At 32.6% G+C, this 72,089-nt stretch overlaps 4 protein-coding genes and 1 pseudogene across 4 annotated transcripts; 2 read left to right on the top strand and 3 right to left on the bottom strand.

Moving 5' to 3' along the window:
- Positions 1–5,865: 5,865 nt before the first annotated feature.
- Positions 5,866–8,048, bottom strand: LOC108466045 ((R)-mandelonitrile lyase-like). Its single transcript, XM_017766411.2, has 3 exons — positions 7,842–8,048; positions 7,114–7,755; positions 5,866–7,034 (listed from the first exon to the last, which is right to left on the bottom strand). The coding sequence occupies exons 1-3, from the start codon at positions 7,945–7,947 to the stop codon at positions 6,187–6,189; spliced, it is 1,596 nt and encodes a 531-aa protein (XP_017621900.1). The 5' UTR covers positions 7,948–8,048; the 3' UTR covers positions 5,866–6,186.
- A 14,060-nt stretch (positions 8,049–22,108) lies between these two features.
- LOC108466040 (uncharacterized) lies at positions 22,109–23,062 on the bottom strand. The gene is made up of 2 exons (XM_017766408.1): positions 22,976–23,062; positions 22,109–22,918 (listed from the first exon to the last, which is right to left on the bottom strand). Exons 1-2 carry the CDS (start codon positions 23,060–23,062, stop codon positions 22,109–22,111), a joined length of 897 nt encoding a protein of 298 aa, XP_017621897.1.
- A 3,481-nt stretch (positions 23,063–26,543) lies between these two features.
- Positions 26,544–29,733, top strand: LOC108466043 (40S ribosomal protein S14-like; annotated as a pseudogene).
- Positions 29,734–33,023: 3,290 nt separating this feature from the next.
- On the top strand, positions 33,024–36,333 carry LOC108466039 (uncharacterized). The gene is made up of 8 exons (XM_053025700.1): positions 33,024–33,249; positions 33,464–33,557; positions 33,696–34,178; positions 34,274–34,423; positions 34,518–34,616; positions 34,692–34,739; positions 34,817–35,253; positions 35,335–36,333. The coding sequence occupies exons 2-8, from the start codon at positions 33,482–33,484 to the stop codon at positions 35,983–35,985; spliced, it is 1,944 nt and encodes a 647-aa protein (XP_052881660.1). The 5' UTR covers positions 33,024–33,249; positions 33,464–33,481; the 3' UTR covers positions 35,986–36,333.
- A 3,823-nt stretch (positions 36,334–40,156) lies between these two features.
- Positions 40,157–42,531, bottom strand: LOC108466037 (myb family transcription factor PHL8-like). The gene is made up of 6 exons (XM_017766405.2): positions 41,668–42,531; positions 41,490–41,566; positions 41,351–41,408; positions 41,178–41,253; positions 41,006–41,075; positions 40,157–40,913 (listed from the first exon to the last, which is right to left on the bottom strand). The coding sequence occupies exons 1-6, from the start codon at positions 41,852–41,854 to the stop codon at positions 40,287–40,289; spliced, it is 1,095 nt and encodes a 364-aa protein (XP_017621894.1). The 5' UTR covers positions 41,855–42,531; the 3' UTR covers positions 40,157–40,286.
- Between the last annotated feature and the right edge of the window lie 29,558 nt (positions 42,532–72,089).

Here is a 72,089-nt window from a genome sequence, read left to right as displayed (position 1 = left end):
GCATCCATCGAAAATTTCAATAATTCAACGAACACAACTCTTGACATGGTATGAGAATTATGAGATGAAATGATAATAACTTGAAAAAATATTGCATGGTAAGCTCATCTATGTTTACTTGATTGATATGAAGATTTTGGTGACTAACATGTTTGATTGAATGCATGTGTTTAGGAAATTTTGCTAATGGATGGAAAACATGATATTGTATGCTTAGATTTAATAAATGGGATTGGTAAGTTTGGTTTTCATTATACGAACTTACTAAGCATGTAATGCTTACTCCGTTTTATTTTCCCCTGTTTTATTGTGCTCAGAAGCTTGCGAAGGTTGGAGATCATTGGAACATCTCACACTATTAACTAGCTTATTTTGGGTATACATAGAAAAATCATTTTGGTATAATGGCATGTATAGGACAACTTGACCACTAGTGGCTTGATAATGATGCTTGTAATCTAGCTATTGGAATGGCTAGTAATGGTTGTTTCAATATACTTGTAATGTCATGCTATGGTAGCCAAATATATGTTAAGTAGTTGATCAAATTATGTCTAACATATGGAATATATCAAGGTAAGATTATAAACATGTATGCATGCAATGATATGCCTTGTTGAATGATGGAATTTGTTTAATTTGAATGCTTGAATTGGTTGGTATTTGGATGTGAGTTTAAGTGCAGGTCATTGGTGTGATTTTGGGTTAGAGATGAAACTAGAAATGACTTTATTTTGTCCACATGGGTAAACACACGGGCATGTGTCTAGACCGTGTGTGACACACGACCTGGTACATGGGCGTGTGGTTAGGCCATGTGTCCCCTGCACCTAAATTTTGAGAAACAAAATGCTCTGAATTGAGCACAAGGGCAGAGACACGGGTGTATGTCTCAGTCGTGTGTGCTACACGACCTAGAACACGGGCATGTGTCTTGGCCGTGTGAAACCTACACCTAATTTCGAAAGAATTTAATAACCATACGGCCTAGCACATTGGCATGCGGCATGGTCGTGTGCACAAGTAGAAAGTTACACGGGGTCAAACACGGCCTGCAGCACAGGCGTGTCCCAGGATCACACGGGCATGTCCCTTGGACTATACGGGCGTGTGAGCCCTGCACCTTGAAAATTTTTTAAAAATTTGCAAACAATTCTTAGAGTTCCCGATTAAGTTCCGACTCGATTCTAATGCTCGTATTGGGCCTCGAGGGTCCAATTAAGGGATGTTTCGAATGATCTCGGTTAATTAATAATAATTTACATAAAATAATGAAAATTTTTCTGAATGTTCTGGTAATTCTCCAAAACCCTGTTCCGGTGACGGATACAGGTTAAGGGTGTTACACTACCTCTCCCTTTTCACCAAAATGGCAAGGCGCGGCTCTCTGGCACCGTTGACGTTTTCATGAATACCTACAAAGGATAAAGAAAAAGCAGAGGACAGAAAGAAAACAGCAGAAACAACACATGTATTTTTTTGGACGCAAGAAATCGAATATAAAAAAAATAAGCAACAAGTTTAAAAGAAAGGTAGTTCGTTTTATCTATTTTTATTTCACAAAAAATATAAATAAAAGAAAAAAATAGAAATGAATATCCTGTAATATATTCAGTTATAAAGGCCATAACAACACATGTATTTTTTTGGACACAAGAAATCGAATATAAAAAAAATAAGCAACAAGTTTAAAAGAAAGGTAATTCGTTTTATCTATTTTTATTTCACAAAAAATATAAATAAAAGAAAAGAAAAATTATTTCTTACCTGTGTTATTTCATTCTTCGCCGTGGGAGGCTATGACCACTGTCTCCGATGAAAGACAGCCTCGTTTGGGTTTCGTCAAATGAGGAAATAAATGCGACCCTTCAAAAGAAATGAATAAACTGAAAGGTTTCTTAAAAATCTCTTTAGGGTTTTATTGTTTTACTTCAGATCTGGGTCCTAAGGGGTTAAAAAAGTGCTAAAAAGTAATTTTTAACTCCACCACTTGGAGGTGATTTGATTCTGTCGTTGTCGATGTTGGTGGCCACGATCGGCGATGATGACCCTATGGCGGACTCAAAGACGGCTTCAAAGAAAAAAAGAAAGAAGAAAAGTTTAAAAAAATAGTTTGGAAATGATTTTTTTTTAACATTTTTCACTTAAATAAGGTCACCTAAACAACGTAATTCATTGTAGCCCTAAACGCCCCAAAACGGTGTCGTTTTGGGGCCAACCCGCCGACCCGATCCAGATCCCTTGGGATCCACATGTTTTCGTGAGAAGGGTCTATTTGTTGCCTTAGTCCTTCCACCTTTAAGCCTTTTTCAATTTGGTCCTAATTTCTTTTTTTCTCTTTTTAGAAATTATACCATTTGGTTTTGATTCGTTTTCAGTTTGATCCTCAAACTGCTGACCCTTCGAGGAGTGACACATGTATTGTGTTGGGTTAATTGTCCTCGGAGTCCCTAAACCTTTGTATTACATTTTAATTTAGTCCTTTATATCCTATTTTTTTATAATTTAGGCATTATATTTTGTTAGACTTTCAATTTAGTCCTTCATTTCCCCTTTCTTTCTTTATTTTGAAATTCACGCTTTACGTTTCGCATAAATTTCAATTTAATCTCTTATTTAGTTAATTTTTCCTTTTTATGTACTATATCGTTTATTTTAGCACTTAAAATTTATGTTATTTATATTTCCTTTTATTTATGCATTTTTATTTTTATTTTATCCTTGTTATTATTATTATTTTATTTATTCATATCAAGATTATGATAGTAATCATGATATGATTATCGCTATTATTATTATAAAAGATGTTCTTATTACTATTATAGTTGCATTATTATTTACTAGCATGGTATTTTTCTTTTTACTTATTATTCTAATATCATCATTTTGTTTTTTACCCACATGACTATTTTATTTTATTTTGCTATCACCATACCATGTATCAAATAAAAATATATTTATCCGTTTTTTCACTTTGTCCAAATAAATTAAATGAATATCGTTTTTAAAGTTACATTCGTTTTGCATAACGTATAGGAAATTTTTAAAACCAAGGCAATATTCATTATTTTTGGGATTCGAGGAGTCTTGCTCCTAACTTACAGAGTATGGTCTCTTTCTAAAACTGAAGTAATCGAATATCCTATTTAAAAAAAACAATAAAAACGAGATTTAAGTAAAGATCAAATGGTGATTATTCCTGTTTTCGAGGATTCAAAGCATCGTGTCCTAACTTACGGGGCATGACATTTTCTTCTCAACTAACTCGAAATAAGGCATTTTCATAAAATTTAATTTAGTTAAGTGATTTTAATTAAAAAGAACATCACGCAAACATGTAAAGAGGGGTTGTATTTTAATTTCTCTTCGAATTTTCAACTTTTGACATCAAAACATCAAGTATGCAACTAGGTACCAATTTTGAGCGTTATGAGGGTGCTAATCCTTCCTCATATGTAATCGACTCCCGAACTCATTTTCCGGATTTGTAAGACCGAATATTACCGTTTTAGTAAATCTAACGCTTTGTTAAAATGACAAAGTTTTGAGGTGATCCAATCACACCTAAATGAAAAAGGATTGACGGCGACTCCGTTTTCGTTTTTAAAATAAAAGTTGATCTCCTAAAAGGTTTCGACAGTTAATCATATATTCTTTAGTTAACTTTAAGAAATATATCAAACATGTTTTATAACTTAAATTTAGAACGTGTTTGATAAATCATTGAAATTTTTATTTCATCGAAAATGAAAATTTTTTTTAATTGTATTTGATAACTATACTAACTTTTTGCTTAATATAAAATCATTTAAAGAAAACGATAAATAAGTAGGTAACTATTTATCATTTAATGTAAAATTATTAAATTGATTTTATTTTTATTATTACTTAATATATTTAATTTATAAAATAACACCTGGTTTCTTCTTCCCATAAGACATCAATACTATTGACCTTATTCCATTTTTATTATCAGCTTCTCTTTTTTCTCTAAGAAGAACATTAATATATGTTGTTACCGAAAGAAAAGAACATCTATTTATGTTTATACATTTATAGTTGTAATAATATAATAATTAATATTAGTTTTGTTGGTTCATTATTAATATATTAGGGTTTGGTAATAATAGAAATTAGGGCAATGTGTATGGCCCACTTCAAACCTACTTCAAGCAATTAAGTTGGCATGTGAATTCTGAGAGACAAAGAGTTGATGTAGTTTTCATAATTATCAATGACCTTATTCAATTCTTATTGCTTAATTCAACAAACTGGATTTGATTGGATTTTTTTTTTGTTCTTATTTAGGTTAAAATATTAAAACAACTCTTAAATTATATTTTTTCTTAATCGAATCTTTATGCTTTTGTTGTACCTAAATAACTTTTTATATGTACCAAAATTTTATTTCAATATAAATTGAATTTATTTAATATAAATTAAAATAAAAATGTGTCAATACAAATTTATAAATTAAACGATTATTGAAGAAATTGCAGAGCAATGCTGTAGAAGGGCTCAATTGGGATAAATTCAAAATTATCATAGTTTAACAACAGAGATATAAAAGAAGCAATTTATGTTCCTGGGTTGGATAAATTCATCTTTTGCCTTTTTCCGTAGGCATGTATAAAAGCCATGCCTATGTGTGGAAATCGGTGAAAGGGAAAATGGAGAGGTCATGATTTGCTTGGAAGAGTGGCAGGCGGGTGAGCTGGCAAAGGAGATACCTTTCAAGCCCAAGTTTCATGGTCAGGCTGCAGAAAAGTGGCTTCCATTTCATGCGCCATCACCACAGGAGGATGGGGTCGAGGTCGGCGCCCGGTTAAGAATTAGGTCCCACTTAAATATTAATAAATTTTATATTTGATTAATTTTAACTCGACTTAAAATATAAACTTATTCGAATCCATTTATATTTACTTGGTAGTAGGTGAAATGTCATTAAAATCAACTCTAAAGTCTTCATCGTCATTAGGCACGGGTTGGCCTAATTTCTCCCATTCTCTAGTAGGGATTTTGTTTGTACCCGACATGATGAAGTGCCCTAATACCGATCGGTTGATGTCTATGGATGAGAGTATCGACATGAGTATTGATATGCAAACGAGTAAATATAAAAGAAAGGTTGGTCCCAAATAGTAAGGTTACAGAACTACCTAGGTCCCTTCCAATTCATTTGGTAATGTCATTGTAAATGATAAGGGCAACATCTAGAAGCCTATTAGACTTGAAGCAATCAATCCATCAATAGTTGATGTTTCGAATGACGATATGTTTAGATATGGATTTAAAGATCCAATAAATAATGAGATTTAAGAATCGATCAAGCATATCTAAGTTAACAATAACGTTGGATTGAGCATAGATGGCGGATTAATTGGACCCTTTTCATTTGACACACCATCGAGAAGTAATAACAAAAAATTTCTAAAATATTCTGAAGTGAGGTGAATATGTGTCATAAGATAGGAATTAATGGCAATAACATATTCACCGGACTTATGATGTTTGAGCTTGGCAATAATCTAAAAGGCTCGTACTAGGTTTTCCTAAGTGAGAGAACATATTCTAAAGAAGTCAAGTAATTTCTACTCACGAAAACGGAAGATAACAAAAATTAAATGATTCTAAGCAATCAACGTCTAAAGTTCAAAATATTATTATTAAATATTCAATTCAAAGATTTATTACTAATAAATTTTATTGTAAAATTTTAAATATAAAATATTAGTTTTATTTGATACAAAATTTGTAAATTATCATTACATTCGATGAAAATATTTAATAAATTAAATCTGATAAGGCAATTTTGGAAATTTTAATCAATATTTTTGAGTATATAACAAACATTGCAAAGTTGAGTTACTGATCACATTCCAATAAACTACATTCCATTAATATTATATGGAAAACACCAAACCTTACCTAAAGTCTTCAATTTTAATCAAATAGGATCAAACAAAATAATATAGCATACCAACTACGGCACTGACCTTAATAAGGGTAATGTTACCTGATTCAAACGCTGAAATATTCCATTCTTTCTAGCTTTTAAGAATATTCCAGGAAAAAAAGAAAGAAAAAAAAAAAACAAAAGCAGCATGGTATTTAATCTTATGTAGATATATGAATTTGCTATCAGAGTTATGAAGGGTTTTGTTGAGTACTGAAAGAAGAAAAACATCAAACATGTTCCCTTTCTCTCAAGATTTTGACCCCCTGATATCTCCCTAACATTAGGAGGGTGGCCATTGGATTTGTTCCTGGTGATTCCAGGAAAGTTGACCCATCCACAACTCTCAACCCTTTAACTCCATAAACCTTATAATCATTGTCCACTACCGATCCAACCGTGCAACCTCCATGGTAATGGTAGTAGGTCCTCACATTCGCTTTGCAGAATTTCCTTTGCCCATCAGTGCTAGTCATCAAGTTATTTTGAGGTTTAACACCAAGGTAAAATGCAATTGATTCAGACTTGGCTACTCGTTCAAGCAAATGTACCATATTTGCACAGTCGTCCAAGTCGTTTTCGTCTGCTAGATAGTTGAATTTCACTGAAGGGTTTTGCCTTGGGTCAGTACTGTTTAATTTAAGTTCACCTTCCGATACAGGGAATGCAATCTTGGCAGCTATTGGCATTCTCGTTGCATTGAAGCCTGTAGGTATAATACCTCCTTCAATTATGAACTTGAGGTCTTTTGCAATCCCTGAAACCTGAGGGGGGTCTGGTAGTCGATTTTGTGGATTTGTGTCCACCAAAACAGCAATACTAGGATTATCTTTCATTTTTTTCCCTACTCCTTTCAAGTTTAGCACATGTGGGATGTTGAACTTCTTGAAGTGTTCACGGTGTCCAATGCCACTTGACAATAGAATTTGAGGGCTACCTAATGCCCCGGCTGACAATATCACATCGCCATTTGAAGTACAATTCTTGGGTTGATTCAGATAGGCTTCATATGTTTGATCCGTGGTGCCATCACTCTTTATGAACCTTATGCCCTTCACTGTCGTCTCAGTTGCATTGCCTGCAGATATTTACAACTATGAAATAATAATATTCAATACCTTTGTTTAGCGCTATTACTTTCATTTAATTTTGCTTACCGTTGCCCTCGAAGATGATGTTTTTCACTGTTGCATTGAGAACAACTACAATATTTTTGGGATTTGCAGCCTTCAGAAGATCGGCTGAGGTATGTCTTATGCCCCATACATCAAATATACTTCCACCAATCTTTGTTCCTTCAATATGTTCTAAACTATAGCCATTATAAGGTAAAATCCCAGCTTCAAGAAGGCCAAATTCCACAACAGTCTGCCATGGTGTTAATTCAGGTATAGAGACTATTTTAGATTCCACCCAGGTATAAGCATCCTTAACCAATTCCTTATCCCAGCCAACCTGGTCGATAAAATCCTCACTAGCTCGACTATAGAACCCTCCATTTATAGCTGAAGATCCACCCAGTACTCGTCCTCTACAGTTCCTAACACCATCACCTGACTTGAAGTCTTGTGCTACTGATGAAAATTCATCTGTTTGAATCAATGAGAAACCATAATATCTTTTCTCCATCACCCAGGGATTGCCATAAGGTGATCCACCTCGTTCTATCAATAGTACCGAGAATTTCTCGGACAGGGTTGTTGCCAGAGGGCACCCAGCAGTGCCTCCTCCTACAACAATGTAATCAAAGGAGTTACCTGCCACCTCTTTCACATCAGAGGTCATGTAAGGAAGTTCTCCTACAACGGACAAGGTTAATAAGTTATTATAATGGATGCTGAAGACTTGAAAATGGTAATTCAGCTAATAAAAGAAACACCCTTACCTTGAGTCTGAGAGGGAGAACATAAAGACAGGTCAACAAACAAGAAGATAAATACTATGAGAATCCTGTCATGGTGAACAGTGTTTTGAAACTTAATTGCTTCCATTGATTAGCATTGGGTTAAGGAGGACAGGTAGACAATTTATGTTAATTCTGTGTGGGGGCTCCTCAATGATTTGAGTCTCTCAGGACATAGCCACTAATGGTGTAGCTAATCTAATGATTTGCTGGTTTTGTTTGGAGACCTACAAAATGATTTTGCTGCTATGATGACTACTTCTCCTTCAAGTTAGGCGCATTAAATGGTAAAGAGGCAGGCTTAATCATACCCCTGGCTCAACATCTTTTGCAAAATATACAATAAATACTTTTAAATAGATTACTATGATTACAGTAATTCTTGGTAACTATCTATGGTCACCCGAAATTTGAGTTTTCAGTATTAGCATGAACAGATGTCTCTGCAAAATATACATTATACCTTGTTTCCACATCAAATATTCTTTCAAAACTTCTTGGAGTTGGATACATATAACAATATACAGTCCATAAACAAAACATCTATTCTAAATAGTGTATATATATGAGAGTAAAATTATAATTTTATATAGTATAGCGAGTCGGGTGGACAAGCAAATATCATAAGGGTTTCATATTTACTATCCAAAAGAAGAAAAACAAATCAAATTCAAAATCTATAAATCGATTCAAATTTTATCATCCCTATTTTTAAATCAACAAAAGTATATTTTATTTTTCATTATATTACTATGAACATAAAAATAACTTTATTTTACTTTTTATATAATAGAATTTTGGATTCAATGTATTGCTTTGGTATTAATTATTAATAATAGCTAAAATCATATGATATGATAAAAGAAACTTTATTAGATTAACTATCACGACTAATAGTTTTATATATAATAATAGAATTTTATTTATTTAAATTATACAATTAAGTTGAATAATAATACATAAAATAATTAAAACTAATTATTTATTTAAATTTAATTTTTAATGTTTGCATTTTTGTCAAGTTGACCCTTAGTATTTTTTTAGGGCTAAATTTGGGTTTCAACCTTTTATAAAAGAGAAAATCACTTTTTACGAAAATCTTGACTAAATCATTAATTTTTTTAACAATGTTGGTGTGGTAACTTGCACGGCAATCTACATGTACTTTTATACTGATATCTTCATTTTTATTGTAATATTAATACTTAGTAATAGCTAAAATCATATCAATTAATATGATATATATAAAATGTTATATTAAATTAATTATCACTTAATTAATTTTTAATACTATAAGTACAATTTAGCAAACATTTTTAATCATATAGTATCTAAAAATCACTGATTGAGATTCTTAAGTTGAGAAGATGTTGGTAGAAAGGATGGTTAATTTCTAAAAAATGATAGTGAAGAAAATGTGTAATGTGAATGTGTCAGTTTACAATGATATACTGGTATTAATTTAAATAGTATTTAATGTTAATTAATATTATTATTATAAGTTTATTAAAATAATAAATTCTCGTTATTTATCATTATAATTTTATAAATTATTTAGGTTATCTGTAACTCCAAAGTAGTTTGAAAATCACTATGTAAATTAATTTAAATACATTAAAAGCGGAGGAGTTTAATAGAATGTAAGTAAAAATATCATATTTTTATAATATTATCTAATGTATCTGTCATATTTATAGTTTCAATTCTTTTAAAAGAAAATAAGAGATTTCGTTTTATCCTTGACTCTACAAATGCAAAAATATGTGATTCTATTCAACATGGTATAAGGTATACTAGTCATTTATAAAAAATTTATATCTTTAAATTTAGTTTAATTTAACTTTATATATAATGATCACAATTCTTTTCCTTTTTAATAGTTTCGTCGAAGAAAATATTTCAAAATGTGTAACCATTCCATTATTTTTAAGGTTCTATTCGTTTCACTAATATTTTGGTGTGCAAAAGATTTATTGAAAAATGAGTCTTGATGATATAATGAAGCCTAATATTGTCTACATTTTGCATTGACAAAGATAATCCACTAAGCATTAAGTGGAGCATAACAAGAGTATCAAATTATGTAAAGATTTTTTTGGGAGTCTTCTTTATAGAATAGTCTTTGAATATTAGAATATGGAGGAGAATAAAAAGAACTTTTATTTCTGATTTTTTGGTACATCTTGGTATGTCCATCCAAGTGAATGTTGAGTCCTATTTATAATAACTCTCATGCATCTTTATACAAACATATCTATCCAAATGGATAGTTACATCTTTTAACAATAAACATAATTATTTAATAAATATCTACTTTAATAATGAGGACTTTTGTTAACAACCAAGCAACATAATTTTTAGTAACAAGAGACATAACACATCACACTAAATAAGGATAACTCTTGGTTAATAACCAAGTGATATAACTTTTGGCTTACTTGTAACCTTTTCAATTATAACTATTAGTACAATTAAATGTTTTGAAAATGTCTTGATAATCTTCCCATTTTCAAAATATTCTATATTTTGATAATATTGGAAATTGATTGCATAAATAAAGATGTCTTAAAATTAAACTTTCACTTTGTTGTAGGCTAATTTTAGCCCATTTATAACTTAAACCCCAATAACCCAATTTAACCCAAACTAAATTGAACCCAAGCTACCTAGACCCAAAACCCCTAGCCCAACTACAAACCCTAAGCCCAAATCAAAAAAAGAAAAAAACCTTAATCTTCCTAAATGTAGTTGCTGCCGACTCAGCCTCTGCCACCCCCCACTTGCCTCTGACACCGCTGCGACCACCAACTCAGGTAAACTCCACCGCCCTAGTCTACCTCCACTTGCACCTGCAAAGAAGAGACAGATAATATTAGAAAATGTATGTAATTCGGCTTTAAAAACCAAACTGAAATAAAAAAAAGGGGGGCATTTTCTTCTTTGAAAAATAAAAAAAAAAACATTCGGCAAGTTCATCACATGCTCAAACAACAAAACAATCCCAAAGAATACAGAAGCAATAGTAAGCATTCGAAAAAAAAAATAAAGCAAACGAACTAAAGGGTATTTTTTATTTTTTTCTTTTCAATCTTTTGCATACATATGTACATTTTCCTTTTATTTTCCCATCAATATACATATAAAACATATATATATATATATATATTATTAAGCATAAATATAAATAAAAAAATAATATTTTAAAACGTAAAAAAATACAAAAAAATTAAAAAAATACCTTTTTGATTTTTTCGCCACTGCAGTGTCTGGTGGTACGGCGACGAGTGACCGGCCACGTGGTGGAAATCCCCTTCTCCCCCTCTTCTCTCCTTTTTTTTTTCTTTCAAATGATACAAATGATTTTTTTTCAAAAATTTTGGCCTTATATAGCCCCCCAAAACGACGTCGTTTTGGCCATACCCGATCCGTCCGACCCGACCCGCTAGAGGATCCGCGTGTTTTTGTTTAATGGGTTATTTATGCGCGCGGTCCTTCAGCTTTTTCAAGCTTTTGCAATTAAATCGCTTTTTTATTTTCAATTTGGCCCCAAGATTTTGTTCCGTGTTCATTTTGATCCCATCTTAATTCTTAAGTGCAGTGTTTTGGTGGGAAGGGAAAATCTCCCTTTTAGTCCCTCATATCATTCGCGCACTTCAAAAGGGTCCCTATTCTTTTTTTATTTTCGATTTGGCCTCAAAATTTAATTTCTCAATTCAATTTCGTCCTTTTTTACTTTTGTCGTTATTTTATTTTAATTTTAATATTATTTATACTATTATTACTGTTATTATTATTATAGTTTTTATTTATTAGTATTTCATTTTATTATTATTACTTAATACTTATATATATATATATATATATTATATATCATTATTAATAGTTTTTTAATATTCTTCTTAATATTATATTATATATATATTCTTTCAATATAGTAGGCATATTTTAAAATTCTATATTACGTGTATATATATGCTTTTATAACTATGTTATGTATACAATTTACATATTGTTATGTATATATTTTAATATTATTAGTTCTTTATCTTTTATACTATTTTATGTATATTTCTAATATCATTGTATATTTCTAACATCATTATTATTTATATATATATGTATGTATTTATATAGCGTATGAATAGTTTTTTATATTATTATCATTTCTAATATATATATATATATTATATATTATATATTATGTATGTATTTTAATGTTATTAGTTACATATATTTCTTATACTATTCCATGTATGTATTTTTATATCATCTTATGTACGTATACAAATACTATGTTATATATATATAATATAATAAAAATTTTAATACCATATTATGTATATATTATTATTATATCTATTTTATCCCTATTATATTTATTGTTAATACTAGTACATACATTTTATTATATGAGTATATATATACTTTTATATATAGTATTATTTTCATACATCATTATATTTATTATTATACCTATTATTTTCACTATTATCACTTATTATTTTATTTTAATATTATTATGTATATATTTTTCATATATGTTATGTATATACATTTTCAATATTTATTATATATATATATATATTATGTATATTTTTAACATTACTAGTTATATATTTTACTAGCTTATGTATATACTTCAAATACTATATATAGTATATTTCTAACACTATTACTATTTATATATATATATATATATTACGTACATACTCTTAATATCATTATTATGTATATATATTCATTGTTTTTATTTCGTGTTTGATACTATTATTATATCGCATGCATTGTTATTGTTTTTAATATTATTGTCGTATTTATTATGTGCTTGATGTATTTCTAACTCTTTTATTTTTGTTTCCATACCATTTTATATCATTTTGTTATTCACCACTTTAAAGATTTTTTTATTCATGTTTTTTTTACTAATTTCAATAAATATGGCAATGAACCGATTTAACATTAAGTCATCGATTTCATCGCTATGTTGGGTGAAATTTGTCGGCTCAGCGTTAAAAACGGACATCCTTCTAAAAATCAAAATTAAAATTCTCGTTTTCAATCGGATCACGATTAAATGTCAAATTGAATTCGTATTTTTGAAAATCAAGACAACACATGTTTAATGAGATACCAATTTTGGGCGTTAGAGGGTGCTAATACCTTCCTCATGCGTAACCGACTCCCGAACCCTATTTTTCTCTAGATTTTCGCGTAGACCCAAATTCGGCCTTCATTTTGTTCAAGAATAAATATTCTTTTCTGAAAAGATAATTTATTAGGTGTCCGATCACACCTAGAAAAAGATCGGTGGCGACTCTCTCTTTTTGTTAAAAAAAAAACCGAAATTCCATTTTCAAAGTTTTCAAATAATTGCCTCAGCTAGCGACCAAAGCAAAAATTTTTACGTCGCTACACACTTAGTTGAAACATGTTAAAGTTAATGGAAATTGCGTAATAGACTATGCTTTGAACCGACTATTTCATTTGATTAAGTGAATGCATCTCACACAATGATTTCAACATTGATTGATGCACAGTATTTAGGAAAATTGTTATGCCTATGTGTTTGTAACCTCTTTTCATGAGTACTATTAGAGTCAAGCCCTTGAGCTCCTAGAAATGGCCACACTTCACATTCAAATAGGTATATACTATTAAGAGTGTTCCCATAATTACAATACTCTAACATTTTTATGTTATGAGTCTATTAAGAGTATATTACTTATCATTCTCCTTATCATTATGGGTACCTAACACTTTTGTTCATGAAATGATATATTATACATTATTTTATAATACTAGCAATTACATGCTAATGATATGTTTTGTCTCATTAAACTCAAGGCTTAACGTTATACCAAGCCTTGGGTCAAATTTTTGTCATAGGTGGTTCAAGTATTATCTCTAAATTTTCAAATTTCCAACATAGCTATGTTAATTTTTTATATCATATGGTGAAATTTTATTTGTGTCTTGAAAAATCACAATACCAACAAGATCACCTTGTTCAATTATCCATTCTTTTGCAAAAGAATCCTATCAATTTTTTATTAGTGAAATTAAAGAAAAAAAGGCAAGTCATACAAATGTTCAGAGCTCGACCAGACAGTAGCATTGCCTTAAAACAATGATTACAATTATGCTTTAAAAGGAGAGTCTCTTTTTACTCAATTGCTCTGCTCACACCATGAAGCAACATTCATAGAGTCTACCTCAATGATCAAGAATCGAAGTTTGGGCATGCTTGTCCATCTTTCAGTCTTTCTTCTGGTGAGGTTTTGGCTTCTTTTGTTCTTGTAGTTTGCGTCCTTCAGTTTTGAGCTATCAATGGAGTGGGGTTGTGTGAAAGTGGTGCTCTTTTAAATTGGAGAGGAATGTCTAGATCTATAAGCATGTTTATCTTCAGTTTTCCTCCACATTATTCAACTCAATTGAAATTCGAAACCAATTTTCTAATATTATGTTTGTATAAAATAATTATAAAGTCCCTCAAATGGGGTAAACATAAACTGAATATTTCCGTGCAAAGTAGGGAATATTCCAACTCCCTTTATTACATGAAACCACCATATGGGAGAACATCTGAAGTCTCAAGTGACATTAAATCTTCTTACACAGAAATAGCAATTGTGAGTTGTGACTGCTCCCAGTTGCTACCGTTATCGAAGAAAATTCATTCCTCCGAAATAGGCCCAACAAATGGCTTCTAACCTTCTTCAATACAACAACACTTGTGATGGCATTTATTGGATCATTTACGCCTTTCACCTTGCCAATATTACATTATCGCCTGTTTTGAAACTAAGATTTGGGCCAAAACAAATTTTCAAATCCAAATCCCTATTTAATAACCAAAAATAAATTTAGATTTAAACTCAATTTCATAAAACATAAATTTTGGATTTTAAAATCTATTTTAAAAACTTGAAATTTTTATAATCCAATACTCATTAAAAAGCAATGAATCTTCTCCTTTATTCATTCACTTTGCCTTCAAAACAAGGTATTAATATTTATGAGTATACCATTTTATCCTAATAGTGATACAAATCAGTATTAATGTATTTTGCTATACCATTTTGGGTTCTTAACATATATAGTCTAATTTTAATTTTTAATAAATTATATATATTATAAGCATGCAAATAAGTTTCGATTACATGCATATAGATATATTTTTATGCAAATTATTAATCAAGTTCAATAACTTAAACATAATAATCTATATATAATAAAAGAGGTTGATATTTGGTACACTGGCAATATACATTTTTATTCCACAAATAACCTTAAAAATTAACATGTGCTTGTTTTTAAATATTTTAATATACTCTTATAATACACTTGTGAACCCACTAACTCTAATTATGGAATATAAAACTAACTCACAATATATTAAATAAATTTCCTAATATAAAACCAACTTCTTTTTAGAGTCACTAGGGATAGTTTTGCCATTTTAAAAATTGTCAAGGTCATGATTTTGTGAATTACTTAATTTATTCTTTAAAACTGTCCATTCTTAAACTTATTAATTACTATTCTTTTAAATTTTGAATTAATTATGACTTTTCATTTGTTTTGCATGTAAAGCTTTTTCTCATCAATTTTATAGTTACATTTTAATATTATTTTATAGGTTAGTATTTGACATATTATTTTTATTCCACAAATAACCTTAAAAATTGTCATATATATATATATATATATATATATATATAAATATATATATATATATATTACTTTTTCAATATTATACTATATCCTTAAAACAATTGTTAACCATTTGACCCTATTTGTAAAATCTAAAAACTCTATTGAAAAAATCATCCTTAAGCAACTTCATTTTAATATTTTAAATTAATTTAAAAAATTGAAGCAAGTGGACAAGTTGCTATACCAACCTTACCTTGAAGTTGAAGGTAAGCTTGTTGGGTATTTGGGAAAATCATTCTCTCAGACTCCTAGCTAAGCTTTTTGTTCTTTAACTTATTGGTAGAAATATTCTTCATGTTGGGTAAGTTAGTTTTTAAGCTTTAATTCTCATAGAAATTGCAATACATATTTTTATTTTTCATGCTTAAAATTCTTATGATTTCATACTTTGAAAATAAAAAGGTTTAAGATTGAAGAACCCATATAGCCTCCTTAAAACAATTCTAAATTTGAGTTAAGATTCAAGAATTCTTCTTCTTCATTTACTCAGTATTAATGTTTATAGAAAATAGTTAATGAAGTTGAAAAGTGTTGTATTCATTATGACATAATAACTCTAATTACTTATTCGTAATACACAACTTAATCTACTAATTAATATTTTAATTATCCCATAAAACTATATCTTACATTTTCTTTTCTTATTCTAAATCCTTTCAATTTTTTTCAAATCTTCATAATAAATCGCATCATAATCTTTTTTAACGTCTTTCATTTTTCAATAACTACATATTATATAAAACCAACTTCTAATAGAGCCTTTAGGAGTTAATAAAGGCATTTTAGACAATATAAAAAGTATTAACGGTATTTTAAGTCTTATAAAAAACAATAGGGTAATTTAGATATTTTGTAAAAAGTTTATTTCTTTATTTATAAATTTTAAATTATTTTTATATAGGTATATTAAATTGAATAAAGGGTAAAATGTTCATATTAAATTTAGTTATATATATATATATATAGAATTAGGAGTAAATGGAGCGTAAATAGATTTTTCTCCTTTATATATTTTACTCTCTTATTATTATTATTATTATTATTATTATTATTATTATTATTATTATTATCTAGATACGTATATATATAATAAATAGTTGTTTTAGTTAAACATTAGTTTTCCATATGAATAATACAGTGATTTAATAAATGTGATTAATAAATAAGTTAAAATGGTTTGTTTTAAATTTTATATATAATTTACTAGCTGAAATGATAAAAAAATTATTCACATAAATAGCTAAAATTAAATAAATATTTATATCTAAAATTTTTATATAAAGCATTTCTTATTCCTCTTAATAGGTAAACAATATCTTTAGTTTAATTCTTAAATTTATCAACAATTTTCATTAATTACTTTTTTTTCTCAACGAAAATTGAAAGAAATCAATTACATGAAACAACCATTGTCCCTATCCTTCCTTAATGAAGACATGGAGACTGGACTTCCAATTTAGACCGATTTTGGCGAGATGGTCTGCTACTAAATTTTGAGCTCGTGGAATATGTCTGATTCTCCACTTTCCTTCGGTCTTCATGATACGTTGGGTCCTTCTGAGGATAGTAATCCCAGATTCCTCTAAATCCAAATCAGGCAAGGAATTAGCAACTTCAAGGTTATTAGATAATATCAGAATTTGTCTATAACCTTTATTAAGCAAGATGAGGATCCCATCAAGAACGCCCCCAAAGTTCAACTTCAAACGAAGAGCAAACTCCTAAGAAGCGAGAGAACCCCACTATCCAATTTCCTTCCTTATCTCTAGCCACGCCTCCTGAAGCAGCATATCCCGAATCTCTGACCACAGCTCCATCAGAGTGAAGAGAGACCCACGAATCATCTGAAAAAGCGACCGGATTTAAGCTAGAGTAATTCTTTTTGATGAAACCCATATGTGATCCGTATTGACGAGCCCAGTTACTCGAATTTTTTACCACCTCAATAGCTGACCAGGAAATATTTTGGAAAATGAATAGATTTCTATTCTTCCAAATACACCACACTACTACCCCAAATAAACTTGGCTAGGAAAGTCCACTATCCTGCAATCTTTTATGAAAAGACAGATTAAGTGAAAACCAATAAGGAAATGGGGAAGAAAAGAACCTTTGCTTAAGTTGTTCCGGAAGAATAAGCATCCATATGTTCTTTGCAAAGGAACAATCTAGAAGGACATGGGCCAAATCTTCAGTCGTATGACCACATAAAGCGCACGAACTAAAGGTACCTAACCCCATTCTAACACGTTCTGAGTTAGTGAGGAGTCTCTGTTGGAAAGCCAGCCAAAGAAAGACTCTAACTTTTTGTGGACCTGGAAAATTCTAAATGGTCTTCCACTGCTCATTAGGGGTCCTCCAAGTAGACTCTTTTAAGGCCCAATGAGCGCTACGAACAGAAAATGCTCTAGAAGATGATTGAGCCCAAACCACTCTATCAGGACTAGAGTCAGGATGAAGGGGAGGAAGACTAATGATCTTGAAAATCACCTCTTTTGGTAACCAAACACGAAGCAAGTCAACATTCCAGCTTCCATCCAAGTTGACCAAATCCCTAACACGACAATCAAGATTAAGGTTAGAAAAGGTTGGAATTTTAGAAATTAAAGAACCCATACCTGGAATCCAATTATCTTTCCAACATCGAACGGTGGAACAGTTACCAAGAGACCAAATTAATTTATCTCGAAGAAGAGGCCATAATTTAGAAAGAGCTTTTCATAGATGGGAACTACGACTTTTGCAAATCGACTCCGGAATAAATTCTTTCCAACCTTTCCAACAGTACTTGGAATGTAGGACACGAACCCAAAGAGCATCATTCTTGGAGACAAGACTATAACCAATCTTTATAAGAAAAGATTTATTCTAATATTCTAAATGTCTAAAACCAAGTCCACCCCTAGAGCGAGGCTGACAAATAGAGTCCTAACCAACCAGAGACATTTTGGAGTGATTATCAGTGGTACCCCAAATAAATTGTCTAACCAACTCTTCAATTTCTAAGCACACACCTTTCGGTATCATCAAAGACTGCATAAAAAAATTTGGGATAGAAAGAAGAATCGATTGCGCCAAAATGATTCTCCCTACCATAGATAATCTCCTAGCATCCCAACTCTGCAATTTCTGGCTAACCTTATCAACAACAAACCTAAGAGTGCAATTGGTAACCCTCTCGTGAAACAGAGGGACACCAAGGTACTTTCCTAAATTTTGAACTTCCTGAAATCTAAAAACATGAACAATTTGAGTACGAACCTCTCTAGGAGTAGACTTAGAAAAAAAATATTACTTTTCCTGTTACTAATTCTATGTCCCGAGATATCACAAAACTGATGAAGAATGCAATTGAGCAACCGGGCTTGATCTAGCTGAGCTTTGCCTAAAATAACAAGATCATCAGCGTAAAATAAATGAGAGACAGCACGACCATTTCGAGATAGTCGAATAAGATCCCAATTCCCACTTTCCATATCCTTACGAATAATATACCCTAACCATTCAATGCACAGAATGAACAGATAGACGACAGAGGGCATCCCTAATGGATACCCCTAACTGGTTTAAACTTACGATTGGGAACACCATTCCAAAGGATCTGCATCATAGAGGAGGAGATGGCAGACATGATAACTTTCCGCAAATAGGTAAGGATTCTAGCCACACTTAACGAAGCCTCAATAAAATTCCAACTAACTCTGTCATAAGCTTTTTCCAAATCAAGCTTGAGGGCCATCCAATTTCTCCCTTTTTGTTTACATCTCATAGAATGAATGATTTCTTGTGCAAGAATAATGTTGTCCGAGACTATAAATCCAGCTTGTTCCTGAGAGATCAGCTTAGGGAAAATTACTTTAAACCTATTGGCAATCACTTTCATTACTAACTTGTATAACACCGAGCAAAGGCTGATAGGCCGAAATTGACTGAAGTCTTCAGGATTCTCATTTTTAGGGATTAAAACAATCAACGTGTTGTTCAGATCCTTCTCAATCTGTCTTCCAGAAAAAACCTCTTTGACCCATTGACACACATATCCGCCAAGCAAATCCCATTGACTTTGAAAGAAAAGGACATGGTACCCATCACTGCCAGGCACTTTAAGAGGTGCCATATCAAATAGAGCCTTTTTTATTTCCTCGTTAGTAACATCAGCTTCCAGAAAAGAAACCTCCGTATGATTAAGACTAGGAAAATCAAATTTAGGCATACCCATTAAGGTGGGAGGAGTCTCACCATAAATCCTTTTAAAAAAGTCGACAACTTTTGCCTGCAAGATAACCTGGTCAGAACACTATTTGCTATTATCAATGCGTAAAGAAAAAATACGGTTGAAATTCCTTCTCTTGATCATACAGTTATGATAAAATTTAGTATTTCTATCTACCAATTATAGCCAATCACAACGAGCCTTCTGTCTCCAAAGTTAGTCTTCATGGTCAAGAATGTTCTCTAACTCATCTCGAATTTCCAATTCCTTCTGAGAAAGGAAACTAGATAGATAGTGATCAATAGGCTTTTGAATATTATTAAGAGAGCGCATAAGAGTCCGCTTACGAGAGTTCAAGAAGCCATACACGTTCGTGTTCTAAATTTTAATAGAAGAAGTAAAATTATTAAGAGAATCACTCATATTACTAGAATACTTCCACTTCTCTTTAACGAAGATAGGAAAAGTGTTGTGATGCGTCAATCCCGCTAAGAATCTGAAAGGCCTGCTTATGGAAACACCAATATTTGGGTTAGTATGAAGTAAGATAGGCCGATGATCCGACTTAATATGAGTTAGGTGACGAACTAAACACTGTGGGAATGATAGCATCCATTTGTAGTTAACGAATGCTCGATCAAGTCTTACAAAAGTGTCACATCTTTGCCAAATGAAGGAGGGTCCACTAAAACCTAAGTCCTGCAAGGCACAAGAGTCAACAAAGTTACCAAAGGATTCACAATGTTTGCCAACATTAAAGGGGCTTCTCTTATCCGAGGGAGATAAAATTGTATTAAAGTCTCCCATAATAAGCCACGGAATAGATTGAGATGGGGAAACAGCTTTCAATCTTTCCCAAAGAAGCTTTCGTTTCGACCTGTTAAGGCTACCATAAACAAAAAGAAATGAAAATAGAATTATTGAAGATAAAGTTATTGACACGGATGGAAATAAATTGAGGATGACTGCAAGTAATATGAACCTGAACAAAGTTCTTCCATCCAACCCATATGCCTCCTGAGAAACCGATAGCTTCAACCCGATAAGAGGAATTAAAACCTAATTGGTCAATAATAGAATTGGCTTTATTACCACTTACTCTTGGTTCAACTAGACAAATAATATCTGGATTAAATTCAGAATTATATTCATTAAAAGCCTGAATAAATTTCCTGCTAGCACAGCCTTAATAATTCCATGAGAAGATTTTAAGATTAGGATTCATCAATAAAAATATAAAAATAAAAATAAAATAAAATGAAGAACAATTCAAAAATAAAACCAAAACCACTCAAACAAATTTTAAAAGAAAAAACTCATAAACCAATAAACCGCCTTACTATCCAGGGGTTAAAGACCCCTCCATCTATCTATATTTTCTAGAAAAAATTCCATCATCATTATTCTCTTTGAAAATATTTGAAATGCTTTCAGCTAGTTGCTCCATGGGCTTTTTTAAAGAAACCCAAAGGGAACTATGATTCTTGAAACGCACATTGTTGCCTTGAAGACTCTTATTTTGTTTGCTAATTTTGCCTTTGATTCTTGTCCCTTTTTCCCGAATCAAGAAATCCCTTTATCGACGATGAACTGCTTATGCGGATTGCTTTTTGTTTATCACGAAAAAGCACTGCCGAATGCTTCCCCGAGTCCAGCCTACCAACATCAACTGCTTTTCCACTTTTGATGGGATCATTCAAAGACGAGGTGGAACTATTAATAGTAAATTCCTTCTCGGCAGGAATGGTCTGATATTCTCTACCTTGTTTTTTAGCGCCCACCGCTTTAGCAAGAATACTGTCAGTACCTCCAGAACCATCAGCACCCAGTTGGGTCTTTTGGATCTGATTCTCTTCAACCTGCGTTGTCTGATCCAGTAGAGTCTAGGCCTAGACTAGTAAGTTATCTCTTAAGCCCAAACTATTAGAAAGTTTATCTGAACCTTGTCCTGAAGCAGTAGAAATAATGTAGGTCTCGTTAGAATCCAAAAGCAGACCATTAGTTTTCTTGGTGGACGGGCTAATACCACATTTAGGCCCTATCTCCTTGCCTTTACCATTACTAACAATTTTATTAATCTTATTTTGTCTATTAATTTGAACCCCGAGACTTTCCTCTATTGATCCTCCATTAAAATATTTTCCTCTCTAGCCTTCTGAATTTCAGATATATCCCTGATTTTTGGATCTTTAATTAATTCTCTATTTTCAAATCCACTGAGATTGAAGCTTTCCTTTTCCCTCCCAAGATTCTCGTTTGATTTCTGCAACTCGATCATTGATTTAAGCCTAGATTTCCTTTCAACGATCATCGAAGGATCTTAGTTACCATCTTTCTTCTCAGTAGCTTCAACGTTCAAATTTTGGTACCTCGATTCTTCCACCGGTGAGTCTCCGTTCACTCTCATCGAAGCTTCAGCAACCTTAAAATTGCATATACTTTCCACATGTCCATACCTTCCACAATGAAAGCAGATTGTGGAGAGGGATTCATATTCAACTCTTTGTTCACGACCATTGATCAAGATTTGCGACACTAGAGGTTCATTTAAATTAATATACACCGCTAATCTGGAAAAACATCCTCTTGTTCTACTATCAGTGTTCATGTCAAGCTTGACCACTTTTCCCACAAAATTTTCGATATCAGTAATAATTTTGCGGTTGTAGAGATAACTTGGTAGAGCGGGAAATCTAATCCATGTCATCACAACACTTGGAAACGCCTGAGCAGGATCAAAAGCCATTGTCCAATGCTGGACAGTTAAGTATTGGCCAAAAATTATCCACGGGCATTCCGAGAGAGCCTTTTCACAGTCTATATAGTTTTGAAATTTGACTAAAAAGTAGCCATTCTCAATGTCCATCATATGAAAAGGGGCTGAAGGTTTCCATATAGAATAGATTTTATTCTGCAACACTGAAAAACCGATATTGCGACCAAGAATTTTCAAGATTACAGTATTGCTCATGCTTTGAATAAGGATCCGATGGATTGGATCAAAAAATATGATGGAAGGCATTCCATTCACAATAGTTTTTTGAATGTCACATTCTAAAATATCTATATTCTCCTTATCATTCGCTTTTTCAAAGCCACTCTTTGATGATTCACCGACTAGTATATCCCTCTACGAGGTATTCTAATTAGAGGTCAATTCAACCACCATGTCATTTCTCTTTTCTACCTCTTTGTCTCTGAATTTGACCTTCTTAGGGCACGTCTCTTCCACAGATAAATTTCCAAAAGCAGCAAAATCACCGAGAGAATTCATCTTTTTTCAAGTCTCTACTAAAAAATGGACAAACTAGTCCTTATGCATTAATAAAGTATAATTTCAAATATTACTTTTTATTCTTTATTATCACTCTATCTTCAAATACTTAAAATCATTAATTTATAATTAATTTAATTTAAAATGGTTAGATACATGATATTTAACAATAAAATGCTCTCAAACTTTTCAACTTCCTAATTATTAGATATAAATATTGACATTTAATCTTTTTAATGTTTCTTATCATTATTTTTTTAAATTTTAGGTTACATTTGCAAATTGTTGATTACCTCTCTTATTTGCCGTAATTTGATAATTCAAATTAGGCTTTCTAGAACACTTAATGAGTTTGTTCTCAAGCAATTTACGAGTCTTTTTTTATACTTTTTTTTGGTTTTTAGATTTCAATATTAATAATAGTTTTTATGTAGTTTTACCCCTTTTGAGACCCAAATTGGAAAAATAGTGTCATTGAGAATCTAATAGTGTGCTTGAGTTGTCTAGGAAGATGACAATGGCCAAACCCTGAAGAGAACAACATTTGACATGAGTGTCGCGACACTGAGCCTCCATGACCTCAAGGGTGCAAAACTTCAACAAGAAATCAATCTAGAGTTAATTGTCGAGAGTGTCACGACACTTAGGATGTTGTGTTGTGACACTGAGCCTCCATGACCTCAAGGGTGAAAAACTTCAATAAGAAGTCAACCTAGAGTTGATTGTCGAGAATGTCACGACATTTAGGATGTTGTGTCACGACACTAAGCCTCCATGACCTCAAGGGTGCAAAACTTCAACAAGAAATCAACCTAAAGTTGATTGTCGAGAGTGTCACGACACTTAGGGTGTTGTGTCACGACAATGAACCCAAAGTTGCGACACCAAGACTCTAAGCTTGCGATATCACTGAAGGTTGTTAAAGTGAATGAGCCATGGTCATTATAGAGGATGTCACAACACCAGCCATCTAATGTCGCGACATCGAACCCCCAAAGCCAAAATCGTGTCAATTGCCACGAATGTTGCGTCACCGAAGCCTGGGAGTCACGACACTGAAGTCTAATGAGTGAAAAACTGTAAAGGCAATTTTGTGTCTAAACATGCTTTTGTCACTTTTCATTTAAATGGCATAATTGTTAATGTTAGGTCAAATACTTTTTGCCTATAAATACCACCTTTATATAAACTATTTAGGGGTGGATATGATAGTGTAGAAAAAATACTTTTTTTTTCTTAGCTTAGGTTTTCATTTTTGTTTTTGTTGTAGTATTTTTGTTTCTTCATTTTTGTTGGGACTTTGTGGATGAAGATGGACTAAACGTTCGTGCTTTATTAGATGTTTATCTATTAATGAACATTTTCTCAACCCTTATCTTATATATTTTATGCCTACCATATGCTTGTTAAAATGCTCGTGTGGAATTTAAGTTTTATCATGTGTTGAATTGTTTTATTGGTTGATTGAAGAGTGAGTTACTTAACTAAGTTATTATCTATGTCTTAATTGGTTATTTGTTCAAGTGTATTAAATTGCATATTACACTAGAATTGAGCCTCTAGTGTATTAAATTGCAAGTAACCACGAATTTCGGTGTCTGTATGAATCCCTCCAAAATACAATCATCCACCTATTTATATCGACAAAATAAATTAATTTAAAATTTTGTCTTACCATTATCGCTTGAGCGGCAAAATGTGATTATCGTCAAAACAAATCAGAGAGCTTGTCATTTGTGAAAATTCAATTGAAGCAAATAATAGATGAAATAATTAAATAAAACTATAATATTTTTAAACAAGCATATCGAAAAATTGAGAACAAAACTTGAGAAAATCGAGAGAGTTGAGAGTTTAGAGAGAATAGAGAAAGTTGGATTCAAGTGAAAAGAATAAAAAAATGACCTGGTATTTATAGAGAAAAAAATTTATTGTTCGCCCTTAAAAAATTTTACCGTTGCCAACGTTTAAAAAATAATTGGGGAAATGACCGTTGGAGGAAAGTGCACCCAGCTGGATACACTTTCACACGCTCTCTTAAAAAACTACCTATTTTCCTAATTAAAAAAAACCCTAAAAAATAATTAAAAAAGGGCATATTTGTCTTATTTAGTCCTATATTTAATTCAATTCATTACATTTTAAATATTGTTTTCTATTGCAAGGTTTAAATATAAATGTTTAGAGTAAATAAGGATATAATTAGAGAAAACCTACAACACGGTAACATTTTTGGAATTTAAACATACATGTTTGTAGTACAACAAAATTTGCAACAACTATTAAAAAATATAATTCAAAAATAAATTCATTCCTATTGAATGAGAAAAGATTTATTATTTAATATGAAGTTTATTATGTTATCTATAAATTTAAAATATTAATAATAAATAATAAATAAATATAATTATATTAAAAAGATAAAAGTCTAATCACGTATCATGTGGTCATATTCTTAGTATAATATAAAACCACTCATTTTAGATCCATTAGAATAAATAGGGTTATAAATGTTATTTTAATGAGTAAATAAGGGTAAATGCGGTTAAATTTTTTTTGAGGTTTACTTTCATATTTATATTATAATTAAATGTTAATAATTATATTATAAAAATTTATAATGAAATTAATATTAAAAAAGTGAGAAAAATAAAGGGCACTTCATCAAAGGATGGCTTTTAGGCATAATGAGTTTTTAACTCTCAAAATTTACAAAAAAAAAAAAAGAAGAAGAAGTTATTTTAACTCTTCATTTAATATTTTTCTTTTAGCCTTTAAATTTATATTTTTTTGTCAAATCACTTCAAAATAGATGAATGAGTTAACATTTATTAACTTTGATAACGTGCTATACATGTGGATTGCCACATAGATGACACACCATCATTTAATTAATTTTTAAAATTTAAAAATGATAAAAATATTTTTTAAAATTTTAGAAAGAGTTTTTATATATTTTCTAAATTTTTAAATTAAAAAATTAATTAAATCTTTGGCGTAATATTCATGTGTATATAATATCAACAAAGTTAAAAAAAACATTAACTTTTCTATTTATTTTAAGGTGATTCGACAAGAAACAAAAATTAAAAAAGTAAAATAACTTTTTATAAAGTTAAAAGCTTGGAAATATTTAGATGAAATTCAATATATTCACATATTCTCTGAACGTGAGTTACTCTTATTTTTGGTTAGATGTTAATTTTGTTTGAGTTACATTTTTATTCAAAACCTATTCATGTTTTAAGCCCATAAAAGATTAGTTTTAATTTTAAAAATTCATTTCATTTGAATTTATATATAAGTGTTGACATATGTGTTTAGCAAAACACTTTGCTATACATTTTTTAAACTTACAGCATGTTTGGTTGGCTGTAATGCTAAATCATTACAGTTGAATTCAGTGGCCCATCCTTATTCCATTGTTTGGTTGGCTGTAATGAGCTATTACAGCGCTATTCCATACACCCTTATTTAAGGCAAAACTACCATTTACCATTCGGCACTCTACCAACGGAATACCCATTCAGCGTGTGTCAGTTTCAACTTTACCCTTCTCCCTCTTTTTCATTCTCATGTCTGAAGCATCTTCTTTTTTTCATTCTTCTTCCCATTTCCTTCCAATCTTCTCTCTCTTTTTCATTCTCACGTCTGAAGCATTTCTTTTTTCATTCTTCTTCCCATTTCCTTCCGACCTTCTCCCTCTTTTTCATGCTTTTATCCTGACTAACCCTTTGACTAACCCTATAAGTTTTGTTCATCTTCTCCATCATTTAAAATCTCGTTCCTCATCGACGCCTCTGCTTATCGCATCATCAGCCATGGTAAGCAGAACCCTTAGATTATTTAAAATAATATTTTTTTTTTCTATATTTTTAGATTTTCTTTTATATATACAAAACTATTTGAGGATACTTTAGACATTCAGCTCGATTCATTTTAATTTACTTGGGCAATTTCTGTTTGGCTGCCGAGAAAACGAGTGTGAGATCGGGGAGAAGGATGGCGTTAATTTTTTTTTTTTATGTTTGTTTCTGCTTATTATGATCAGTTTAATCGAACAAAACACTTGATATTTCGAGATCAATACCTTAAACACTGAAGAAAATTAAAATGGAATGTAAACTAATAAAGTATTAATAGATGCTTAGAGCAATGCATTTTTCATTCACATCTAAGATTATGTGTAAATCTTAGTCTTATTTAGTATAGTAACCTGGGCTAAATTACAATTTTATCATTTTTGTGAGAGCTAAAATGCAATATTATTATTTTTAGATTTTCCTTGATATATACATGAAACTATTTGAAGAAGCTTTAGACTTTCATTTCGATGCATTTGAATTTACTTGGAAAAGTTCTGTTTGGTTGCCGAGAAAACGAGGATGAGATCGGGGAAAAGAAGGTGTTTTTTTATGTCAGTTTGTAAGCTTATTATGATCAGTTTAATCGAACAAAACACTTGATTTTGAGATTAATAGCTTAAACACTGAAGAAAATTAAGATTGTGTGTAAATCTTAGTCTTATTTTGTATAGTAACAAGGGCAAAGCCAGGAAATTTTTTTGGGGTTGAGATTAGGGTTATATTTTTATGAGAATTAAAATGCAATTCTACCATTGTATTATCTTATATCTTTATAGTTTTTAGGACTAAATCAATATTTTATCATTCTTGGGGGCATACTATAAATTTATAGATTTTGGGGTCTAATGCCTAAATGTTTACTTGTCAATTCGTGTATGCGCTTTGTGCTCGTGTATTTGCCATATTATAATCAAATTTAATTTAGATTTTGAAACATTCATGTATCAAGTCTAGCTAAATGTATACTATGGTTAGCATTTGCAATGGTATTCTTTTTCCTTTGTTTGAATCTTTAAATGAACTTTGGGGATTTACTTCTATTTATGCTTTACATTAAAACTCGTTATGTTGGTGATTTTGTAGTCGAGGAGAAAGGTTAGGGAGCCAAAGGAAGAGACTATGACCCTTGGGCCTGCTGTACGAGACGGAGAGCATGTTTTTGGTGTTGCCCACATTTTTGCATCTTTTAATGACACTTTCATTGTAAGTTACATGGTCTTTGAATTCTTTTACTTGGTAACACATATTTCTTGCTATTTCGATATGATTTTTTTAAGCTGTGAATTTTAATCGGTTTTATTTTTTTCTTTTGGTATTTTGACAATGATAGCATGTGACTGATTTGTCTGGAAGAGAGACTATGGTTCGTATTACAGGTACGATATTGGGATTGCATTAACATATCATTTAGCTGCCAATTTTTATATTCTAGTGGAAAGGGATTGTTTGAAATGTCTATAAATAATAACAAAAATTGAACGTTGGACTTGTGTTACTCTAACTTGGGTGTGAATTTGAATAGAGCATGTTTTGACACAAGTATATTCGTATATAAATGTGTTAGATACAAGTTTGTAGGTACTTAAAGATAGCCTGACATTTGTATTGTTGAACATTTGTTCTTTAGGTTGAGTTTGAAATTCTTGAATAAATCCAGGTGGTATGAAGGTGAAAGTCGACAGGGATGAATCTTCACCTTATGCTGCTATGCTTGCAGCACAAGATGTTTCCTAGAGATGCAAGGTCATATACCATTCCATTCGTTTTTATCATTTAAGAAAAACCCAAAATTGTCACTTTACATTACATTACATTAACTCGTTACTAGAAGACATACAATATCCGACATTACTGCTAGATTTATATTATTATTGACGAGTTGCAAGTCTTTATGCTGAGCAGGAACTCAGAATCACGGCACTCCACATCAAATTACGTGCTACAGGAGGTAACAAAACCAAGACCCCTGGTCCGGGTGCTCAGTCAGCTCTCAGGGCTCTTGCTCGCTCCAGGATGAAAATTGGCCGTATCGGTAAGGCCACAACTAATTGAAACTATTTTAAAATGCAGAGGAACAATCTTTGTTTTGCAAATTACTAGGGGGGAGCAATTGGTTTAATTGATGGGTTTGGTTGGTTTTTTTGGTTAATTGACCTTGTGTTGTTCGGCTTATATGGTTATATATCTATTGTATACTATAAATATAAATATATTTTAAATAATTTTAAGATGATATAAAATAAGTCTATTTTTTCAGTCAGTTCGGTTTTGGGATTAAAAACTGACTGAATTAACCAATTAAATCAAGGTCAAAAGTGACTTTTTTTCCAAATTTTTTGGTTGAAACTGAAAGTTGCTCTCCCTTACATATTATTGTCGAACCCTTACGATGTTATTCTTTATGTTATTTCAGAGGATTTTACGCCCATTCTGACTGATAACACCCGAAGAAAGAATGATAGAAGAGGGAGAAAGCTATAAACTAGCACATTATGTTTTAGCAAATCTATCATTTTACGTGTTTTTTTGGTGGCATTGGCATTTGGTTATTTGGTAATAACTGTTCTTTATGACCCTTTTTCATAGTTTTATATTGGTATATTTTATATTGGAGTTGTAGATCATAATGAATCGTGAATCTAGTATGGTGATATTTTTATTAAAAATTTGTGGGTTTTATCATTGTTGTTCATATCATAGGTAGTCCCTAAACAAAAATTGTAACTTGTGATGTTACTTTTACAAGTTAATGCTCATGTGGAATTTATTTATAAAAAACCCAAAACGTGTTTGATTCTTGCAAAACTCTTGTTTCCATCATGGATGTTTGAACTTGATCAAATTGGTCCATCATGGATGTTTGGATTTGATCAAATTGGTTGGTTTAATCAGGAATTGGTTGGGTATCAAGTTAGAAAAGTCATCAAATTGGTTGCCTTATGTATTTGTATAAACTGTTGAATTAGGTTAAAAAACTAGTTAATCGATTTTTAATTTTTATAAATATTATTTTTATAATTTTTTAATAATTTATTTAATTAATTTATTGATAAATTAGTGGTAAAATTAATTTGACTATCGACTTGGTTCTTAAAACTTTTGGCTTGTAACTTTTTGTTAATATATGAATATTATGCTTGGATATGAAATATAATTCTCAAGTTATTTATTACTTCTAATATTTTATTTTATTTTGTAGAATAATTAAATTATTTGTTTCATTAATGATATTTTAGCACATTAAATATGTATTGTAGTTTAAAAATAATAAAATAGATTATATATATATTTTTAGTATTATATATTTTGATTTTTTAATTCATATAATAATTATATTAAGAATGTTATTAAAATATATTTTTATTAAATTATATTTAATAATAATTATATTAAAATATGGTTAAATTATTTGTTATTTTTATTAAATTATTTTTAATAATAATCTTATTAAAATTTAATAACAATAACAATAATCATCTACCTAAAAAATTCTACTAAGGGTATTCGGTCATTTTAGTTTTTTCCTTATGCTATTTCAACATCATTCCATTCAACAAAACACAAGAATACTCTTACAGTTCTATTCCATTCCATTAAACTAAATAGTTAAATTACTGATTACAGCTCTATTTAATTACAGCCCTATTCAATTACAATGAACTAAACGTACCCTTAATTTTGATTTCTATTCTCTTACATTACATGATTTATATATTTTAATGGTTGGTTGTTATATATTATTTTAAGCAAGTTATATGTTGTTTATGACAAATCAACTACTTATTGTATTCTATTTCTTTTCTAATTTTATGTATTTAATCACATCATATTTTTACATACTCATCCCAATAATTAGCAACCATTCTTTGTTTACCCTGGAAGAATATTGATTTTCAAAGTTTGAAATTATTATAGTTTTATCATGAATTTTGATGATGATAAAAGTGAGAGTTGGATGATATGACTGCATCCATATAAATATGGTTATACCATGAGTAGTGAAATCTTTCCAGATAGTTTTTGGGATTAGAAAAATGTTTTCTTATCAGATGATAATGAAAGGATATCCATCAACATGCACCGCTAGACGATAACGGGTTAATTATTTACTTAATTTCTTTTAAAAAAATTGTGATCGGGGTATTCAATTTCTAAGATTATTTTTTTTGATAACTTAATTTAACTAAGAGTAATTTCAATTATATGCTAAAATAATTCTTTAAATGTTAAATTTTAGAACATAAATAAGTAGATAATAGACAATAATGTTTTTGATTATATTATAATTATTTTTTTGGCAAAAATATTATAATAAATTTATATTTTAAGAATATTTCTTTTGGCAACTCATCCGGAAGAGCGATAATTAGTGCCTATATAATAAATGATTATAAATGAAAATTTAACGGATATCATTAATAGAGGTAATTAAAATACATGAATAGAAAGTTCATTTTAAGATAAGATAAATTTTAACAGTGAAATGATAATGAATAATGAGAAAACAACGGAAAATAATATTTTTTTTCTTTTTATAAATTTGGGTCAGGTCGGGCCCAAGTCAAAAAAGCATTATCTGAAGCCCGACCTGTTTTCTAAACGAGCATTATAGTAATTTTACCCAAACCCATTTTTTAGACCTATATTTTTTCTCAAATCCTCCCACTTTTCGAGCGAACTTTAGAGCCGAGTGGGTTGGCCCGGCCTATGGATAGGTCTATTAGACAATTTGAAGTTTCTAAATTATTTTACTTTAATTGAATCTTAATAATTTGTGTCTCTTATGTAGTGCTCAATGCTTTTCTAAGTTATTATTTTAATAGAATGTAATTGCTAGGAATGTTATTTTATAATATTTGGTATACATTGAAAGATATTAATTAAAATTTCAGGAAAGTTATATTGTCACGTTTAGTTCACTTAATACTTTCTTAGGAATATTATGTTAATTTATAAATTTAACCTTATTAACTAAAAATAATAATTATGTATTTAATTTTATAATAAACTTTATTATTAAAATTATTTAGATAAATATTTAATAATAAAATTTAATTGCTAGCTTTTAAATTATTTTTGATTTATAATTTTAATTGAAAGTAAATTTATTTCAAATTTGTCTTGCATATATTTTTAAATATAATAATGCATATATAATATTAAGTATATATAAAACTTTTGTTTTGGAATAAATTTAAAAAAAATACTTGAAATTAGGTTTTGTTTTAGTTAAAGGCTAATCCATAAAAATATATAAAAGAAGAAGAAGAAGTTGATTCCATGTATTACTCTCAACATAAATACAAATAATTAAATCATAGGAATGTAAAACAATAGGCGGTCAAACCCACAATTTTTACACAACTTAATGGAACAATTTTGCTCATATTCTATGAAAAATAAAATGTGTTTCATATAAATACATGTGCTAAATCAAAATTTTAGTTAGAAAATGTTAATTAGCTCTTTTGGTTCTTTATTGTTCTCTTCCAAGATTGAGGGTGGCTAAATCTCAAAAAGAATGAAATATTTCAAATAAATCCTCATTTTGCAATGAATTGAACCTAACCTCTAACCTAATTCTCATTAAAGAATTATTGTTTTGGTTCAAGTTAATATCAAGAAGTGATTTTTCAAAAAGAAAATCGAGAGAACACAATAAATTTATAATGTTATAAATAAAAAGGTTACGATCAAATAAGGCTTAAGGTTAATTCTAAACCTTAATTTTTTTCCTATTGCTCATAAATATTCATATTATTATAATAAAATAAATTTTCAATTAATATACTGAAAAGAAAAGAAAAGAAAGAATACCATATAAATGATTAAATATGCATATAAAAATAAAGGAAAAAAAAGTAGATGGCAACAAGACTTGCCCAAAAGGAAAAAAAGAGAATAAAACAATAGTAGCAAGCAATATATGTATTTTAGACGGTTCCTAAAAGAAATTAATTAGCATCAAACCATCTTCTTTTTGTTTTTCTTTTTCTCTCTTCTTCTTTAAACTTGTACACCAAATTCTCTTCAACATCCTATTACTTATTCTTTGTTTATACTTGTAGGACACGAAAAGCAATTTCACCAAGAAGAATGTGAGCAATTTGGAGAGTCATATCACAAGAAACTATTGCCTTTTAGCTAATAAATTAAACACAATTACAACAATACTCCTATATTTGATTAAATTTTTTGTATATTTGCACCATTCTAGACCCTCAATCTTTTTCGTATAAATAAGTGCCATTTTTTAACTATCCAATATCTGATAACATTCAATTCGTGTTTACAATTCAAAAGGCTTGAAAAATATTGTCTGTAAGTGATAATTTGATGAAATCATATATTTCATGCATTTTTTTTTAATGTAACATCAATATTGAATTTGGTTTGGTTTTTATATATCCTTCTATACTAATATTAATGATGTTTTGAAGCATGCATGTCGATGCACTCATACAAAGGAAACAAAGGGATCAAACAAACATAGTATTGATAATGTTTTGGTTTTTTCTCCCTCACTTTCAAATAGGTTGTTTTTCATAAGAAAATGAGGCCTTTGGAAGCTACTTATGGTGATTTGGCCCCTCCATATAGGAGATCATCAAGCAATCCATATGAAGATGGTAATTCATATCTACTATCCTTTCTTTTTACCAAAAGATATTGAAACAGGGGAACTTATAACTGCATCTAAAAAGGCTCTTGTTTCTAGTAAACCCCCTAGTGTTGTGTTAAAACTAGTTTGTTGCGCAACATGGCAGATCCGAAGGACGCATCAACCAGATATCTTCCATTGTACAAAGCTGTGGATGGTGGTGATTTGGAAGCTACCAAGAAATTCCTGGACCAACATCCAGATGCATTGTGCAGTAGCCTTTCCACCGATGGGGACACTGCCTTGCACATTGCGGTCCTAGCTGGCCATGTAGACATTGTTGAGGAGTTGGTAGGGCGAATGTCTGCACTAGAATTAGCAGTTAAACAGAAATATGGTTCAACAGCCCTTAATTTTGCTGCCATCGGAGGAGTAACAGAGATTGCTGAGTTATTGGTGGAAAAAAATAGAAAGTTGCTAGAAATTCCAAATGATCATGAACAGATCCCCCTAGTGGTTGCTGCTCTATATGGACATAGAGATTTAGTGCAGTATCTTTACTTGAAAACTCCCATAGAAGAGCTTGATCCCACTAGTAAAAACCATGGCGCTATTCTTCTTACTGCTTGTATTATGGATGAATTTTACGGTACACAAAGAAAAGGATATTGCTTTTGATTCTTCAACAAAAACACCATTTCCCTGTACACCTTTGGTTTATTATTTCTTTTTGCCTATTTTTAGATATTGCTTTGGATCTAGTTCAACGCTACCCGTTATTGGCAATCGCTGAAGATACTGATAAAGACACGGCCTTGCACATATTGGCTCAAAAACCATCAGCATTCCCCAGTGGATCTCAGCTTACATTTTGGCAGCGCTGGACATATAAATGTTGGTAGCTTTTCAGTTCAAACAATATCTATCTAGTGATCTATTCTTTACATTGAGAATTATCTGAGGTTGCTTTATCCATTCTCGATCTCAGGTATTCATTTGGATCCACAAAAGGCTTCTCTCATCGCTTCTGGAGACATCGAAATGCCACATGAGGGTCCGCCACATCGAAGAAGCTTCACTAAACGAGGTATATATAATATGTAACCATTATTGCTTTACGTCCATTTGAGAGATGGTTGAAAAACTAGTTTCATTTTTGCAGTACTTCACCGAATATCAGAAGCATTCTGGAAAGGCTTAAAACTTTGTGGTAAGAAGAAATCAGCTTTTTTTGTATCAACACATTGGTATTGGGTTCAGCCAAATAAATCTACTTCTTGCCTTCAGTCCCAGGCTTTACAAGCATATATGAGTTAAAGCTGACACATCTTCAAGCCAGAGAGCTTCTAACTTGCATTTGCCGAGAGGTACCAAATTTAGAAGATGAGATAAAACTAGAAGCTGTCTTGAGAAAAGCATTATTCGAAGCTGTTAAGCAAGGGATTGTGGAGTTTGTGACAGAGATTATGAAGCATTATCCTGAAGTGGTATGGTTCTATGATGATAAAGATCGGAACATATTTTTTGTTGCAACAGCTGAACGACAAGAAAAGATTTTTAGCCTTATATATAAAATGGGTGCTAAGAAAAACTCTTTGGCAACTCATTGGGATAAGGATTTTAACAACATGTTGCATCAAGCTGCGTTTCTAGCCCCTTCCTCTAGGCTTGATCGTGTGTCGGGTGCAGCTCTGCAGATGCAAAGGGAGCTTCAATGGTTTAAGGTGATTTGAATATATATATATATATATATATATATGTATAGCAACTTCTTTACAGGATTTAAATAATAATTTCAAATGCAGGAAGTGGAGAGTGTTGTGCAACCCAAGTATAAGGAGATGATCAACAGCCATCTTAAAACGCCCCGAGCTTTGTTCTCAGATTATCATAAGAAATTAGTGGAACAAGGGGAGCAATGGACAAAGGAAACAGCTGAATCTTGTACTGTGGTTACTGCTCTAATCGTCACCATTATGTTCTCAGCAGTGTTTACAGTGCCTGGTGGATATGACAACAACTCTGGCAACCCAATCTACTTGAACCAGAATTCTTTCCTGGTTTTCATAGTATCAGACGCATTATCACTTTTCAGTTCCACAACTTCATTGTTGATGTTCTTAGGAATCTTGACATCTCGATACAGGGAAGAAGATTTCCTGCAGACTGTGCCTACAAAATTGATGGTTGGACTTTCCATGATGTTCTTCTCTTTAGCAACCATGATGATAACCTTTGGGGTTGCTTTGTTCATAGTTCTTCGAGACAGAATAGCATGGGTTTCCTTTCCAATTATCTTGCTTGCTAGTTTGCCGGTTACCCTTTTCGCACTGTTGCAGTTCCCTCTTCTTGTGGAGATTTTCATTTCCACTTATGGACCTGGAATCTTTGACAAGCCAAAGAAAAACTTGTGTCCATCAGGTTCCACTCGCTCTTCAACTCGTTGCTTTCGCTAGCTAACTCTGTGTTGCTTACTGCGTCACCTAAGTATTACTACAAAGGAACATGATTTAGGGGGCGTTATTTTAATTATTTTTTAAAAGGCATGTTTTGCTCCCCTTTTTGTCAACTACTCGTTAATTTCAACATACAATTTCCTAATACTTATATAATTTCTGTAAAAAAAAATAAAAATTATTTTGATATATGTAAGGAAGATAAGGAATGGACCATAAGATAGCGCTTGGTGTTTTCACATATTATGATTCTAATGAATGTGTTTGCTTGGAATATCGAGAATGTTACTTTACAATGTTTGATATTCATTGAAAGGTATTAATTAAAATATCAGGGAAGTTATATTATCGCGTTTGGTTTACTAAGTACTTTCTTGATCTGTAATGACAATTTACAAATTTAACATTATTAACTAGAGGCTAATATTCATGTATTTAATTTTTATAATACACTTTATTCTTAACAAATAATTAGATCAAATGTTTAATAATAAAATTTAATTGATAATTTTTAAATTATTTTTTATTTATAATTTTAATTGAAAGTAAATTTATTTCAAATTTATCTTGCATATATTTTCTAAATATAATAATGCGTATATAATATTAAGTATATATAAAACTTTTGTTTAGGAATAAATTTAAAATAATATTTGAAATCATGATTTGTTTTAGCTATAGGTTAATTCATAAGAATATATATATAAAAAAGTTGGTTCTACGTATTGCTCTCAAAGAAAACTATAAATAATTAAATTATAGGATTATAAAATCATAGACGGTCTAACTCATAATTCTTATGCAGCTTAAATGGTACAGTTTTGCCCATATTCTATGAAAAATAAAATTTATTTCATATAAATATAAGTGCTAAATCAAATTTGTAGTTGGGAAGAGTTAGTTACCCTCTTTTGGTTCTTTATTGTTCTCTTCCAAGATTGAGGGTAGCTAAATCTCAAAAAGAATGAAAATATTTTTAACAAGTCCCAACTTTGTAATGAATTAAATCTAACCTCTAACCTAATTCTCATAAAATTATTGTTATTTTGATTCAAGTAGATATCAAAAAGTAATTTTTGAAAAAATATCAAGAGAACATAATAAACTTATAATGTTATAAATAAAAATGTTATGATCAAATCAGCCTTAGAGCTAAACCTAAACCCTTTTTTTTCCTATTGCTCATAAATATTCATAATACTATAATAAAATTGAATTTTCAATTAAAATACTGAAAAGAAAAGAAAGAAACACAATATAAAAGATGATTAAATATGCATATGAATAATAAAGGAAATAAAAATAGATGGTAGACTAAAAGGGAAAAATAAAAGAGAAGAAAACAATATTAGCAAATAATATATGTAATTTGGACCTTTTCTATTACAAATTAATTAGCATCAAATAATCTTTTTCTTTTCCTTTTCCTTTTCCTTTTTCTCTTAGAGTTTTTTTAATACGGTTGTTTTATAAACTCCACTAGCTTATTAGGTCATTCTGATGGCTAATGTAATCTTTCGAATTCAGGTCTAAGTCTAAGTAGAATTAGGGAGGTTACATTTTTTTACATTTTCTTGTATTTTTCATGGAAAACAGCTTAATCAATGGAAAATAAGTCATTTTTCCTATAAAATGACTTACCCTTTTAAAAATCGTAAGTAATTTTCCAAAAAAACTGATTTATAAGTAATTTTATTTTCATATAAAAATTAAATTGAGTCAAGCTTAATATTATTATATTAATAATATTTTTTATTTTTTAAATATTTAAAATTAATAAAATATTAATAGAAAATATTATAATTTTCAATATTATTAAAAATTCATATTTAATTATCTATATTTAAACCTATAATAAATTATTAATATAATTTATTATTTTAATAAATTATTTACTATTTTAATTTTATTTTATAATAAATTTTAAAACTAATAATTTTAAATAATATTATTCATATATTATTGAAAAATATTTAATATTAATATTTTAACAATAAATATTTATTACAATTATAAATACATTATAATAAATGTTTTGTAGTATAAAGGCTAAAATATGTCATAAGTCCACACACTCTTCACAAATTTGGAATTTAGCCCATGTACTTTTATTTTCTAGAATTTAGTCCTTCTACTTTTTAGATTCGAAAATCAAGTCTAATTGTTAATATTGTTCAATTTTTTTGACAATTTTGTTGATGTCACATTTTTAAACAAAAAATATTTACTTGGTAGTCATGTAACTAAAAAATGACGTTATAATTAACTCGAATTTAATAAATTATTTTTAATAGTACTAACAATTTGAACATGAATTTTGATATCTAAAAAGTAAGACTAAATTCCCAAAAATAAAAGTATATGAATTAAATTTCAAATTTTAACAATCAGAATCATCTATTCGCTTTGGTTATTTTCAATTTATGACAATTAATATTTTAGCTTAATAATTGAATAATATTATATATTTAATTTGATGTATTTATTTATAAATAAATCGTTGCAATATATGTAAAAACAATGTAAAATATAAATTTATAGATATGAAATAAATTCAATTAAACAATGAAAAGATAAGAAAATCTCAAATGTATGTTTGTTTCATTCAAAACAACTTTTATAAAATATTTTCAAGAAATCGGCAAAAACATAAAATATTTTACAGATTCGTTCAAATACAAGAAAATAATAGCTTTTTCAGAAATCTAAGTCATTTTGTAAAAATTATTTTTCAAAATCATTTTAGTGAAACAAACGGGCCTATATCGTTTCTTCTAATTTCAGTTATTGCTAGTTACTCAAAATAAAAGCTAAAAGTATTATATAGTTTAATGATAAAAAATTCCGCATAAATTTATTTTAATTAAAATTAAAATGGAAATTAGTAAATTAATTCAACTTTTAAAAAACTCAATATTTTAAATAAATGGTATCTCTTAATTGAAATGTAACGAGGAAAAGCCCAATTGAGAAGCAAACTTAAAAGTAGTCTATGCTTCCTTTATGTTTCGTTCCTTTTTCAAATCAATTCAACTTTTAAAAAACTCAATATTTTAAATAAATGGCATTTCTTATGAATTAAAAATTTAATTTTGTATTCTTATTAAAATTTTAAATGGTCGTATAGAACTTTTTAAATTAATTATATGAAAAAAATTAATTAGATATTTTATACCTTTTAGTAAAGAGGTAATTGATGTACAATTATTTCTCATTTTAATTATATGGAAAAAAATAAAATATTCATAATAAATTAAATTGAATTTTATTTAGAATTAAAATTAATTTTAAAAATTTAATGTTTGGAATGTCAGTTTGGGTTTTTTTGTTATTATTATTACAAACATTACATTTAATTATTACTCATAAATTAAAATAAATATACTTCGAAACTGATTTAAAGTACATTATCTATTTCTCTCCAAAACTTCATTTCCTATAACTCTTTCGCTATTCATTCTCAGCTTTATGTGGGTTTGGTTCATTTGGTGTTGCATACCAAATTGTAAGGAATTATCCATTAAGTTTCCATGGCTTCTGAAACCGTAGCACCTGAAATTTCTTGTTTGAATGTATTTCTAGAGTTATTTTCATAACAATGTAATAAAAGGATTTACCTGCGACTTTTTTTTTCACAATAGAGGTCATGTAAGGAAGTTCTTCTACAACGAACGTTCAAGGCTTGCAAATGAAATTTCTGCTAACAAAAGAAACACCCTTACCTCTAGTCTGTCAGGTAGGTCAACAAACAACAAAATAAATGCTTTGAGAAGCCTCTCATGGCTAATAGTTTTTTGCAACTTTCATTGCTTCCATGACAAATAGTATGGGAAAACGATTTTGTTCCTTTTGTTGGAAACTTATAAAATGATTTTGCTGCTATGATGATTTCTTCTCCTTCAAGTTTGATTTTCTTCAATAAGGCACATTAAACGAAAGAAAGAAAGGCTTAATCATGCCCCCCTGGCTCAACATCTTTTGGAACAGATTACTATGATTACAATAATTCTTTCAAACTTGATAAGAACTGGTCGGTGGGTTACTATGATCACCTGAAATTTGAATTTTCGGATTCTGGTATTAGCATCAGCCACCTTTTCCAAGTTAGAGGGAGAGAATGAACAGATGTCTCTGCAAAATATACATTATACCTTGTTTCTGATATCAAGTATTCTTTCAAAAGTTCTTGGGAGTTCAATACATATAACAATTTACATAGTCTATAAACAAAAGATTGGTACTAAATAATCAAGTTCCCAGCTTAGTTTATATTTACTAACAACCATGCCCCCTGAGCGGATCTATTCCTTGCGGTTCAAGTCTATTGCTTTCGGACTTGATTCATTGTCATTTTGGTATTGGTTATTTAGATCAAATGACCCCAACAATCCAGACTTTCTCAATCCACAACCAGTTTCCTCTTCGGGAAGCTCTAATCTTTTAGCTACTGGTTGGTCAACACATATGCCATCACAAATATTAGTAACACTTCTTTTCTTTCCACTAACTTCATTGCTTGAGCCACTAATCAAACCCTTCTTTTCAGGGTAAATTTCCATAAAGTTAAATTCAAAGCAAGTATTAGATTTCCGGATACAAATATTCTCATTCTTTGGTGGTTCCTCATCCTCCGTTCTTCCTGAGCTCTCAGAAGATGTCAATGAGCTCTCCCTGGAACATATAGTGCCTTTCATTGGCCTTCTTTCCATTTGTTTTAAGCTTGAACCTCCTATTTCTGTCAATTCTGATAACGAAGAACTCGTGCAGCCAGTGTTAACCATTGAGACTAGTTGAGACAGTTCAGCTTTAGCAAGTTCTACACCCACTGAAGATGAGGTATACCCAGCCAGTGTTTCTTGTGCTTTCTTTAACACTGATTGTAAGTACTTTCCTTGAGCTTCTATTCTTAGTTGTAAATGTCTCTGGACCTGAAATGAAAAAATAAAAATAGCCTGATTGAAATGAGTTGATTCTATCAACTGAAAATCAGCAATTTAGGATTTGGTTCAATAGTTGGTACCTCAATCTGTTCATGAAGCTTTCTTTGTACTTCCATCTGCATTTGGAGCGCCTGAGCAATCTTCGAGCTTCTGATTAACACAATAATTGAAAAGTTACTAGAATCTGTCCTATTATCATTTCCAAATCTAAATATTTAATCAAAAGATAAAGGATCAATGTAAAACTATTACTCATTCATCAGCTTGTGAGTTCCATCACTTGTGTCACTACTCAAATCCCTATTACCGCTCTGTATCTCTCTGTAATCTGTATCACAAGAATGAAAAGAGAAAAAAAAGATGATATTGTTGTGAAAGTCAATATAATAGTCTAAATGCAACCAACAATGAATTCTTAATCTCACCATCTAGATTATCGCTGAGGCAGATTTCAGTCTGTTGGCTTTTCCCCAGTCTGTATTTCTGCAAGAAGAAAATACAGTCAAACCATGTTTTCCTTGAGATGATAGTATGGTTGTATTATATATAACGAAGAGCAATTGCCTGTAAATGGCTTTTGAGATGATACAAAGTGAGTCCAGAAATTCCTATGACCCTCATCAGATTCTTTGGGGTTGCTTCTGTTCAGAAACAATAAACACGAAGAAACTTGAGAAAAAATTTGACGAGATGATGTTGATGATGATGATGATTAAGGTTATTTGCAAGTACTATACTTAACTGTCTGGCCCTCCAAGTTGATTGACAGCTTCAACAAATCTTTGATGAAGTTCAGGAGTCCACTTTAGCCTAGGCTTAGCATCAGTTGATAGAACCAGATTCATGTCTTGATTTTGCATGTTGTGCAGAGCCAAAATTTGTGTTGTGTAAGAAAGACAGGCAGAGGGAAGCAGAAAACTGAAACTCATGTGGGTTTTGATCCCTTTTTTTAAGAAGGCAATGCTCTCAATATGAAGCAGCTGTAGTTCTCTTTATAAAACTTGGAGTTGTTGGGGTGTCCTATGATCTCACTCCATATCTGGAAACATAGGTGGGGCTGTATTGGGGAGGGAATATATGCCATGATCTCTGGCTCTTCCTTCTATCATCTCCCCGTTTCATATCTACTTTTTTTTCTTCTTTGACTTAGGAAGGGGGTGAATGGAGAGAATCTCTGATGCATCAAAAAAAAAGAAAAAAAGTAACACAGATCAACGAGTCTCAAAAGGAGAGAAAAGAGGAAAAGTGCATGGTTTGTTTTTATCTTCAAACACACCACTTTTTTTTTTTTAATCTCCCCCTCCTTCGCATGATTCCCTTGTGGATTACAAAAGAAACCCGAATGAATTTTTATCTGATAAATAAAAATAAAAATCTAAATCCATTCAATTACCACCACTGTGAATTAGGTAGAGTGAATGCTGGATGCAACTGTCCTAACACTATGACAAGCTTTCAATGAAAAATTAAAACTAAATTGACAGGAAAGCTTAATTTTCCTTTTGGATGACAGAAAGGGAAAGCCAAATGGCCAATTTCATTTTTCTCCTCTTTCTTTTTTCTTAGAGAAGGGTGTGGTGTGACTGGCAGATTCTTTTTGTTCTTTGTATAGATGAAGGAATCAAAGAATCTAAATATTAGATTTAGGGACCCAGCTGGCCCTCCTTTTTTCTTATAAAGGAAGTACCCTAGAAAAAGTGAATCAAATCAGGCCATCTTAATAGATAACACAACATAAACTGAAGTGTGAAAACAACCCCATACTATAAATTCTTCCCTGGAAATTGAACCAAAAGTACGCACTATTCTTTAAGTTTATCCCATTACAGAAGAATCTCAGGCGCTTGGTATTTTTTTTCTTTTCTTTTCTTTAATACAGACTGTCATTAGGGCCGACAGCTTGACACATATAGTACTCTATTTGGTTTTTTCAACTTGAGTTTTACCTTATCGAACATCTACCACTATCATCCAAGCAGCATCTGAAGTAAAACTCAATACATCAGATCAGGTGTAGGCCAGCCTCTCAGACATGATAACTTGTTGACATATAATCTTTTGGGAGTTGGGACAGAGTTGTTTTCAGTATACTGCCAGTTGATTGGTGTAATCCCCAATATTTTGCTTCTTGACTCCCCTGATGATCAGGCTCAAGCAACAAATGTGGGAAAAGGATTATTCTCGGTGACTGTACAAGATGCCACTTCAACAGATACCAAAATTTACCCTGATGTTGGGGTAAGCTAAACTCACAGATTCAGTTTCAATTACACAATGTTAAACTTGAATGAGAGTATCCTTAAGTGGTGGTGTAAAGCATAATAGCCCTTGGCACATATGTCACACAAGACAATGAAAATCAAAGCCCTCCTCCCTTTTCTATCTTTTGGAAAAATGCTAAATGCAATGAAATGACAAAAAGCTTCACATAGTTTATGGGTGCACACTTTCGCCTAGTATGAAAGCAATCAACAGGGCCTTCTGGTAAAAGTCCTATAAAGAAAAATATTCCAAAGAGAATGTTTGCTTTAAAACTGTAACCCATATCCAAGCGGACCTGAAAGAAAAGAAATTTCATACAAGCAAAAGAGATAAAGGGAAGCCACAATGGCCAACAAGAAATCATAAAACTAAATTGATCTTCAGACTTCTGGGGGTTCGGTCAAGAGTTAAAATTACTGGAATCAAAATCCAATGATTGAACTCCAAAGTATTGCCATCTTAGTGCCATACATTCAGTTGGTCTGCTAAATTTATAAGCCATTTCCCAGGATTCAAAGACAAGGAAGATTAGATGCCAAATGTTACCAATGAAAGATCCCCCAATCAGTTGACTAACTACAATTTTATAATCAGTTAGTTGGATACAATTCAGTGAGCATAGAATGGGAGGTCCACTGATGAGATTGTTACCATCATCATTCAGTTCAACAAATTTTTTTAAAAAAAAATTAATAATGAGATCAACATGGTGGACCAGCAAGTGGTAGGTCCATCTTGACACCAACATGGGTTCTTCTTCCTGAGTAAGCATCTACTTCTCTCCCTTGAACTATAGAATCCATTAGTGGCAAGCTCATAGTCCATATTGGAAGAAAGGAATAAAATTATGAACAAGTTTTGATTTGATTATATGTGGCCCGAATGTTTGAAATACAAGAAAAGAAGGAAGAGTTATTGGAGTACCTTTCTCTTTAACCAGCTGCGGTACTTGTACAACCTCCTTTCTTGCTTTAATATATTCCATAACAGGTAAAGGAGATTCTGGGATGATGCCAAGCGGCCCCCGGTAATTTTTATTATTAGGTCAGTAGCAGAAGGTCCAGTCATGCAAACAAATGTGGCCTCATCAATTATTATTCTTTAAGGGACCCATTAAGGAAGAAGATGAGAATATGAAAAGAATATGGCCTCAGGAATCTAGAAAAGAGAAACAAAAGGAACTAGTCGCCATCCAACTAAAAATAATGCAAATTTCAGCTGAGATATTGTGTCATCCAACTGAAAATGACGCTAGCCATATGTCACAAATCAAATTGGCTTCTCCAGATCATCAGGGTGATTGATTATTTTAGGGTCAAGAAAATAACTAGCATCAAACATCACAAGTTCAAAACTACAGTTGAATGTTTCTCCGACATGTCCATCACTAAATAAGTGAAGCCCAGGAGTTAAAAAGGAGCTACAAATACAAGCACGAATAGTTAAGCATTGCTTATAAATATACTGTTTCAAGCTGGATTCTCGTTTTGGTTGAGTTTCGTGGTATTTCATGTCGCTATCCCATTTCCACAACTACTCAAGCCCTGCTGCTTCTTAAATACTGTTTTCTTGTTTTATTTCAAATTTCTACTTCCACTTAGACAGAATTGTGGTGTAATACAGTTTTCTAAAGCTTCAAGTCCACGTCCTTGTTTCTCTAGGGATGTGCATAAAGTTACAAAGGAAGAATAAGATTTGAAAAAGAAAAAAACAAAAGCAACAAAAACTGTTGAAATATGTATATATTTTAAATTTATTTAGGTAGATAAATCTTATTTGGATAGATAAGTTTTATTCATATTCTAGAAATATTTTTTTAGTAGTTTACTAAAGTAAGGGAACTATTTTCTTTGGGAACTATTTTCCCAATTAGGATTAGGACTTTTTTTTCTCTATTTAAGTTCAATTCTTTAGTTAATAAGAGAAGTACAATTTTATTCAAAGCTCTCTTGAAATCTTTCATGGCATCCGAGCTAGGTTAAAATTTCTAGTAACATCATGGTTAAAAAACCTTCATTGGAGATAAGAAATCCAAGAATCAAACAGAGGAAAAAGTTCTACAGCTTGAAACAACTACCGAGAGTACAATGACTCAAGGGACAGAGGCGTCTCACCTTTCTTTTCAACCGACATCTCACAAGTTGAATGGCAAGAATTATCCGGAATGGTCGCAATCAGTAAAATTAGCAATTGATGGGCACGGCAAGCTAGGTCATTTAAATGGAGAAGTTGAGCAACCACGGTGGGTGATCCAAAGATGAGCAAGTGGAGGTCGAAAATTCTATGGTAATTGCGTGGCTTATTAATTCCACGGAAGCTTCCATAGGTAAACCTTTTCTTTTCTCCCAACTGCTAAAGATGTTTGGGACGCCGTGAAAGACACCTATTCAGATTTAGAAAACGCTTCATGATTTTTGAGTTAAAAATAAAACTGTGGAAAGCTAGGCAAGGGAAAAAGAAGTTACTCTTTATTATAATGAGATGATGTCTCTTTGGCAAGAACGGATCGGTGTTATAATGATGAATGGGAGTGTCCGGAGATGGTGTAAAAGCTATGAGAAAAGAAGAGAATGAAAGAGCTTATTTGTTTCTGGCTGGTTTAAATAAAGAATTTGATGAAGTGAGATCTTGGATCCTAGGGAAAAAACCGCTTCCAAAACTTCGTGAGATTTTTTCTGAGGTTAGAAGAGAGGAGACAAGGAGAAAAGTAATGTTAAAGCCAGGGTTTGAAGCTAATGATGATAATTCTGCTCTTGTAACTATTAAAAATAATGATGATAGTGAAAAAAAGAAAAAACCTTGGTGCGATCACTGCAAAAAATATTGGCACCCTCGTGAAACGTGTTGGAAGCTCTATGGGAAACCGACAAATGGAAGGAAAAAGAATGGCAATGGTCGTGGTTCACAATCAGGGGATAGCAGAGCTTTCCTAACAACTAATGGAAATTATGAGGGCCAAAGTTCTCTGGAAGGGTCTCCATTCACTAAGGAACAATTAGAGCATCTACACAAGTTTTTTCAATCACCACAATTTCGGATGAATTCTTCTATTCCTAACTCATCCAATAATCCTTCTTCCTCTTTTGCCCAATCAGGTACTGATTTTTCTATTTTTTTCAGTGTTAAGCCTTGTAAAACAATCACATGGATCTTTGATTGTGGAGCTAGTGATCACATGACTAGTAGTCATTTTCTTTTTTCAACTTACACACCTTGCGTAGGAAACAAAAAGATCAAAGTAACAGATGGGTCCTTCTCGGCAATAGCCGGGAAAGGCACTGTTAAAATTTCATCTTCTTTGGTTTTACATGATGTTTTACATGTGCCAAATCTAGCTTGTAATCTCATATCGGTCAGTAAATTATCCCAGTCCTTAAATTGTCATGTTATATTTGACTCCTCTATGTGTAAGTTTCAGGACATGGTCTCGGGGAGGATGATTGGCAATGCTAAAGAATTTGGTGAAATTTACTTTCTTGAAGACGACCATCTAAGTCAACCAACAACTACTTTATGTTTAAATTCTGTTTCTGATTTTGATAAAGTTATGATTTGGCATTATAGGCTTGGACATCCTAATTTTTATTATTAAAGATATTTGTTACCTAATCTATTTAAAAATAAAAGTCCTTCTTCATATCATTGTGAATTTTGTGAATTGGCTAAACATCATCGGTCATTCTTTCCACCTCAAAAATATAAAGCCTCCAAACCTTTTTCGTTAATTCATAGTGATGTTTGGGGACCTTCAAGAGTCTCGACTTTTTTAGGAAAATGTTGGTTTGTCACATTTATTGATGATCATACTCGACTTTGTTGGGTGTTTTTATTAAAAGATAAGTCCGAAGTTAAAAATGTGTTTCAGTCTTTTTATGCTATGGTGAAAACACAATTTGGTGTGAAAATAGAAGTATTTCGAACTGACAATGGTGGGGAATTTTTTAGCGACCAATTAGGTATTTTCTTAACCAAACATGGAATAGTCCACCAAAGTTCTTGTACAAATATACCACAACAAAATGGGATTGCAGAAAGAAAAAATCGACATCTTTTGGAAGTAACTAGAGCCTTGATGTTCACTAGTCAAGTACCACGTTATCTTTGGGGCGAAGCCTTGTTAACAGCTACATATCTTATTAATAGAATGCCCAATAAAATTCTAAATTATAGAACTCCTTTTAGTCTCTTTAAAGATAACTTTCCTAACTCTAAATTGATTACAGATTTATCCCTCCGAGTTTTTGGGTGTAGTGTTTTTGTTCATCTTCACAACCAAGGTAAACTAGATCCTAGAGCAAAAAAATGTGTCTTTGTTGGTTATGCTTCTAATAAAAAGGGTTACAAATGTTATGATCCAATTGATAGGAAGATTATAGTTACCATGGATGTCACATTTGTTGAAACAAAATCTTATTTTCATTCTAATCTTCAGGGAGGGAATTATACTAAAGAAGATTCTATAATTGATCAAGAAGAGACTAGGAATATACAACATAGGGATTCTAATAATGGGGAAGGCGAATTTATAATTAACACAAAAATTAATGATGTTAATGTTAATGAAAAAGAGGATGAAGGTGTAGAGTCTGATCATGAAAATAAAGAACAAACAAAGGAGTTAATTGTTTACTCAAGAAGAAATCGAAATCAAGAAAGTGGAATCCACCAGATTCATCACCAAGAATCCGACTCGCAAGATCCTGTCAAAAGCCCAGGTAAAGCTCATAATCCAGCCAATGAATTTTCTGATTTAGATATTCCAATTGCCAAAAGAAAATGTGTTAGAAATATTGTCAAATATCCTATGTCTAACTTTGTATCCTATAAAGCCTTATCTTCGACATTCTCAACCTTTGTTTCGTGTCTCGATACTGTCTAAATACCAAAAAATGTGAAAGATGCTTTACGTGTTCCCGAGTGGAAGGAGGCTATTTTAGAGGAGATGCGTGCTCTTGAAAAAACAGTACATGGGAAACAATGGAATTACAGTAGGGAAAAAAACAGTAATGTAAATGGGTGTTCACAACCAAATTCAAACCAGATGGATCTTTAGATAGATACAAAGCCGGTTGGTAGCAAAAGGGTACACTCAAACATACGGATAGATTATCTTGATACATTTGCTCCAAGTGGCCAAATTAAATTCGTCGAGTTCTTTTATCAATTATCGTTAATCTTGATTGGTCTTTACAAGAACTAGATGTGAAGAATGCTTTCTTAAATGGAAAACTTGAAGAAGAAGTTTACATGGATCCTCCTTCAGTTTTGAAGAAAATTTGGAACTCGAGTATGTAAACTCAAGAAATCTTTATACGGATGCAAGCGGTCTCCTCGAGCTTGGTTTGAACGATTCACTCAAGTTGTTAAAAACAAGGTTACTCACAAGGGCAAGTTGATCACACAATGTTCTATCGACATTCACAAAAGGTAGAATAGCTGTTATTATAGTTTATGTCGATGATATCATTCTTACAGGAGATGATGTGGATGAAATAAGACGTCTCAAGGAGCATCTAGCATTGGAGTTTGAGATCAAAGGCTTGGGTCCTTTGAAATACTTTCTTGGAATGGAAGTTGCTCGATCAAAGAAGGGTCTTGTGGTTTCTCAGAAAAAATATGTGATTGATCTTTTAAAAGAGGCTGGGATGAGTGATTGCCGCCCAGCGGACACACCAATTGATCCAAATGTAAAATTTGAAAATAAAGAAGGTCGATTAGTTGATAAAGGACAGTACCAAAGATTAGTTGGTAAGTTAATTTACTTATCACATACAAGGCCGTATATAGCTTTTGCAAGAAGCTTAGTGAGTCAATTTATGCACTCCCAATGGAGGAACATGAAGAAGCGGTGTTTGAATTCTAAGATACTTGAAGAGTTCACCGAAAGGGCTTATTCTTCAAGAAATTGAACAAAGAGGAAATGAAGCTTATACTGATGCAGATTAGGCGTGCTCAATAATGCATGTAAGATCTACATCGAGATACTGTACATTTGTTTGGGGAAACCTTGTGACTTGGCGAAGCAAAAACAAACTGTTGTAGCAAGAAGTAGTCAGAGGTGAGTTTAGATCAATGGCTCAAGGAATTTGTGAAATGGTTTGGTTAAAAGAATTATGGAAGAGCCGAGAAACCAATAACTTCACCAATGAAGTTGTCTTTGTGATAGCAAAGTCGCCATTAGCATTGCTCACAACCCATCCAACATGATGAGAACTAAACATGTTGAGATTGATAGACACTTTATCAAGGAAAAGATTGAAGAAGGCCAAGTGTGCATGCCGTTTGTTCCTTCAAAACAACAGATTATCGACATACTCACCAAAGGACTCTTTAAGACAAGTTTTGATTTTTTGTAAGCAAGTTGGGCATGATTGATATATATGCACCAACTTGAGGGAGGGTGTTGAAATATGTATATATTTTAAATTTATTTAGGTAGATAAATCTTGTTTGGATAGATAAGTTTTATTCATATTTTAGAAATATTTTTTAGTAGTTTACTAAAATAAGGGAACTATTTTCTTTTTATGTTTTAGTAGTTTATTAGAATAAGGGAACTATTTTCCTAATTAGGATTAGGACTTTTTTTTTCTCTATTTAAGTTCAATTCTTTAGTTAATAAGAGAAGTACAATTTTATTCAAAGCTCTCTTGAAATCTTTCAAAAACACCTGCAGAAAAAGGGGGGGATTCATTTACTGGAAAACCAAAGGTAAAAAACACCGCCTTATGCAGCCTTATAAACAATGAAGATAAAAAAAACAAATAGTCATTCATAGACATACATTTCAACCTGTGCAAGATGGAGAATTTTGTCTCAAACCCCACCATAGCTTTCCCTGGAGCTAGTTAAGTCCAAGTGGAGCCATCCATAACTATGCTATACTAATTAATATGATTTTTTTTTCTTCAAGTATAGAGAGAGATTAAGAGAAACGGTCACTATAATATCTTCCAAATTTAGCAAATTACACCATCGTAAACTCGCTAAAACAACTGTCAGACTAGTTCTCAAATTGTATTCATTTCTTACAGCAAGGGATACAACACTGTCAGTCAAGAGGTACGGCATTGATGAAGGTTGAGAAAGTTATAAGCCTTAATGGTTACAGAGCTGAACAGACCAATATGTAGAACTACAAAACATGTTCTAATTTTCTTCTCTAAAACGAAAAAAATGACTTGCAAGATAAATATATGATTAGTAAAGCAAATTCTAGATTCATTTTGCAGCTAAGCGTATACAAAGTTTTCTACCTATCTGGCTTAAATTGCAGCACATGGCTAAACGAAACAGACTAGCTTTCTTCACCAAAGACCGAAAATATTGAAATTGCCTCCCTAAATTTCTTGGGTCAATGTAAGGGGGGGGGGTGTGGAACATCTTTGTCCAAGAGCCTACAACATGATTGATAGAGACAAAGTAAATTATTCAGAAATATTCCTTCAAATAATTCAAACATGTCATATCTGATGCAATGGTACATCCAACATAGACCGGGTTGACAGGACTTAACCCACTGCATAGCTTGGTGTAAGCAATATGGAAGGACATTGGAGACATAAGTGCTTTCCCAGAACTACACCAGTGAGAAAGAGCATCATCTCATAGTAAGTTCATATGGAAACCTAATCTCTTTCAATTGCTAGACAGAGCATTTGGTAGAAATGTGGTTTTGGGAAGAACCAAGTAATTTAAACAATGGAATTGAGATTTCAATGTTATACAGAAAAGGAACAAAACAATGCGTAATAGTCAAAGCAAATAAAGAAAAAGTCACAGCTTTTTGGAGGTTTACCAGTAAATGAATGTGAAGAATTGTTGTCACATTTCTAAGCTATCTAATTGGTACATATACAATGCTGACACTTGAGATATGATAAAAAAGCAATAGTATCCTGAACCCATGGCTGCGTGCGAGTCATTGTTGGATCAGCCATTGAACGCTCCACAAACATTTGTATCGATACCTTGTCGCCATTTAACTTTCTGAAACCCAAAAGCCCAGCAGCAGGCCTATTTAGACCTAATAAAGCCCATAAATTCACGTCTGATGAACCGCACCATCATTCCGTGCCGCCAGGTCAAGTGCCCCACTTGCTTGTGCTCTATTTCACCCACGTAAAAATAAATTATTAATTAGTGTGATAACATTATTTGTGTATTATAATAGTTAAATATAAAATAAAGAATAGTTAATTCATATTTAAACTTCAAACTAGAAAAAGATGAATAAAAATTCTTCTAAAAATAAGACTTTTTTTGTAAATAAGTAAATTTTTTTCTTTTTTTCTATAATACATCATTTGAGTGACTAGAAATTATCAATTAAAATTAATTTATTACTAACTTATATATTAAAATATGGTGTATAAATAATACTCTTACCAAACCTAGCATAAATGTATTGGCTTTTTTACTAAAATGATACAAGCCCAATTTTATTTATATGGATTGAACAGTGCAAAAAATATAGATTCACATGTCCCAAATCGGGTTTGATGATAACGATAACATGTCTTGTCCTTGCTAGGTGCAGAGATCGAAGAGGCCTAAATCAACACCAATGATGATAATTTGGGCTTGCTCGAGATACAAACTCCTTTGCACTTGATAAGAACAACCCTTATTCCCATCTATAAAACACCACACAACCCTTAACTAACCCAATAATAAATCTCACCTTAAACCACTATATAAACCCCAAAACCTAAACTCCTCCATAAAAAATTCCATAAAAATTCCAAAAAAGCCATATAAATTTTTTCCAAAAATAAATTGAGAGAAAGGTTTAAAAATCTAGCAAATTACGGTAGAATCTCTCATTTAAATTATAATAAATTACATAGTAATATTATTTTTATTAGCAGTATTTAATTATTTAATTATTTATGATTTGTTTTTTTTTGAATTTTGTAATTCTCAAATAGAATTTTAAATTATTCATCAACTATAATTTTTGTTATATTTGCTAACTGTCCTATATAGAGTTATTTTGGTATAATTTTATAGTAATTTAGTAGGTGTTAGGTTATTTTTATTGCATTTTATAGTTTTTCAAATTAATTATATTTTATTTGAATTTTACATGTTTTTATTATTTTTAAAATTAATTGAATTCATTTACTATTTATTTTTCTTTATTGTAGGTATCAAATGAAGATAGAAGACTCAAGCATAAAGAAAAAAAGTAGTGAAAAAAAGTCTTTCGCTCCACCAGATTTGATTCAGTGCGGGCGGAGCATATTCTTTAATTCAAAAATTTTGACAACAAGCATTTCGCTCCCCCCATAACTTATGCATGTGAAAGAGCGACATGATTAAAAACCCTAAAAAAGGGGTGATGTAACTCCCCCTTATCCGAGACCGTCGCCGGAGTCGAGCATGAGACATTACTAAACTTATTTTAGTATTTAAACAAGTTCAAACAATTCTTGTAGTAAACTGTCTATCTGCGTCACAGTCGCTTAAAAAAATCATATCTGGAGTTACGAAACTCGAAATCAAATTCCGTAATTTTTTCCTGAAACTAGATTCATATATCTACTTAATAATGTTTTTCTAGAATTTTTGGTAGGGCCAATTAGTACAGTTTATTAGTTAAAGTCTCCCCTGTTTCAGGGTTCGGTTACTCTGACCCCTGTGCACTACGAATCAAATTTCTTCCTGTACAGAGATCCAATGACCATTTCGTTTGTTTCTATTAAAAATAGACTCAATAAGGAATCCATAAATATAAAGTGTGAGTCCTGATTATTTTTACACAATTTATGGTGAATTTCTAAATTCAAAATAGGGGATCCAGAAATCGCTCTGACCCTATTTTACCAAAACATAAATATCTCATAAAATACAACTATTTTACCTATTTTGTTTCTTCCACATGAAAATAGATTCATTAAGATTCAATTCCATATTTTATTCATCATCTAATTATATCTCTAATATTTTTAGTGATTTTTCAAACTCACGCCACTTCTGCTGTGTGATTCTGTTTTATAGCCAATTTCACCATTTTATGGATTTCAATAGATTAGTTAGCACATAAAACATACGTGTTATCAAATATAATCTTGATTAGCCACTCCAATAGCTAATAATTCTCAAACATTTCCATACCATCCATGAGCCATATCATGAGATTATATACACAAAATGATTATAATGCTATACATGCCATATTCCCAAAATATACAAGTCATTATACCAAAATAGTTTGTTGATAGTGTGAGCGCGCCTCCGATCGTTCCCGATCTCCTAGCCGGCTTGACAAAACAACAAAGAATAGAGAGGAGGGAGTAAGCATAATTGCTTAGTAAGTTCACATGTAAATAGCAAGTAACATAACTATGCAATAATACAAAATCCACATTTGCATAAGATCACCAAAGCATTCATATCATATTTCTCATTCATGATCCTACCATATTATTGTTATATTGAAGTCTCAACCCGAGGGTTAATTACATACCTGTACAAAGTATCTGTTCCACAACACTTACCAACTAGTCACTTTCATCTCGAGAATTCTTCCATTTCACTAAAACTTTACCCGTTGAACACATCGGAATATAATTCAGATACATGAAATCAAACTATCATAATTTCACCCATAATGAACTCAGAACGCAGCTCAACGAGCTCAGGTGTTCACATCCATAATGAACTTGGAACACAACTCAACGAGTTCGGATGCTTGCATCCATAAGTGAACTCGGAACGCAACTCAACGAGTTCGGATGCCTCATAATTCTCACGAACTCGGAACGCAACTCAACGAGTTCGGATCTCAATTTCCTAGTGACATGTCACTTGTATCCTAATCTATTCCTAATGTTCAAACAGGATTTTCCTTGATCATACTCCTTTGCCATCTTCCATGAAATGTCGAAATTGATACTTCGGTGATAGTTCATACTCATCAAGTAATTCACATAATTACATATTATTCAACAATAACCACAAAAAGTAACATTTCATGATAATAATAAGCATCATATCATATAAACAACATTAAATTGCTTAAAACAACAATTATGTTACCTTATTTACTCATGAACTTACCTCGGTACAAAATGTATAAATGTAACACCCCTTACCCGTACCCGAGGCTAGGATAAGGTACGAGGCGTTACCAGACAAACATACAAACATTAAACTAAAATACGGGCCATAAAATTTCATTCATATTTCAAAATGTTCATTCACTTACACATAGTCCCTTATTTGAGTCTACAAAGCCCAAAACATACTTTAGAAAGGGTTTGGGACTAAACCGAGAACTTACGAAAATCTTGGAAATTTCATGCTTTAAGGCTCCACACGCCCGTGTCCCAAAGTCATGTTCTATACACGGCTAAGACACATGGTCGAGTCTCTGCCTGTGTGGAATATACCTAGGCTATTTTCCAAGCATTGGTCAACCTTAATCTCTTACACACTTATACAACATCAAAAGCATATAACATGGTATTCATTTAATGATTAAATATTCTCAATTAAACTACAAACATAGCATTTGTATATCATCATACATGTGTCTCTCATACTCATTTTACCTTGTTTATTATAGTACCACTTATATATTTATACCATGATTATCATCTTACCAAATATCTTCAGCTTAATCATCAAGCATTCATATTTAAAACTAGATCATATCTTTATAAAATACCACAATTCAGATGCGTAAATAACATGTTTGCCTAAAACATTTTAATTCAACTCCATACCCTACAAGCATTACATTGAGACTAGTCATATATATATACATGTCATGATACATATCATTCTCTTTCTGTTTTCTTATAAACACATATCATTTATTTCATTATATCAATATTTCATATACCATAGTTTCCATGTATTCCACATATATTTATTTTTCTCCTCCTCCTCTCCATTCCACATCCTTAATGTATATAGCATTCTTGTAACTACAATTTCACAATTTACTAATAAATGCTCACATCAAACTGTCCACACAAGTCATAGTTACTTACTTATTTATAATTCGAGCTACAGAGCTCCAAATTAAGATCCGTAAATTTCCCCTAAAACTAGACTCACATATCTTTGCACCATAAAATTTTAATAATTTTTGGTTTAGCCAATTAGTACAGTTTATTCATTAAAATTTCCCCTGTTTCACATTCTAACAGTTCTGACCTCTCTTCACTAAAAATTAATTATCTCACAATACAGAAATCGGATAATGTTCACGTTGATTTATATTGAAAATATACTCATTACGGATTTTAGAAATATAAATTTAAGAATCTAATTATTTTTATCAAATATTTTTGATTTTCCAAAGTCAGAACAGGGGATCACGTAATCATTCTGAACCAGTCTCACAAAAACATAAATATATCAAAATATAGAACTCCTTTTCTTGCTCTGTTTCTTTTATATGAAAATAGACTCATTAAGCTTTAATTTAATATCCCATTCAGTCTTTGATTCAATTTCTACTATTTTTGGTGATTTTTCAAAATCACGTCACTGCTACTGTCTAAAACAGTTTTATTGCTAATTCACTCTTTCACACGTTCTTTGTATTAACCTCATTTTAACATACATATCACAAATCATTTTCACCACATTTCATACATCACAAGTATAGGCCCATGATCACAAGGTCACCATAAAATCATCCTCATGTATAACTTACTTGTTTATAACCTTACCACATCCTGGTCACTTAGTGAACACATCATTCACATAACCAAGTTCATGCACTTATTCATCGCAAAACTCACAAAGCAATACATAGAGAGTCTCCCATTGAACTCTTCGAATCAATCCTCGATACTTGGTGGTTTCAGCACATAGCTCCACCCATCATAGAGTTTGGCTCTCTTGTACACATGGTGAACACTCAGTACCACCCATGTGACCTAGCCAATTTATCTCGTAGCTCTCTTGTCTACATGGTGTCCTTTACCTGGAGCCACGCATGCAACCTAGCTACATATATCCCGTAGCTCTCTTGTCTACATGGTGTACACATAGTATCACCCATGCGAACTAGCTACATCATAATGTCTTGTAGCCTCTTGTACACATGATGTGCACTCAGGACCATACATGTGACCTAGCTACATACTATCTGTATCATCCAATCTTTCCGAAGGTTCAACTGGGATTTCTCTCTCTTTTCCAACAATTTCACCAATTAAGTAATTATCCACAAACATATTTCCAATATTATTATAAAATATCATAATACAAGTAATATTGATGTATTACTTACATATAAACTTACATCTCATTTAATATCAAGGCAATAACATTAAATTACACATTGCCTTATTAAAAATCATATGAACTTGCAATTTCCCATAATATCCATAATCATAGAAATCACATTTATGTATGATAATTCAATGCACTTCATGTACCATAGACATATTTTTAAATCAATTCATAAACTTGGCACCATAATCATTTAATTTAACATAATTCAATTAATTCACTAAATTTAACTTTCAAATATAAATTATAGCATTATTGTCAGTATTATTATCATACCAACTTACATACTTTCAACACCTCGAAAATTATAATAAATATATCAATTTTATATTGAAACATGCATAAATTAATGCTTATTATACATATGAACTTACCTCGATACTAAAACGATCATTTTACCAACTTTCCCAATTTTTGATTTTTCTCTCATTCTAGGTTCAAATCTCATTTTCTGGGATCTAAAACATCATATTTTTCTTATTTAATTAATATACTATTCAAAACAGTCCTTAACTCAAACTTTACAATTTTGCCCCTAAACTTTTGCATATTTACACTTTTGCCCCTAGGCTCGGGAATTAAACTTCATCCCTTATTATTATGTTTTATGACATGCTGATCACTTTTCCCTTCTATGGCAACATCAAATTCTCACTCTAACATATACTTATGACTATTAGGTATTTTTACCGATTAAGCCCTTTTACTCGTTTTCACTCAAAACCGAGTAGCACAAGTTGTCTAACATAATCTAAAACCTCATATTCTATCATAAAACAGCAAAATAAACACATTTCACCTATGGGTATTTTTCCAAATATGAACCCTAGCTTAAATTATTGCTAGAATAAGCTTAATCAAATTACCGGGATTCCAAAAAACGTAAAGAACTTGAAAAACGGGGTTAAAACGGACTTACTATTGAGCTTGGAAAGCTTGAAAACCCTAGCCATGGTTTCCCCCATTCTAATTTCAGCCTCCATGAAAAAGATGAGTAAATTTTGGCTTTATTTTGGCTTTTTATTTCTTTTAATTACCAAATGACCAAAATGCCCTTCCTTACTAAACTTTCAAAAATTCCATCCATGTCCAATTCTTTTCCATCACTTAGAAATTGGTAAAATTGCTATTTAAGACCTCCGAATTAATATTTCAAAGCAATTTCATACTAGAAACTTCTAGAATGCAAGTTTTGCAACTTATTCAATTTAGTCCCTAACTTCAAATTGAGCACTTTATGCATAGAATTTCTTCACGAAATTTTCACACAATCATGCAATCATATCATAGACCTCAAAATAATGATAAAAAAATTATTTTTATCTCATACTTTGTGGTCCCCGAAACCTCTGTTCCAACTAGACCCAATTTTGGGCTATTACAATAAAGGTTGCAATTTAGCTCGAAATCTTTTCTTTTCCCCGATCAAGGTCGATTCCACGTCTTTATTGATCTATAATAACACATTTGGCTTATTAATGTCTCACATTACTCAAATTACTCCAAAAACATCCTATGGCAAAAATTATAATTTTACCCCTAAAGTTTCACAAAATTACGATTTTTTCCCCTGGCTCAGAAATTAAAATTCTTCCTATTTTCTTATGTTTTATGACATGCTGATCATTTTTCCCTTCTATAGAAACATCAAATTCACACTTTATCATGTATTTATGAACATTAGATATTTTTACCGATTACGTCATTTTAGTCGTTTTTACGTAAAATCACTTAGCAAAGTTGTTTAACACAATTTAAAGCTTCATATTCTACCATAAAACATCAAAATTCATGCATATTATTCATGGGTAAATTTTTAAATATAAATCCTAGCTCAAAATATTGGTAGAAATAGGTAAACCGAGCTACGAGAATTTTAAAAATGTAAAGAACATTAAAAGCGGGACTATGATTGACTTACTATTGAGCTTAGAAGTTGAAGAAACCCTAGATATGGTAGCAAGTAAAATTCGGCAGCAACATGAAGAAGATGAATGGATTTTTGCTTGATTTTTCCTATTTTTATTCATTAAAATCCAAATGACCAAAATGCCCTTTCTTACTAAACTTTCAAAAATTTCATCCATGTCCAATTTTTGTCCAAAAACTTAGAAATTGGTAAAATTGCTATTTAAGGTCTATTAATTAATATTCCAAAGAAATTTCATACTAGAAACTTCTAGAATGCAAGTTTTGCAACTTATTCAATTTAGTCCCAAATTTCAAATTAAGCACTTTATGCATAGAATTTCTTTACGAAAGTTTCACACAATCATACAATCATATCATAGACCTCAAAATAATTATAAATAATTATTTCTATCTCAGATTTGTGGTCCCAAAAATACTATTCTGATTAGGCCCTAATTCGGGATATCACAGGTGACGAGATTTAAGTGTAAGAACTTGATTTTCACGGGTGTCAAAAAATTTGATAATGGCCCGTAATTCCTAAACGAGGCATATCGAGAAATTAAATCTGAAGTTTTTTAGGAATGAGAATGATAATGGTCTAGAGATTATTAGTGGGTAATTAGTAAATAGTTAATTTTAAGAAGAGATTAATTTAATAAAATTACCAAATGAGGCTGGTAGACTGAATTGTAAAGTTAGTAAAATAAGAAAGGTCAATGTGGGATTATTAGAAAAATGATTTGATTTAGAGAGGTCCTTATGTAGTAGAGGTGCTCATGGGCCAGGCCGGGCTGGGTTCGGGCCGAGTTCAACTAAAAATTTAGGCCCATTCATTGGGCTCGGGTCAGACTGGGACCAAAAAATGGGCCTAAAATTTTGCCCAAGCTTGACCTAAATAAAAATACTAAAACCCGGGCTCGGCTCGGCCCGCCCGTATTTATTTTTACCCATCTATACACTTGTGAATGCACAAATTCATTCTCTTAGCTGAGGACATATTTAAATAGATATAACTCAAATCACATCCCAACAAATCAACTCATTCTGATAAAAACAGCTGAGTCGATCTCAACTATTGAATAACACATCTCAAAATGCTTCTTTCTTTGTGCTATTAAAACATCTCAAGCACACAATCTTTCAAAATTCTCTTATCATGATAATCAAAGGCCTTTACAATCGCATTAGCTCAAAGAAACAAAGAAATCTCGATTGAATGCATCGACTTTAATCAACTTACTTGAGAAAGAAATCCATCATATGGTTTGAGTTTGTTCTTCCATCATTTATACTGTTGCCCAAGGCAATTCCTTACATGAAAATTAGAGAATCCAGATACCTGAGTCACCATGTTCATATGACCAAACCAGAAATACAACCATAATAGACATAGTTATCACAGGTCAAAGAACACTATTTCAAGATGAGCCATGGTCGATAATTCACGAAATAGGAATAATAGGAAAATCGAGATAAAGAAATCCAAGATACGATACCATACTGGAAGTTCGAGAACATAACTCATAAGACAATAAGAGAGATCTTGATGATTCCTCAGAGAAAACCAGTAGAAAAACAATGCTTATCGGCTCTGGACTTCCATCATAACAGAGATAATATATTTTCCGTATATATAAAACAAAACCATAATCAGTGGAAACATAAGAATAGTCTCACATAAATTTTTACCATTGACTTCATTCCAACATATCAGAATAGAATTCTGAAGGGATAGAGAAATGCTGATCATGAACCAACCAGACGAATAGAGCTTTCGTCTATCATTATAGTCAGCTAACATTCTCACACGATAAGAATTTCACTAGAAAATGAACAATCACACACATATCTCTGAGGATAAAAGAATATATAGAATACCTAGAAAAGATCATCATATCCATTTCAACTGGAACTGTCACACATAGATATATTTACTACTCAATTATCATTTCTTTGACTAATTCTGTCATCATGAACCCCGCATCATTCAATTTCCTAACGAAAACCAATTCGGGGAAAATTTCAGCAAACACATACTTTAGACATCATATCTGAATAAGTTGATTAGCCAAGACTAACTTCTTCTTTATTCGTGACATTGCATAATCTGTATAATCTTTAAAACATTCTATTATCCTTCCAAAATTGTTTTCACTTTCTAAACCATTCTTATCTCTGTATGCATTACTAATTATTTCACCACTAAACTCTTTAGTTTCACATTTATGGACTTATTCCACATGGTTCTCGTGAATTTATGTTATAAAGCAACACTAGTAAGGGGGTGAGGTCGTAAAGCCTCTAATTTGACTCTCATAAGTACACACATATAACTTAGCATTCATCACCAACATCGTATTATCACAATTACATAATTAACTTCAAGCTAATTAACTTACATAGTCATGTTACACGAACTTTTTTGATTATCTAATTCAAACATGTGTACATAAACACACATCCCATCAATTTGAGTAAATTTACTTATCGTACTCACTTAATCAAATATGTTGGGCACATAACATCATATGCATGCCAAACAAACATGGATGGGCTTATCACCATATAAACTTTCATTTCATTCCACTTTTACATTTCTCAACTTATGGTTATCTCATTTCGTACATTCACACATACATATCATGAAATTCTATTCATACCTTTCCAAATTTTGACACATCATAAGCACATTTCAATAATTTCAATATCATTATCAGCATTATCAAAAATTAGCTCGGTTGGCAGTCATCTCTACCTTAACAAAACAATTTCGTCAGAGTCGGGAGATGTCACACTATCACGAGTAGTAATATGCATGTATATCTAGACTCACATACGCTATGTTAGTCCGAGAATCGACTAAACCATAGCTCTGATACCACTAAATGTAACACCCCTTACCCATGTCTGACGTCGAGACAGGTACGAGGCATTACCAGACTTAAACATAATTAATCATACAAAACTGAGTCATAAAATTTCATCCAAATTAAAACTTCTCATGTTTCATCATAAAGTCCCTAATATGGGCTTACGAGGCCCAATACATACTTTAAAAGTGGTTTGGGACCAAACTGAGAGCTTTTGAAAACTTTGAAAAATTTCTTGAAAAACAGGAGCACACGCCCTAAGCACATGGCCATGCGGATGAAAGCTAGGCTATTTACCAAGCCTTTTTCCATCCAAAACATTCACACACTTATACCAAATTTATCAACACACAACATGGCATTATCATAAACATACAACTTAACCAATAATAGCCAACATCAATGGCCTTATACAAAATGAACTATCAAATAACATAGGCCAACATTTTAGGCCAAATCAATTATGACACATAAAAAAATAACCAAGTTCTCTATACATGCCATAAATCAAAATATTGCTTTTAAAAATACCAAAAGAGTGTTGATAGTGTGGATGGATCTCCGACGATCTCCGTACCCCGAGCTAGCTTGGTGACACTATAATACAAGGGACAAGAGAGGGGAGTAAGCATATAGCTTAATAAGTAGGTATGTAAATAATAAACAAATTATTAACATGCTATTATAAATCCTCAAAATATGTTTTCAAAATAATACAATCATATCTACACATAGATCCACTATTTCATCAAGTTCAAAACAAGCTGTCTATTCGAGTCACAGTCACTAAATTATTTATATCTAGAGCTATGGAATTCCAAATTAAGAACCACTAATTTTTCCAGATATATTCTTATCATAACATTTTCAGAATTTTTGGTTAAGCCAATAAGTACAGTTTATTCTTTAAATTTACCCATATTTCACTGTCTGATAGTTCTGACACCTCTTCACTAAAACTTAATTATCTCTTTATATGGGATTCGGATGATGTTATCGTTTGCTTCTTTTGAAACTATACTAATTAAGGATTTTAAGCATATAAATTATAACCCATAATTATTTTTTTACAATTTGTAATGATTTTCCCAAATCAGAATAGGGGATTCCGAAATCATTCTAACTCTGTCTCATAAATATTCAAATATCTCATAATATGAAATTCTTTTGCTTACAAAATTTCTTTTATATGAAAATAGACTAAATAATATTTAATTGAATATCTTATTCAACCTCTAATTCGATTTCCACCATTTTTGTTGATTTTTCAAAGTCACACAACTGCTACTGTCCAAAACAGTTTTATAACTAAATTTCACTCTTTCATGTTTTCTTTGTAGTAACTTTCATTATAACACTTACTCCTTATCAATCTTACCAAAGTTCGATCACACATCGAGCACATTGCTCATAAGTTTACACACAGGTACCTGCACTTATTCATCACATAGTCATATTCAATTACACCTAGTCATTTCCCTTTGAACACATCGGAATAATAACGGATGCCCAGTGACCTGCACACAGTACCACCCTTGTAGTCAAAGCTACCTTCTTCACAAAGTGGCCTTCACATAGTACCACACTTGTGACCAAAGCTATCTTTCTTCACAAAGTGGCCTTCATATAGTACCACACTTGTGACCAAGCTATCTCTTCTCAAAGTGGCTTGCACATAGTACCACACTTGAGTCACTAGTGACATGTCACATGTATCCTATTCTGTTTCTAATGTTCAACTACGAAAATTCTCACTTTTCGATACTTGTCAATTTCATTCAATATTCAACCACATTTCATAAAACATAATAAAATGTGATAACATAAGTAAAAATGATGCATTATTTACATACAAACTTACCTCGGTGCAAAATATGACGAATTTGCAATTTAGTCCACAACCTTTTCTTTTCCTCAATCAAGGTCAATTCCTCATCTTTCTTGATCTATAATGACACATTAGCTCATTTAATACTCACATTACTCAATTTAGTCCAAAAATCACATTATGGAAAAATTTCATTTTTGCCCCTAAAGTTTCACATATTTACAATTTTTCCCCTAGGCTTGTAAGATGAAAAGCACTTATTTTTCTCAAATCCTAAGCCTGGTCGATTCTGTAACACCCCGAACCCGTGACCGTCGCCGGTGTCGGACACGAGGGGTTAATGGGCCAAATCTTCTCAAGGTACCAACCAATTTGGCATTTCCAGACAGGCTGGAAAACTACGTCACTGTCGCCATAAAAATCATATCTCGAGTTTCGAAACTCGGAAACTGATTCCGTAAATTTTCCCTGAATTTAGACTCATATATTTATCCATGGATTTATTTCTAGAATTTTTGGTTGGGCCAATTGGTACAGTTTATTAGTTAAAGTCACCAATGTTACAGAAGTCGACTACACTGACCTTCGCGCGTTAAAACTTGAATATCTCTCTTTACAGGGCTTTAATACTGGTGCTGTTTGTTTCTAATGAAACTAGACTCAAAATGGAATCTGCACATATAAGGCATGACTTCTAATTATTTCTGGATAATTTATAGTAAATTTTCAAAGTCACGAAAGGGGACCCAGAAACTGTTCTGGCCCTGTCTCACGAGAACTTTAATATCTCTCAATATACTGCTCATATGGTCGTTTCGTTCCATCCATATTAAACTAGATTCATCAAGGTTCAATTGCATAATTTATTCACTATTTAATTCTACTTCTACTATTTTTAGTGATTTTTCAATCTCACCTCACTGCTGCTGTCCGCAACAGTTACTGCAGTAGACTATGCCAATTTCATGAATCTTTCCTTGGCCTTAATCATCCATCAAACATGACACAAATTATGGCCACCTTATCAAAATTAAAGTTTCTAAGACTCGTGGCTATAGGTTCTAGCATCCCACTTTCGCGACCACATAGGCCATTTTCACATGGCTTAAAGTTTACAACCCACAGTTCAACAAAATATAATAGCCTATACATGCCAAATGTTCTTCAACAACGAAGACAATACCAAAATATTTCAGCGGTGTGATGACTTCAACGACGGTTCCGAGCACGCAACAATACGAGTCCAAGAGACCTAAAATGGGTGACAAGAAAACACCGAGTGAGTTTATAACTCAGAAGTCATAAGCACTTTACAATTATCCATTAGCTAAATTCATCACAAAGTGAAACAATGAAACAAGGCTAGGTACTTCATCCATATCGGAACTATACCATAATTCCTCGGACCTTTCGGTTCAATCTCATACCAAGCCATACATCCACATTTCATATTTATACGATAAGATATTTGAGGCATTTTCACACACTAACTCATTTTCACCACAATCACACAATTGCAATCATCACATAGATTTAAAGCTTACCAAGCTCAACCCGAGCATGAACATATTGCCTATTCGTCATGAGCTCAAGGTACTTACCCGATTCGCTGTCCGGATTAACTCGATAATGTCGCACACTCAGTGCCAATTGTAATACAAGAGCATATAGTGAATCCGCACACTTAGTGCTATATATTTTCAGCTCGCACACTTAGTGCTATAGAATCAAACTCGCACACTTAGTGCTGTACAATTTTAAACCCGCACACTTAGTGCCAATCTTGTCACCGTGTCCATTTATACCCGCACATTTAGTGCCGTGACCAATACCTTATGCATTTTGCTGCCTTTATACATTCAACAATGGCATCATTCCATACACATACATTTTCATTTACACATCAATTCATTAAACACAATTGCATATATATTATGATCATTTAAATCAATACCAAATATATGCTTAATGACTTACCTCGGATGTTGTCGCATCGTTTTCAATGGCTATTCAATTACTTTGTCTTTCCCTTGTCCAACTTTGATCCTTTGAGTTCTTGAGCTAGTTCACACAAATTTAACTTATTAAAACCTCATTATGCTAGCTTATGGCGAATATGATAAGGAGTTTAAATGGTCATATGGCCACCCTTTTGCTTGGATACACATTGGTCATGCACATTTTATATTACATCAAGCAATTCAATACAATTCATTCAAGCATCAAGGAAAAGCTAAGGCCCTCAATAGGCTACCTAAGGCCGAATATACACATCAACATATGTATTCGTTCATGTGGCGAACATACACATTCATGTTAAGGCCGATTTCCACACTTGATACATTCAACAAGTAAGGTCGCTTGTATCGACTTAACACCAATTTGATTCAAGTTCACAACTAGGCTAGTATGCATATATACACTAGTAAATCAAACACTAACATTTGTACTTCACCTTACTAGCACTTCTCATTCAAATGACATGAACAACGATCATAGTTTCCTTTTATTTCCTACCATGGCCAAATGCCATACAACACCATACCATGCATCATTACAAGCTTTACCTTTAGCATGCAAATAACATCCACAAATCCACCTTAGTTGAACCTTAACTCATCTTCATGCCTCACCACCACAACATCAAACATCAAACATCAATGATACCAAGAAGACAACACCCATGGCGAATATCATCCCCATTTCATGGTAAAGGTTTAGACCATGGGTTAGGTGGAACTCAAACTATCAACTAAAAACATGCATAAATCTCATGGATAACATCAACATACCTTAGTCTAGCAAACTCCCATGGCTGATTTTCTCAAGCTTCCCCTTTCTTCTTAGTACATTCGCCAAGCAAGGAGAAAATGAGAGAATGAACACATTTTTTTTCTTTCTTTCTTTGTTTTGTTTCTCTCATGTACTGCAAGGGGGAAAGCATCCACACTCTTTTTTTTTTTTGTTATCATCATTTTCTTTTTTCCATTTCTTTAATGCTAACTTTCTTAATTTATTGTTTCCTACATGCATCACTAGTCTAACATGTTGGAGACATGTTTCCACCCATAGTATGGCCGGCCATCATGCTTCATTTTGGCTAATTTGACATGCAAGGACAACACTTTCCCACATGTATTAATAGGCCACCTTACATTTGCCTAGCACATTTCTAAATTTTCTCACATAAGTCCTATTTGATAAAAATTCACTTACAATTAACAAAATCCAAACATGAAATTTTCACACATGCATATATATATATAATGAGCATCAATTATGATGGTTAATTATTGTTATGACTCGGTTTAGTGGTCCCGAAACCACTTTCCGACTAGGGTCAATTTAGGGGTGTCACAACTCTCCCCCACTTAAGAAATTTTCGTCCCCGAAAATCTTACCGATAAATAGGCTCGGGTATCGCTCTTTCATGGAGTCCTCAAGTTCCCAAGTGGCTTCTTCCATTCCGTGTTTATGCCACAACACCTTCACTAACGGGATTTTCCTATTGCGCAACTCTTTTACTTCACGCCTCATAATGTGAACCGGTTCCTCTTCATAGCTCAAATTAGGTGAATCTCAATCTCGGATGGAGCAATTACGTGCGATGGATCGACCTATATCGTCAAGCATCGAGACATGAAAATGTTGTGAATCCTTTCGAGCTCAGGGGGCAAAATTAATCGATATGCGACTGGCCCAACTCGTTCGGATACTTCATATGGCCCGATGAACCTCGGACTCAATTTGCCCTTACGACCAAATCTAAGCACCTTCTTCCAAGGTGAAACTTTGAGAAAGACCTTGTCTCCAACCTGATATTCAATATCTTTTCTTTTCAAATCCGCATACGACTTTTGGCGATCCGGCGACTTTCAAACTTTCACGAATTACTCGAACTCTTTGCTCGGCATCCTTAACCAAATCAACCTCAAGAATTTACCTTCACTAAGTTCACCAGAATAATGGGGTACGGCATTTACGATCGTATAAAGCCTCGTAGGCGCCATCTTAATACTTGATTGAAAGCTATTGTTGTAAGCGAATTCAATCAAAGGCAGATACCGTTCCCATGAACCACTAAACTCAAGGATACAACATCTCAACATATCCTCGAGTATTTGAATTATCCGTTCGGATTGACCATCGGTTTGGGGGTGAAAGGCGGTCTTTGAAATGCAACTTGGTACCCAAAGCTTCTTGCAACTTCTTCCAAAATCGCGAGGTAAATCTCGGATCTCTATTCGACACGATGGAAATAGGCACCCGTGTAATCTCACAATCGAGAAACGTACAATTCGGCTAGTTTGTCCATTGAAAAATCCGTGACGCACGGGGATAAAGTGAGCCGACTTAGTCATCTATCGACAACGACCCAAATCGCATCCTTCTTACTCACCGACAATGGCGGTCGGATACAAAGTCCATTGTGACTCGATCCCATTTCCACTCGGGTATCGTGATTGGTGAAGTAATCTCAAGGCACTTGATGTTCCGCTTTCACTTGTTGACATATTAAACATCTCAAAACAAAATCGAGATGTCTCGTTTCATACCATGCCACCAAACCGACGTTTCAAATCGTTGTACATCTTCGTACTCCCCGAGTGGATTGCCATTCGGCTACAATGGGCTTCGTTCAAAATTATTGGAATAAGTTCAATTCTTTGGAACACACAGACGACTTCTGAACCAAACAATCGTCATCATCGATTTGAAATTCGAGTCCTTGTTCGAACACACTCATCCCGTTTTGCAACCAACTCATCGTCGACTTTCTCGAGCTTCACGAATTTGACGTATCAATAATGGTTTGGCTTTCAATTCAGCTACTAACACATTGTCGGGTAGGATAGACAAGTGTACATTCATCGTCATAAAGCAAGCAGTGATTTCGGCTTAAGGCATCCGCAACCACATTAGCCCTTCCGGGTGATAATCAATGACGAGCTCATAATCTTTTAACAACTCGAGCCATCGCCTTTGTCGCAGATTTAAGTCTCTTTGGGTCATCAAATATTTGAGACTTTTGTGATCCGAATACACATGGCACTTCTCACCAAATAAGTAATGTCGCCATATCTTTAAAGCGAATACGATGGCGACCAATTCGAGATCATGGGTCGATAATTTTTCTCATGTGGCTTTAATTGTCTTGACGATAGGCCACAACTCGCCCTTCTTGCATCAATACGCAACCCAACCCAAGTAGGGATGCGTCACTATAAATGACAAACTCTTTGCCCGATTCGGGTTGCACTAGAATTGGGGCTTCAGTCAAATAAGCTTTCAGTTGATCGAAACTTTTTTGACATTTCTCCGTCCATTCGAACTTAACATCCTTTTGGAGTAGCTTCGTCATTGGCGTGGCTATCGTCGAGAAACCTTTTACAAATCGTCGGTAATAACCGGCAAGCCCCAAAAAGCTCCTAACTTCGGTAACATTCCTTGGTGGTTTCCAATCGACTATGGCTGAATTTTGTTCGGGTCCACCCGACACCGTCGCGGACACCACGTGCCCCAAAAGCTAACCTCTTTCAACCAAAATTCACATTTCTTGAACTTTGCGTATAATCGCTTATCTCGTAAGATTTGCAACACTAGCCTCGGTGTTCAAGATGTTCGGTTTCATCTCTCGAATAGACCAAAATGTCATCGATAAATACAACTACGAACCGGTCCAAGTATGGCCTGAAAATTCTATTCATTAAATCCATAAACACCATGAGGGCATTAGTGAGCCCAAACGGCATCACTAAGAATTCAGTAGTGACCGTACCTCATTCTAAAAGCGGTTTTGGGTATGTCCGATTCTCGGACCCTCAACTGATAGTACCCCGACCTCAAATCTATCTTTGAAAACACCGAGGCTCCCTTTAATTGATCAAACAAATCGTCAATTCGTGGCAATGGATATTTATTCTTTATCGTCACTTTATTGAGTTGACGATAGTCGATGCACAACCTCATGGTTCCGTCCTTCTTCTTCACAAACAATACAAAGCGCCCATGGAGAAAAACTCGGTCGAGTGAAACCTCTATCCGTCAATTCTTGCAATTGAACCTTCAACTCCTTTAATTCCGTTAATGCCATACGATACGGGCTATTGAAATCGGCGTAGTACCCGGTACAACCGATGTCGAATTCCACTTCTCAAACCGGTGGCAATCCGGTAACTCCTCGGAAAAACATCCGAATACTCACAAACCACGGTACCGATTCGAGTTTCCTTTCCGTCTCTTTACTTCCAAACACATACGCAAGGTATGTTTCACACCCTTTTCACATACCTCCGGCGGTCATAGAAGATATTATCATTGGCGTTCCTTTTAAATCGATGAGACTCGACTCGGACTACCTCATTATTTGCACTCCTCAAATCAATGGTTTTCCTTTGCGTCCACCACTTGCATCATGTACGGTCACCAATCCATATCAAGAATAACATCAATTCATGAAATGGTAGAAGCATCGATCGGCGAAAAACAGATTCTCGAATTATTAGGGGCATCTCTTGCACACTTTATCAACGAGCACGTATTGACCCAAAGGGTTTGACACTCGAATTACGAACTCGAGAGACTCAACGGTAGAGTCTTCTTGGATGCTAAGGTTTCACATACATATGAGTGAGTAGAGCGGGGTCAATCAATGCAATCACAATAGTATCAAAGAGAGTAAAAGTACCAGTGATAACGTCGGGGAGGATGCCTCCTCTCGCGCGGATGGCATATGCTCTAGCAGAGCACGGGTCTCGGATCGGACAGCCGTATTAGAGGCTCCTCTCGATTGCCACCCCTACCTCCAGAGATTCTCGGGGCCTACCTCCACCGTCGTTCCACTAGGTCTTGCACCTTGCGTCTTATTCCTCTCATCTAGCTCCGTGCAATCTCTAATGAAGTGGTCCTTGAACCGCATCCATAACAGCCCTATTAACAGACTTACCCCAACATTCACCTAGGTGTCGTCTTCCACATTGGGGGCATTCGGTCTCTCTTGACGATTATTGCCCACACTAGCTCTGAAGTAGCTTGGGAGTCCGTCAATGGTCGGGCTCTAATGGAAATTCCCGCAGTCGTCCTCGACTTACTGGTGTCCTCCCTGAACCTCTTTACAGCCGAGAACGGAGCTTTACTCGTCGATCATTTACGGTAATCTCTTGCTTCAAATTCAGCCTTCTTCTTCTCCTTCCCAAGTTCTTCCGCCTTGCGTGCTCGTTCGACTAGTGTCACGAACTCCTTTATCTCCAAAATTCCCACTAGTAACTTTAACTCTTCATTCAATCCTTCTTCAAATCTTTTGCACATCGCAACCTCATCAGCCACACACTCCCGAGCATACCGACTAAGTCTTACGAACTCATGTTCAGATTCGAGATCTGATCATCCGGCCTTGCTTGAGTTCCAAGAATTCCTTACGCTTCGATCGATGAACCGTTGACTAATGTATTTCTTTCGAAATTGGATTGAAAGAAATCCCAAGTAACTCGTTCATTTGGGACTATGGAAATTAAAGTCCTCCACCAATAGTAAGTCGAGTCTCGCAACAAGGATATAACACACTTAAGACATTCATCGGTGTGCATGACAGTTCATCTAACACTCTAATGGTGTTATCGAGCGAACTTCGGCCTTTTCGGCATCATCGGTAACTATGGCCTTGAACTCCTCGCCCCACGCTTCCTAATCAAGTCCACGGTGGTTTACTCAGCCTCACAGGATCAGTAATTGGAGGCATTACGGGCTCTTGGGGTGGAGTATTTAAATTCGGAATGGTTGGACAGCCGGGTTGGTTCGGGCATATTGCGCGACCCACTCATTCATCATGGTGAAGAAGGCTTGTTTCGCCCCTTCATTTTGATTATTCGCGGATGATCGAGGCTCAGCAGGCGGTGTCCCTTGCGAGGAGCAGCCGCTACACTTTCAACGTCATCCGCCAAGGGTCTCTCTACCCGGGTTCCATTGCTAATCAAAACAAAAATTTCAACCGTCAAGTCATCACATTATTAAGCACTAACAATTTGGCATGTATAGCTAGACTCACACGCGCTATGGTAGTCCTAGAACCGACTAAACCATAGCTCTGATACCAATGAAATGTAACACCCGAACCCGTGACCGTCGCGATTGTCGGACACGAGGGTTAATGGGCCAAATCTTCTCAAGGTACCAACCAATTTGGCATTTCCAGACAGGCTGGAAAACTGCGTCACTGTCGTCATAAAAATCATATCTCGAGTTTCGAAACTCGGAAACTGATTCTGTAAATTTTCCCTGAATTTAGACTCATATATTTATCCATGGATTTATTTCTAGAATTTTTGGTTGGGCCAATTGGTACAGTTTATTAGTTAAAGTCACCAATGTTACAGAAGTCGACTACACTGACCTTCGCGCGTTAAAACTTGAATATCTCTCTTTACAGGGCTTTAATACTGGTGAAATTTGTTTCTAATAAAACTAGACTCAAAATGGAATCTTCACATATAAGGCATGACTTCTAATTATTTCTGGATAATTTATAGTAAATTTTCAAAGTCACGACAGGGGACCCAGAAACTGTTCTGGCCCTGTCTCACGAGAACTTTAATATCTCTCAATATACTGCTCATATGGTCGTTTCGTTCCATCCATATTAAACTAGATTCATCAAGGTTCAATTGCATAATTTATTAACTATTTAATTCTACTTCTACTATTTTTAGTGATTTTTCAATCTCACCTCACTGCTGCTGTCCACAACAGTTACTGCAGTAGACTATGCCAATTTCATGAATCTTTCCTTGGCCTTAATCATCCATCAAACATGACACAAATTATGGCTACCTTATCAAAATTAAAGTTTCTAAGACTCGTGGCTATAGGTTCTAGCATCCCACTCGACGACCACATAGGCCATTTTCACATGGCTTAAAGTTTACAACCCACAGTTCAACAAAATATAATAGCCTATACATGCCAAATGTTCTTCAACAACGAAGACAATACCAAAATATTTCATCCGTGTGATGACTTCAACGACGGTTCGAGCAC

Source organism: Gossypium arboreum, chromosome 3 (genome assembly GCF_025698485.1).
Source record: "Gossypium arboreum isolate Shixiya-1 chromosome 3, ASM2569848v2, whole genome shotgun sequence".
In the NCBI taxonomy this organism is placed as follows: Eukaryota; Viridiplantae; Streptophyta; class Magnoliopsida; order Malvales; family Malvaceae; genus Gossypium; species Gossypium arboreum.
This window is presented reverse-complemented; position numbering and strand designations above follow the sequence as displayed.

Coding starts and splice junctions, on each gene's coding strand:
- LOC108466045 (XM_017766411.2), bottom strand. CDS start 7,947: ATGGAAGCAATTAAGTTTCAAAACACTGTTCACCATGACAGGATTCTC. Junction 7,756..7,841: donor TTCTCCCTCTCAGACTCAAG/GTAAGGGTGTTT, acceptor TGTCCGTTGTAG/GAGAACTTCCTTACATGACC. Junction 7,035..7,113: donor CATCATCTTCGAGGGCAACG/GTAAGCAAAATT, acceptor AAATATCTGCAG/GCAATGCAACTGAGACGACA.
- LOC108466040 (XM_017766408.1), bottom strand. CDS start 23,062: ATGAATTCTCTCGGTGATTTTGCTGCTTTTGGAAATTTATCTGTGGAA. Junction 22,919..22,975: donor TCAAATTCAGAGACAAAGAG/GTAGAAAAGAGA, acceptor AATACCTCGTAG/AGGGATATACTAGTCGGTGA.
- LOC108466039 (XM_053025700.1), top strand. CDS start 33,482: ATGAGGCCTTTGGAAGCTACTTATGGTGATTTGGCCCCTCCATATAGG. Junction 34,179..34,273: donor TATTATGGATGAATTTTACG/GTACACAAAGAA, acceptor GCCTATTTTTAG/ATATTGCTTTGGATCTAGTT. Junction 34,424..34,517: donor GCAGCGCTGGACATATAAAT/GTTGGTAGCTTT, acceptor TCTCGATCTCAG/GTATTCATTTGGATCCACAA.
- LOC108466037 (XM_017766405.2), bottom strand. CDS start 41,854: ATGAGTTTCAGTTTTCTGCTTCCCTCTGCCTGTCTTTCTTACACAACA. Junction 41,409..41,489: donor ATCTCAAAAGCCATTTACAG/GCAATTGCTCTT, acceptor TTCTTCTTGCAG/AAATACAGACTGGGGAAAAG. Junction 41,254..41,350: donor CCTCAGCGATAATCTAGATG/GTGAGATTAAGA, acceptor CTTGTGATACAG/ATTACAGAGAGATACAGAGC.